We start from the raw sequence: 72,089 nt of genomic DNA on the forward strand, positions 1-72,089 counted from the left end.
TGTGAAGACGAAATTGATTTCTTAGATGTCAGTTAGATTTCAAAATTAAAACTTCCACCAAGCTTTCATGCCAGCCCACCAACTACAATCTGTCATCCATGACATTGCAAAAAAGGCATGCCATATCCTCAGTCATTTAGGTTTTGCTACATAATGTTTTATTGCCAGGAAGTGAGCATAGAGAACTAGTGAATTGACTACCGTGGCCGAAAACGACAAATCTCTCTTCTGTTTAAAAGCAAGGAAAAACAAATTATTACAATCAGTATTCCACTACTGTATTTTGACTTGATAAGAATTGTTCAAAAGGAGACTTTATGTTTGGTGTCAGTTTTGAACTTCAGTAGGGGTTTAACCCTTTCACCACGAGAACCCGGTATACTGGGACGCGCTACAGCGCCCACGAGAACCCGATATACCGGGACACAAAGGTCACGAAATTGACCTTTCTACTACGTCGTAAAAAACCACTCGATGGGCGCTGTTTTTGCAACAAAAACACTGCCATAACATGATGACGACTTGCGCAATCGTGGTATTTTTCACGGGCTTTCCATATATGGTATGTAGATGAGTCATTCACTAATTTGATCCAGAAGACAAACAAGCCTCGATGCAGTATCCCCTGACTTACGTAAATATTGAATTTAAAGATGGCGGAAGCAGTGAGCGTACCACTATACAACCAAGAAGACGTCTATTTGGGTAATCTTGATGACATTCCCATTGATGAAAATATCGGGAACGGATCGGGAATGTCATCACGGGACGATGACAGCAACCAACCCGACATGGACGGCGACATTGACATCGACGGTGAGTTTGACAATGACGTAGACGGTTTTCTTAACATGGACGATCTCCCCTCTGACATACAGGCACTTTTTCTTGAGACAGAGAATGACGAGGACGATGTTTTTTTTGGTTTTCCACAAGAAGGTTTTACTTTGCCCGATTTGCAGTGGGGCGATGTCGAAGTTGACCACGCAATCGGGAAGTTTACTGTCGAGACAACAGGACCGACACGAACTGACCCACCAGGCGACAGATCGGTTGATTATTTCACTATGTTTTGATTATTTCACTATGTTTTTTACCGAGGAACTGTTTGAATGGACCCGACAGTGGACCAACACAAACGCACGACGAAAGAGGGAACGGGACCCAGACAACAAGGGACAGTGGACTGACATTGACAACACTGTCGAGTTGAAGGCGTTTTTTGGTTTGTTGATTTTTGTTGGTTTTTTGGAATGGCCGTATAGAGGAGTTGTGGAACACGCAGAGGGGTTTTTTTTTTTTGATTTGCCAGGCGTTCGTTCAGTTTTCACCCGTGATCGATTCACTCAAATACTAAGGTATCTGCATTTCTGTGACGAAGACCAGCAGCAACAACGACAACACGCCCAGGGCCACCGCGACAAAATAAGTAAGTTACGACCACTGCTGAATTACATCCGGCGAAAGTTTCTAGAAGAGTACACTCCGTCCCAAGAGGTTTCCGTTGATGAATGTATGATCCCATTCAAAGGTAGACTCGGAATGCGGCAATATGAGAAAGACAAGCCAGTGAAATGGGGAATCAAGGTAAATGAGTTGATATATATCATGTTATTTATGTAGTGTTAATTTTTCTGTTTGTTTATCTCTTGTTCATTTGTATAGAATTTATTTATTTGTTGTTTTTATTGTTTATATATCTGTTAAGTACTAGTAGTGAACTTTATTTTAATAATATAAATAATTTATTTTGGCAATGTTATTTATCACATGTAATTGTGGAAATATTTTAATTACATCTTTGTAGTTATATAGTGTACATTATGTAATGTATAGTTATAACATAATTGTATTTCTTTATATATATCATATATTTTTTTTAAACACAGTTCATTTTTCTTTCCTTTTTATTTTTATATGTTATAGCATATTCCAGTTATAGATGATTGCAGGTGAAATTTGTAATTATAGCCATGTAAGTATTCAACATATTTTGTTTGTATTTTTGCATGCGAGTGATTGTTTTCTATATCTAGATTTGAGTTCATTGTTTTCTATACATTTGTATCTAGAATTGAGTGCATAGATCAGTCAGATGAACATATATCAGATGTTTGGTTGTTTGTAGATTTATAGATAATAATTTTCTGCTTATAGTTAATTTCAGTTGTATAGTGTAATAAGATTGTCTAATGTGATGCACATCTAGTGCTTTCACTTTATTGTAACATAGCTGTCACTCCATTCACTGTATATTGTACAGTCAATAATTATACCTATTTTTTGTCAAAACTATTGTAGGTGTGGATGTTAGCGGAAAGTTCGACGGGATATAACTACAACTTTGAAGTGTACTGTGGTCATAACGAGGTGGTCCAGAAGTATCCATCCATGGGTTTATCATCACGCGTTGTTTTGCAGATAACCGAACCCCTTGCCAACAAGGGTTATCATATTTATATTGACAGGTTCTACACAAGTCCCATCTTACTCTACGCCATCCAACTGAGACAACTGTATGCTGCTGGTACCATCATGCCAAACCCCAAAGGTTTCCCTCAAGAACTGAAGAGGGAGAAGAAGGATATGGTGAGAGGGGAGTACACCTGGAAGATGGAGGCAACAACTGGCATGGTAGCAACGGTGTGGAGCGATAATCGCCCAGTATACTATCTGAGCACTATTCATGTACCAGAAGTGAATGGCATGGTAGTCGACCGTACTGAGAGGACCGGGAATTCTGTTGAAGTGCCTGCAACCCCTGTTGTGTTTGATTACAATCAACATATGGGGGAGTAGATCACAACGACAGGATGACTGTGTTGAACAAGAGTCGGAAGACTTACCATTGGTATTTGCGACTGGTACGAAAGTGTATCATGTGGGCTGCCTTCAACGCATTCATCATCGAGGGCCATTTTATTCGCCACAACAGAGAGGGAAAGAGTAAGAGGGACTTCAGAGAGTTCATCAAAGATCTGATACATCAGTTGGTAGGTAATTTTTCTTCACGTAGGAGGGTCTCACAACATACAGTTGGTAAACGTCCACACCGCCTAGATGCTGATGACCACAATCCAGAGATGGGTGAGCGATCAAATAATGCATGTGGGGTGTGCTACAAGAAGTACAAGATGTTCACCGCAAGTCATCCAACTGTTCCGTACAAGGACTGTCCCTTCAAGAAGGTAAAGTCATCTTTCAAATGCACAGCTTGCGATGTGTACTTATGTATAAAGAGAGGGTCAACATGCTGGATAGATTACCATCGCAAGAAGGAGTATTGGCGGTAAGATCTGTACCATGTTGATGTAATTTGCAAGTGCTCTTTACCCCAATCCTTGTAAGAGATAGTTGTATCACTGTGTGTGTGTGTGTCTTGTTTGCCTTCCTACGTGATAAAAGGTACCTACCATATTGTCATATTTCGGTTTCAATTTTTTAACATTTTTTTTCAGAGGGTGAAAATTAACGATGCTTGGCAAATGTATTGCATGTTGATTTCATAATTTGTTTATGTTTGTTTTAGGGTGGGAACTGAATACAGCATATTACACTCAGTCTGACATGTTATGATTGCATGTTCATGCCATTCCAGTTTATGTTTCTATATTCTTTGAAGTGGAAAATAAAACAGATTTTAGTTTATCTAATATAAAAAAACAAAACAAAAAAAACAAAAAACAAAAAACAAAAAAATTTCCAGAATATTTGTATGACATAAATGTCAAAAAGTAGAAATTATCATTTTTGCGCTGTTGGGGGTGGGGGGGGGGAATTGTTACTAACATTTTTACCTACCTATTTTTGCAGATCTACAGTACTCTCCATCTTGGAACAACAGATTCAAGCTTTCATCAGATGATATAACAAACATTTTGAAATGTACTTTATTCTTCGATGATATTGTAATTTTGTTAAAATGGAAATTAGACCCAAATTGTCATTTTTAGATTCTTTTTCCTCCCTCAGAGTGACATTTCACAAAGGGATTCTCAATATTTTGACCTTTTCTCCAAACAGTATGTTTTTTTTTACAAAGTTATTCACAACTACATGGAAGATGTGATGATCTAAAGATAAAGGTCAGTCAAATTGTGGAAGTTGAGGGGTTACCCTGGAAATTCCACCATACCCCTCAACAACAAAGAGGCAGGCTGAAAAGGAACATGAAGGCAAAGAAGAAAGTGGGACATTCCCCTCAAATTTTGTCATATACTTTGTGGATGCAGCAACTTCTCCACAAGTAACACCACCTCTTCCATTGAGGACAACAGCATTTAGTAAGTACCAGTATTCAAGGTACTAGACAATAGACAGCAATTTTATTTGCTAATGTTTGAAACCCATTTTCAAGTCAGGGAAAGAAATTAAGTGTAGAGCGATTTTCCAAACAAGAGCGATGTTGAAACAGAAGTGATGTTTAAACAGAAGAGCGATTTTTCAAACAGTAGAGCGATAATACAAAAAGAAGAGCGATTTGTCATTTTCAGCCACATTAACTGAGACCATTTTGCACAGAGCAGATATAAGGGAAGGGTAATAAATTCTTTTTTGTAGTTTTTCGTTAAATTTTAATTTAATTGAAATTGAAGTATACCTATTGTACTAATTTGTAGAACTTAATTTTTTCACTAAACTCAGTGGACCCAATGTCAATAATTCTTTTAAATTTAGTTATTCGATAAATTTTAATTATTCAGTTGAAATTGAGGTATATCTATTGTACTAATTTGTGGAACTTCATATTTCACTGAACTCCCCACCATCAAAATCTTAATCATCCCTATGTTAATTGTTTCTTGTATTGAATGATGAATTGATAAAATATGCTGTCTAAAAAATCTTGTGAATTGATTCCAATTGTCAAAAATCTTGATTTTAATACATTCTCCTCATAAGGCTTAAAAAAATAATTGTTTTGGTTCCAGTTACCCAAGTTACCCACCTAGCTTTTCAATGCCGACCCTAAACTTTTTCTCACATATTCAAGAAAAAATAACAAAATCGCAAAAATTGTGAAGTTTCATGAAAAATTGTGGATGCAGAAACTGCCATCAACTTGTCAAAGACACTCTAAAACTATTCTTCCAATGTGTAAAGGCTGTACATCTGATAGGAAGAAATAAACACAGAGAGCATTTGGAAAGCAATGGAAAACCTGAACTAGACACTCACTGTCACACATGAAAAAAATATATAATAAAATAAAATAAAAAATCTGCCAACCCCATCTATTCTAAAATCAAGTGTAAGTTGTAACCGGAATCAGACAATTTTATTATTTTATTAGGCCTAATCAAAATTAGTTTCATTGTATGGTACCCCTTTTTCAAATGAATCAACAATAAATGTACTAACGCAGATAAGGCAGGGGGAAAATAATTGTGCTTCAGATAACATGGCCTCTGAAGTAGGGCAGGTCGGGTAGGGTCAGGATTTTATTTATTTCATTTGATCTTTTTAATTGCTTATTCCTTGACCAAAACAAACAATGTCGGTCAGAATACCCCTTCTATAATAGTTTGATGAAATATGTACAGACATCGCTGGGAAAAGAAAACAAATGTGCATGAAGGGTGAGAAGACAAAGAATTTATCTTTCTGTAAATGTATAAAAAAAAATGTGTAGGGTCAAATTCTTAAACTGTGGTCGGGCGGTCGGTTTATCGGAAGCACAATTTTTTTTTAGGAATATTATTTTTACCATACCAATTTTTATTTAGTTATAAGACTTCTAAAAGGTATTTTAGAAACCAAATAACATAAAAAATTAAATAAATTAAATATGTAGGTCCTCAGCGTTACTTTGAGAGACAAACCACTAAATCTGTTATGAGTGATTGGCGGAAAGATAGCAGCTCACTGCGATTGCATGGCTGGTCTTGGTGAATCCGATACGAATACAGCTGCACTATTTAGGCAGTTGTGAAAATGAAGGACTCCCAGTCCCAGACTGTAAGGGGCGAGATCAAGTGTATTGTAGGATATTACACAATTCTACGAAGTAGATGTGATAAATATTATCGAAATAATAAATTCAAAAAAATATGAGATCTCACTTGGAATCGGTCACTATTCTGATCTCGTGAAGAGACCCCGTAAGGAGTACGGTGCCCAGAGAATAGTTAACCGACAGAGAAATTAATTATCAATTTAATGTGTCTATTAAAAATAATTACTGTATAAAAAGTACAGCAACGCCTAGTTTACTGCCACTGGTATGTTTCACTAGTTCAAAAGCGATCTTTAGACCATTTCAAATTTAACTTGATAGATTTTACTACTGTCGAGAAGCTGTAATACTAATAGTGACGGTACTGAAAACGGTAAAAATCCATGGCAATAATTCCTCTCCATGCTAACTTCATATAATTCTTTTTTGATTTTTGGCCCAAAGGAATGAAAAATATTACAAATAAAATAAATTTCTGTCATGATAATAACACTCTAGTCTATCTTACACAGGTTAGTCACAAAAATGACAGATTCTGAAGATTAGCTTTTAGTTACACATTTTGTGACTCGTGAGAGTCAAAGACACGAGTCCGACTCATTCTAGGTACTACATTAGAAATATGAGAAACGTCAATTTTGACTAAAACCACGCAATACTTGCAATTTACGATATCTTGAGACTTTCTTCATTTGTATAGGTACAAAATCTGTATTGAGGAAATCCTCTGCAGCACTGGATATTGTAAACCATTCGCCAAATACAGATCCGGTTACGGTTCTGTTGATCATCGACCATGCATCTCACATCAAATTTCTATGTCGCATCGTCGTCAAAATCGCATGACTATTGGCTTGTTTTTCATTCTACGAAGAAATTGCTCACGTAACAGCCAGGTTTGTCTCATGAAAATCCAGGACAAAGCACAAAAGACGATTAATATTGCAGCCTGCAGCAGCACGCATGTCAGCACCGCAGAATGAAATGGGACGCTATCATAAAGGATGAAAAGTAGCAAGTTTTGATAATTTCGCGCCTCTTTTGTACTGGTCATTTCCTGGCGCATACCACAACTTGGAGGGGGTGGGTAATCATCAAGCATAAGTGATCTTAGGTAACAGTTCTCACTCTATGAGAGATTTGGTTTAGTCGTCCTTGCATTGATGCTGTAATGTTATTACAAATAAACATTAAATGCAATTAAATCACGATTTTTGAAAAGTATTTTTTTTTGGTAAGCTACGCGCACCCCTACACCACTGCCATGCCATCCCATCGAGTGCGCACCACCCATGTGATCTGCGAGGATAGCACCACCACCGACAATATTTTAGGGAACTTTTGTTTTCTATAAATTGTTTTGCGCTAAACTAGCAAGGGGTATATTCAGTGTCACAAAATGTAGGCCACGTATTTATCAGTTATTGGAGTATTTGATGAGGCTTTGATGTTCGAAAGTGATCTCAAATAGAAAATATGCATATAAAGTCGCCACTACATCAGTATGTTTCTTGTGAGGACCATGGATATATAGTCCACTCAGGACAGTAGCCTGACCAAATTGCCGGGCGGGGGGGGGGGGGGGGACAGAACTTTGTCTTGGTGCAATCATGCATTTAAAATTTAGAAAGGTGGCTAATTTGCATAAATTTGCCTACAATTTACATAATATCTATTTTAGCATACGCAATTAAATATCATATGTAAGGCCAGAAAAAATATAAATGCTGGTCAACGGGTAACCTAACCCATCACATTGGGCATTGGGTAGGTAGGTCGATTTTATTTTTTTACAATGCTTGACAAGGATAAAACAAACCATATATAATGATAGCAAAATATTTCAGGTCGAGTTTAGATAGAACTTATTCAGTCATCTTGATACTTTTTCATGCAATTTGTCTGCATAGCTACACTGAGGAAATGTACACAATTTACGGTTAAACAAATGTTGTAGCTCCTCTCACCCTCTCTTCTAAAAAATGTTGAGCCCACCCAAATGAAACTAAAGCATTATTTTAGCCACCTCTTCTGTGACCTACACTAAAGTGGCGATATAAAATTATATGGTACAATGATACAATAATACTCCGAACGAGATTACTTAATACTGGATGTGGATTTCACATGCATATGGAGATGTCTCTAATTAACTCTAACCTATACGGGGGTACTTAGCCAGACACCTTCCATCTTGTTTTGGGAGAAAGACAATTATCACCTTTATTGCTACTGATTGGAAGGAGGCAACTCCAAAGGTGAAAAAAATGTAAATAAGACAGTGTTGGGGAGGCCATTTAGAGGCATAACATATCAAACCATAGACATAATTTAAAGTCTTACAATGCTTGAATATGGTATAAAATACCAGAATTGAAACAATTATGCTATGCATTACATATTATCTGGAAGTGTATTTTGTTGTGGCAAAGCTGAAAGATATTTTGCGTATGTGCACTTGGGAAATGACTTCTCCTGAAGTTTAATTTGGTTCCAAAAAATCCCGAATAAAGAGCAAAACAGTTCAAGACTTTCAGACATTTGATGGCCCAATGATTGCTCAGGCCACTACCATGGTCGTAAACTTTTGTTCAGTTCTCTTTAGTGCACATTGGATATGCAACAGCTTATAATTAATTTAATCTCAATTCATGTTTGTATGTGCATCATCAGAGCCAAGTAAACCACTGTATAAGATATTATATAATTTGGAATAGACTCAAATGTATATTGTTACATGTACTATTCAGAAAATATAAAGAAATATCCTTTATTTTGAAACAAATGCGAAGCCTGCATGAGGATATATTGCCCATCACCAGAAAACAATATATGGGTAGGTTGAACACCTTTTTCATTTTTTCTGGCCTAATGTCGCATCTTTCAAAGTAGTTGGCGAAAAGATGTCACATTCAAAGTAAAAAAAATGAATGATGCTTTCTCAAATAAGTAACAACAAAATAATAATTTTCTTTAATTACCCAACTCCCAAAACTTTTATGGCCTCGTTTATGTCGGAACCCAAGGTGAGCTCAGTGAATTCTCCTTGTCATTATCATTATAATGGAAATTGAAGTTGGGATTTTGATGTCGATGAAGGTACAGCTCTGTTTACAAATTCAGGGCCATTCTTTCCATAGCAAATTGTCGCTTCAAAATGAATTGCGTAATAACGCTAGTGTCAATGTGCAATGAGATAATTATATCAAACAACATTCTAACCAAAGACAACGTCGAACGCAATTATTGAAAGTGGATTTTCAAAGAGTGGATCTTAAACTGCGTCCCTAGTTTAATACTTTTTAGGGCCACCAAATATTCCAAAAAGAGTTCTGAGATCGAGCGCATCTTCGGAGTCACTGCAGGCAGCATAGCAGGCGACCTCACGTTGAACGACTTTTTCCGTCTTATTTTTTTTTTGAGTTTCACTCGCTGACATTATAATTGCGACTTGCTATCTTCAAATGAATGAGACTTTCAAGACAACTGTTACTCGCGGAAAATGCACATTGCATGTGCGCACTTCTTTTGTAGTTTCCCGCACAAGGATTTTTTAATTTGCTGCAAAAAGTTACAATTTTTAACTGGACACATTTTTATTCAAAGTTAAGCCAGCGTACAATAGAGATATAAGATACATATTAGCGAGGAGTCAGTGTACAGTCACTTTTGACTTTAGTGAACCATCAATTTAAATCGCGCATGCTAGGAATCGTCACGTAAATAACGATTTTAATAACATCGCTATGTATTCTTTTTTCCAAAATCACAGGGGGGCAGCTGCCCCCCCCCCCCCCCGCAGGCTACGGCACTGCCACTAGAGTCTAGTCCATGATATCCTGACTTTAATAAATGATAGCATGTTTCTGGTAATGAGCATGGATATAGTCCACTAGGCACTAATCTAGTCCATGATCCTGACTAATAAATAAAATGATAAATACATAAAAAAAAAGATGACTACGTGTTTAGCCTCAGACCACTATTGTCAACTATAGTGGTGTGTGACATAGCAAACCTATGCACTCAGCCTCGTTCCCAACAGCAAAACAAAGATTACTACTAGGACTGCAGTGATATGTCAACTGTATTTGTCATTGGCAAATATCAGAAGAAGGATGTTGATCGATTAAGCGAATATTTGCATTTAAGTTCTAACAATACCGTCAGCAAGATTCAGTTCTTTGCTAACTACAAAGCATATATGCCTTACAAGCTAACGACAAACGATTTCTCGTTATTCCTGGCTATTCACATCATACGAGTTCGTGTAAAGGGGATATTTTCTCATCACGTGTAATCATTAGCCGTTGCAATGTACCAATTAAGAAAAAATGAAAGCAAATAAAAAATACCAACAGAATTTCCAAATTGTTTCGACTTCGATTCCATACTGTTTTTTGCACCGGAACGCAGTGATGTTTGCGCAGGTTGAGGTATGGTGATGAGAAAGAGCTTATTAATTTCAATGATTTGCAAGCTAGGCGTGACACCATTATAAACAGAGACAAATCGTTTATGTCTTCATCATAAACAAGAAACCCATTTGCTTCAATGATTGTTATTTAATTGTAATGATGTATGTAGCTAGTAGCATGAAGGTTGAGGTGTCCTGATTTGTATGGAGACGACATCGACATGTCGAAGGAAAATACACTAACAGCAAACCGTTTGCGAAATAGGAACAATCTCAGTGCGCTCATAATACACTAGTAAAGTTTCGCATCCCCTTTCCCGCGCAGACTCATTTACCAGAATCACGGGACAAGAATGTGTTCAAATGTTGTTGTTGTTATTGTTATTATTATTATTATTATTATTATTATTATTATTATTATTATTATTATTATTGTTGTCGTCGTCGTCGTCGTCGTCGTTGTTGTTGTTGTTGTTGTTGTTGTTGTTGTTGTTGTTGTAAATTTACTTGTTTCTTGGATACGTATGCATCACGTACACGGCGAAGTTTAAGTTCAGATTGTCAGAGTACATCCTCGTGTACATACATACAGAAGTATGACAGCAATCGTAAACTTTGATTGTGTTGTATCCGATCGAGATGGTGTTAACCATTCAATTACCGGCACGACCTCGTGATCAAATAATCTATTGCTGTATGTAGTATCCCTAGGCGCTAAGTATTACCAGGATTCCAAAGAGATGAGTTTTACCATGACGTTTTAACCCAGTCCTTTGTTGGTTGTAATTCAGGTGGTAGGCAATCATAAATATTCCTCCTTTATAAAAGACACCGTCGTTTGTGTGCGTATTAAGCGGTATGTGAGCTTACCGTTATAATAACAAAAGGCATATATACACCGATGAAACAAGAAAATGCTATGCTGTATTGCCATTGGTTTCCATGATGTAATGATTGAGCCACTTACCAAAAGAGGTGACGGGCGAGGGGAGTAGCGTTGATTCTGCTTGCTTCTCGTCACGCTCTCATGTTTTTTTTAATGATTTCCGTACGTGACATTTCATATAATCTAACAGAAAAGGGCTAGGTGTTTATTTGGACATCATCTACTTGGCACGGTTCAATTTAGCGGGCCTAGCTGCGATGATAGAAAGGGAATTTGAGACCTTCCGATACACTCACAAATGAGAAGGATGATGTCGGACAAAAACACCATTGTGTATGAACTTTCACACAATATAAAAGTTTGTATTAAAGTTTTTGTTGGCGATAAATAAGACATTGATCGCCCCCTTTGCATTGTGTTTATCGGATTCTTTCGCTACCTGTTGTGTTGTCCCAGGACGACTACCCTACTACCTGGACGGATATTCTGCAGTGCACAGTGTCGCATTGCTCATTTCCCTAAGCCCGCTTTGTTGTAGTAACCATGCATTGTTATGCAAATGAGGAGCTCCGCTGGACCGCTATGCTATGCATTATATTCTGACAGTTAGTTACCCCGTCCACATCGTGCAGTTGTTGGTGATTCAGCTGTAACATTGGTTTCAACCTGAGCGCAACAGGCCATAACGCTTGTTAACTAGCACAATGCCTGCCAGTTACGATCTCCTGAAGCCAACTTTTCCGAGAAAGTCGGAGTAAGTACTGTGTGATTCTTGCCACTCGATATGTATGTCTCCGTTGCTGTCTGTCATGTTAATTAAACACAGTTTATAATATGGCTTCCATGATGCGTGCTCCATACAACTAAACACATGCCCATTTAATTTTTATTTCAGAATGACTTGGTGGTCTCGGCATGAACCAGTCAAGCTTCCACAGGCAAACACGGACCACTGGAGCAAAATGAAAATTAAGGTAGTTTTATTAAGTTCAATATCCCTTTCCTAACAATATCGAAGACACCAAGTGCCGATGCCAACAATGGTTGTCAAGACGTGTGCTCTGAATAAATCATTACGTGTGAAGTACATCCAGAGCTATTCATTTATTACGACATTTTTTTGGTCCAATATACATACCACAAACATGATCACCTTTCAGTGTGCGAGCTGCGTTTCTCGTGTTGACGTTCTCAATGGAAATTAGGAAATTTGAGAAGTTCTGTGTAGTGACTTCAAAAAGTTGACGACAGTATGTCAATATGGAACCCGCGACAATTACATGTGCATGTATATAGGGACATGGAATCAACAGGTGGTTGATGTGTTGTCTGTGTTATATCCATGCTGACTGTATTCCTAGCTACTCTGTGTTGCTTTTGAAAGATAATTTAAGAAACAGAAAGTAAAGAGTGTCCCAAAAATTTAAAGCTAAACGAAGTAATGTTATATTGTATATCTATATCACCACTGCGCATGTAAACAACCCATCTAAGCTTTAAGCTCCATGTCCGCAACTGTAATCACATGTGGTTGGTGAGATGTAAGAAATTGTTGAAGCTAGATAAACAAATGTTTTTGTCCTCAACAGCAAATAGACTAGCATACTGCCACGGTGTGTGATGGCCAAATATTTAGGATGACTGGGTTGTTTAGTAATCCTTAAATTCAATATGAAGGACACACACCTTCGTCTGTAGTTGTCATTAACACCTTGTTCACGAAACACGACTCTCGATTTAGTGTACAGCCAGCCATATAATGCAGATTTCTATACTAGAAGTGTCATTACTCACTGGTCATCAATTATTTAATTTTAATAACTTCTTTATGGTAAATGGGCAATTCTAATTATCTATATGGCCACATTATGATAAAGTTGATTCAAACACAGTAACCATACAACTACATATAGGACTATCTGAAAACCTGAACCCGGAACTTAAAAGGTCAACAGTCAATTTGGCGCTAAATTGTCAATATCATAAATTATATCTCGTCCACTTTATCATGAGATTTTAGTAATTTCTTGTTTGAATCACTAAAAATGATGTATACGTTGACCTATATAACATTTTTATTGTCTCCTATCTTGGTTGATTTGTTCGCCATTCGGTTTACTGAGTTTATCATTCGCCAAAAACTGCAGCCGACAACGTACCTCACTACGTCTGATTGATTGACAATGCTTTCTTGTTTTTCACAGTGTACCACGTTTAATGTTAACTTAGACAACGGAAATTCACTGCGTAATCCATACAATGGTAAGTACGGTACTACAACTTCGAGCATTCTTCTATTTCTCATTGTTCGCCATTTTCTTTGTGTGTCCTATTTTAGAACATTCTATGTATGTGCAATTAAATCACAGTGCGTTTGTGGTAGTACATGTATATTGCACGCTGCTGATTTCATCGGTATATAGACAACTAAAATATGTCACTCTATGTACTAAGGTTTGTTTGAAATGTTTGGGTTTAATGGTTAAACACTCCAGTTTGTCCTTCAGTCGTTTGAACGTCAACATAATGAAAGGTTGGGTTTATGTTTATCAAAAAAACATTACCCCCAAAATGTATTCCGTAATGGACTCTGTCCTATAAGCCTGAGTGTCAAAATGCTGAGACAGACAGACAGACAGACAGACAGACAGGCAGGCAGGCAGGCAGGCAGGCAGGCAGGCAGACAGACAGACAGACAGACAGACAGACAGACAGACAGACAGACAGACAGGGAAGACAGAGACACAGTCAGAAATACGGACTAGTCACAGAGAGACAGTGAGTGAGTGAGTGAGTGAGTGAGTGAGTGAGTGAGTGAGTGAGTGAGTAGGTGAGTGAGTGAGTGAGTGAGTGAGTGGGTGACAAAGGGGGTTTATCATATCAAATACACAGCTTGGGCAACTGACTAGAAAGGAAATAGGAACAAATGCTGAAACAACTAAATATTCGCAGGTTTGGACTGCGTGTAACATAAGGCACAAGATGATCAAAGAAACAAAACTGCTTAAAACATAACAAAAATGAGTGTTATTCACCCCAGTTTGCAGATAAAATTTAGACTCTCACGACCTGGCTACTAATCGACCTTGTGGCGGCACATTGCAGTGCAAACAGTCTATGAGATCGATATAGTTACTTAGGTCGTAGTTACTGATAAGAGCCATCATTATTACTGTTTGTTCAACATACTCGACCCTTGGCACGTGAGTAATATCGTGGTTGGAATCGTGACAACACAATGTATCAAGAGTTAGTAGTCAGATTAGATAGGTATTGTACCAGTAATAATGACTATGTCATGACTCATGTATGTAGTATATGAAAACTAAAAACATAAACTAGCCATTGTCACACAAGTGTGGTATAAAATGAAATGATTTTCAAGGAAAAATGTCATCGTGTGATTAATCACATTGTTTGTATATATCGTTGCCATAAACATGTAAACGTTTAAAATGACAGTGCAGTTTGAAACTAAGGTCACACTTTTGGACTAAATACGAAATAAGTAACATACACTAACATTTATTAAGCAAGAAATCTGAACCAGACACACAATGTGACATGGATGGTTGATGATACTGGATACTTGGTAACTCAGACTGGGGCGATTTCAAAATTCATTTTGTCAACAAACAAATTATTTGTGTCAAAATTGACACGTTATTTAGATTTCAATGTCGTAAGAATATTTGAAAAAAAACCCACCATCGAAACTCAAAAGGTTACGTAGCCTGTATCCATGCCGTGTATGTATGTATGTATGTATGTATGTAATGTATGTATGTATGTATGTATGTATGTATGTATGTATGTATGTATGTATGTGTGTGTGCGTATGTATGTATGTATGTATGTATGTATGTATGTATGTATGTATGTATGTATGCGTGCGTGCGTGCGTGTATGTATGCGTGTGTGTACCTTGTACACGTATATATACAGTGTATGTGTATGTCTGTCTGTCTGTGTCTGTATATGTGTGTGTGTGTGTTTAGGTATGGCTTCATGCTTATGTATATGCCCTTGATCACAGTTTGTGTATATTGACATGTAAATGAGCGTCTCTCCGTCTTGATGATGTTTGGGTTTTAGTAGAGTTAATACAAGTAGGTAATCAATAAAAAGTAATAAGCTAAAGCTTTGCATAGCAGAACGAAACAGGTACATGCATTTTAATCAACTGGTCCATTTGTACCATGAAACTATGACGTCATCAGTTATTCACTGCTATTGAGTTACGACCATGACTAATACCGTACCGTCTTTTGTTTATTTATTTATTTATTCATTTTTCCTGTTAGTTGATTTATTCATATCAATAAATAATACAGTAGCCAATAAAACCCGACTATTCATTGTTGTCAAGGTACTTTGGTGTTCCCTCGTAGGTATGTTTAGGGTGTAGACCAAGCCAAGGTCTGACTTTGTGATGAGAAACAAAACCAACGATAAATTAGAGATGACCCCCCCCCCCCGTTATTTATGGGTAGTAAACGTGGGTAGTTACTATAACAGCAAATACAAACTTTGACGATTAGAATCGAGTACATTTTTTTAAAAACCTTGTGTATAATGTATTTAAAAGTCCGATGTATGGAATTAATCTGAAAATACAGTAAAAACAGAGTTTAGGTTAAACAAACTTATTGGTTTTGTTTAGAATAAATAGAGATCCCATGTTATTGTGGATATCAGCGGACAGACACATTGGTGGTCAAGGTGACCCAAGTGACATCAGATCAAACAACATATCACAGTGACTTGTAATAATCATTCTCATTTATTTCAAGTATGAAGTATGAACTGCTGATCATGTTTAAAACCTCGACGGTCCTGAAATTGTTCTTCATATTTTACTTTTTGATCGAAAAACAAAGATCTAGATAACCTTAGCTTTCGAAGTTTATGACCACTCTCTCTTTCCAGGCCATACTGGGCCCAAATACTCTGCCTGCCACAATATTAAGTTCCCAACTTCAAAATTCAGACAGGTTATATTTTACGAAGTCGTCTTTTCATGTGTATATCCTGTAAAATATAAGATATACTATTCATAATACTTATTTCGTTTACAAATAATAACATTAAATTATACGCGACTTTAAACAAGATAACGCTAAATTACGTTTCATCAAAACGCTTTGAAATTCCTTGTCAAGAATACAGTTTCAAATCTTTTATGAGATACGAGAACTTTTAACACAAATATTCGTCAGCACTCCTTCTCCTCTCCTCGTGTTTGCTGGGTATTTTGTGTTGAAAATACAAATCAGTTTCCAAATGATGTATTGTCTTCAATGTATTCTGGTATCGTGTACGAAGTGCTCGACTCTTATTCCTAAACCCGGCTCATTAAAATACTTTTCCAGCAAAGGAAATATTTCTTGAAGTTTCTGTCTCTGAAATGGAGTTTGTTTGTTTGTTTGTTTGTTTGTTTGTTTGTTTGTTTGTTTGTTGAATATGGGAACATTTCCCGATGATGAAAAAAAACACAAAAAATTCATGGGTAGAACTAAGGTCAATCCTTCCGACATTACTTGTCGGTTTTCTGCACATAGGCTGCTAATGTTTAATGCCTCCATGACAATCAACGAACACAAGAAACATTTCAAGTTCTACAAACGGGAAGAATGTACATAAAAACGACAACCAATTCTAAATTCGGGTTACGAGACCGTCAAAGATACATAGTATAATAACAACCCCCACAAATAACTTGGAGATTAGGTCATCTTCAAGAACTAGTAAATATCTGAAAAATTTACGTGGCCGCAAGTTAATACAACTAATGTGTATTTAAATTGTCTGTCTGACCTTTATGACACCAAACTACATTTTAATACGGACACTTTGTTATTTATCACCAATTTGAAACAATAGGCTTATTGTGAGTACACGATGTCCGCAAAATAACCTTCGTGTCGACAAACAATAAATGCGATAAACATTACCGATTTGAAGTGTTTTTAAATTTAAATGAGCTGTAACCATGGTCACAGCGTACTAGTTACATAACTAGAAACCTTTAATAATGGAATGGCTTCAGTCTATCAACGTCGCAATAATAGTAATAGCTTCCACACTTTATCATTCTAATTTTACCCTGTAGACACGAACACTGTTATTATGTGTTTACATTAAGCTTACCCGTTAGTCTGGTGAATAAGATATAGCAAACCGTAGCTTCTACACGAAAAAAAAAAGGATTAAAAATATGACCTTCAAAATTAGATTTATCATTTCGAAAAGCATTTGTGCCGTGAACTTGGTGTTAGCCTCCTTTACCTTCGTACATATTACCATGACATTTATATGGTGTGATATTCCTCGTCTGTTGGACCATATTTTCATACACGACTAAGTTCTCTATATTCATGACAGACAGACAGACAGATGATAAATAGACAGACAGACAGACAGACAGACAGACAGACAGACAGACAGACAGACAGACAGACAGACAGACAGACAGACAGACTGGCAGACAGACATATAATAAATAGAGAGACACAGACAGACACAGACATAAACAGATAGGTAGATAGACACACAAACATAAAGATAGACACAGAGACAGACAGACATATATCTCACACAGATAGCTCATTCCATATGGATTTGAAATTCAAGCTATCTTCGTGTTTTATAACCCTATAACGATACACAGGTAGCTGAGTTTCAACACAGTCCCTCTATCGTGATAAAAGGGACTGTGGCACATTGTATACGTATTTTAACTACTCTTCATTGATTTGGTTCGACAGCAATTGCCAACAGATACGACAGGAAGACGAACACCTACACCACCCAAACTAGGGCGAAGTCAGCCCCTCCAGCAATAGCAACGTTCAGGTACAATGGAGACGGTACAGTGAGTCAATACACGGATAGAGTCTTCGATGAACAAGTTACACACGGTTTAAATGGACAATTACCAGGTTACTATGCGTTGAGAAGACCTAAGGCAAGGCCAAGCACTGCAGTCGTCACCACAACATACAACGACAGGGCAAAACAAGGTTTTAAATACTGGCCAATGGATAGACCAAAACCAACCAAATGTAAGTTCCCGCCAAAACTACTAAAAAACGTCATTTAAAGTGGCACAAGCTGAGTTTATAACTTTTTGGCGCTAGTGAAAATATTTACAATTTAGCAATATTCCAGTAATGTTGACATGTATGTATACCTTCTGTGGTACTGAAATCTTATTTTGTGGTCTTGACAGTTTGAGAAAGTTGGACAAAAACCGTGTGTGGGATATATTAGTTTTATGCCATACTATGTACCAATACACGATTTACATTTAGTTTTTAACAGATTAGAGAGGAAATGAGAAAAAAAAATCATGTCAGCCCAATTCGAGTGTGTGATTCTGTCGTTGTTAGCACATTTGATAACAAAATCACGGTTTCTTCAACATTTTAGTATACGTATCATAAATGACGTCATCGATTCGTTTATGTATTATACTGAATACAGATTTCAGTTATTTTCAGTTATTCTGCCAATGACACAAGTGCGTTTTTTAAACAGTAACCAGAATAAAACGGGAGCTGGTATCTTTTATTTTAATCTGTGGGGGGGGGGGGGGGATACGAAAACTGGTATACATTGTACTAACTCAGCTTGTGCCTATTGAGGTTAAAGTGGTGTATGTAGTATACAGTACACTACACAGTTTTCAATTTTAGAGAATAACGTCTCTATAAAAGCGACTACCCAATTCTCGATTTTCGCTATGTTTTGTAGTAACTCAACTTTCACGAAAGGCCATGTTTTCCTTCATGGTACATTCTTTTGACTGACTGGTCGACACACAAACACACACATGCACGCACAAACGCACGTAGACAGATAGACAAACTAGGGCACATTTATTCGATCAGTCGTGTCACCATGACAACCAGACAGACAGACAGACAGACTGGGACTGTATGACTTAAATATTGATTTAATCAAACACGACTTCAAAGTTATTCAACTCGAACGCCAAACAAATGAAAGCATAGTAAAACTGTTGCCAAAGCTATATACTTACAAATGCGACTAATTGATTTATTTTGAGTATTGAAACACTGAGAGGTCATCTGTTGATTGACTTACTGACTGACTGACTGACTGACTGACTGACTGATTGGTAAATTGACGACGCATTGATTGACAGTGAAAGATATAAATTGTTTGGTTAACTGCCATTGTGCACAGAAACACAAACGAACAAACAGACAGACAGTTTGATGGATGGTTAGTTTGACCGACTGAATGAGGCTGATTGGTTATACAGCCTTTAACAAGTTATTCTTAAGTTTTAATTTTTAGGAGCATTTTGCTGTGTGTCATCTCTATTACTGTGTGTATCTCAACATGAAACCTTGTGATTTCAGGCTCACTGTTCTTGATAGTTCATTTAATAGCTTTGACTCGCTTTGGGAAAAAAAGCCCCGCAGTATTCTAAATGATAATGTCATTGACCACCATTGTTTGTGACAAAGTCAGTACTGTGATTTTATCACACAACTACTTATCTCCATCGTCAAATTGATAATAAAAAAATCTATCTAATCTCTTCACAGATGGTCGTTATGGAATTGGAGCTGCCTGTACTGTGCTAGGACTTGGAAGTGCTTGTCGGACCTAAGCTTATTCTCCCGTTTAGTAAAATAGCGTTCATTTCCTTTTGTATTGTCACCAACGTAACAAACATTTTTTTTATTTATTTGTCGAGGGGAGTTAATCTGGACTATAACCCTCTCTATAAACGAAGATATATGTTATCGCCACTTGATCCTCGGGGTGAGGATGTTTATTCAGTTCTCCTAGTATTTCATGACGTCATGATGTTATAGCCGTGTCTTTGACCAGCCAACTGTAGTTGTTGGCGATAGGGTGGGACTTTGTGGGGACATCAGGGGATTTTCTTTAGGAATGTTATGTATTTGATACAAAGCAAGTTACATGCTTCGAACAATATTTTCAGCATATTAAATCAAAAAAGCCAATACAGGGGAAAAACGTAGAGTTGTAGTGACACTGCGAAATATCCTTTTTTTAGTGTTGACCGTGTTTCGATAAGTTACGAACAGTGGTTTCACACCGTAACCGTTGGTGGCGCTATTGATCCGACTCTTAAATCTAAGACTGGTGTGTGTCGAGTCTTGTTCGTTAGGAATCATGGTTTCTCAGTTACGGCAACGGTGTACACGCCAACAGTGTACACGGCAACGGAAACCCTTGTTTTGTGTGAATAGTGTGTGTTAACTGAAAAAAACTGTCTTTCACTTTCATTGGACCTAGACCCATTCATTACTGTATGTTAGTCTTGAGACGACTCAATTCTGGAGTCACTACTCGTATTCTAAGCACATTTCCAGATGGGGGGAATTTGAGCCTTGCCGAACCCTGATTTTAATACTGTTCGAATTTTCTTATACAAAAAAAAATGTAAATACGGTATCATTTATGCAAATTAATTTTGAAGACACCATTAAATCTGGTTTGCAACGAAAATATTCAGACGTATTGCGTAAGTATGTTTTTAAAAAATGAATACCTCGAAGAATAATGGGTGTGCGTTTTGACTAAAACTTGAGGTATGGCATTTCACGAAAGTCAAGACCATATGAATGATTTGTACTGTACGAAGAGTGTTAGGGAAACCACAGACAAGGAAGAGATATGTCCCTGATGAAACTAACATACGATGACACACACACGTGAATATTTCGTATATAGATATTGTGTGTCAACTCTGTCTACCATGTTCGCGATGTTTCACATGGCAAATTAGATTTGCATGTGATGGTTTGCAACACTATTTGATGATAATACTGCAATGTGCTATTACACATTCTTAGAGGTGCGTATTAGGAACATTGCCCCTGGCACGGATATTTAAAATACTTTTTTGTAAAGATTGAATCGGTATATATCGCCATAAACCTACCATGGAGGGCGCTGCCACAACGGTTATTGTGTATGGGACACCTGGCTTTTACCTCAGTGAGTTGAGTTTGAGTCAGTACCAATCCCATCGGTTTTTGCACATAATAACGCCCTACTATGCCATACGCAGTGATTGTACGCCCCGAATGAGTTTTACTTTTTTCGTTGTTCAGAATGTTTTCATCAAGTATATTCCTAATCAGACGAAATATAGACAGCTGTGAAGGAAATCTGGGTGTGCAACAGAAAAGATAGTTTGAGATGTAAACGACAAAAAAAAAGTAATCGCGGGAAAGACTACATAGCTATCTTCCAGGCGCTGGTGTTATTCTTTCAGTCCGGGAACTTTACTTATTTCAAAATGTATATTGTGCACAAATATGGTTACAACGAAAGGGTGCTGATGCGACCCAGTACGGTATATGTTGTGCAATGTGTGTATTCTATGCATTGCGCACCGTTTCGTTTTTTGCTGTTTAGTTTAGAAAGTAAGTGTTGTATACAAAGACCAGAATTCGAATAAATTCAAGAATAGACGTATATGTGGGCTAAAGTTTAATTTTATTATTTTGTTTTATTTTATTTTATTTTATTTATTACAGTGCATCAACAAAGCTTTCCCAAAGCATAGACATGCAGTTATCTATTTGAATTGCACAAAGTCGCAAACGGCATAAAATCAAAATTATCAAAAAGAATCATTTTGCAAGACCTCTGGCAGTCGTAAATCAAAACGTGTAGACACATAAATAGCCCCAAATAAAGCAGTAGTGGCGAGATTGCATAAGACCCATACCAAAGATAGTTAAACCTATATCCCTCATATACAATATATACAAATCCAAATATACAATAATATGTACAATTCAAGTTCTGATATTAAATGATATGTTCCTCCTTCGTCTCAAATCACTGGACGGTGATTAAATAAAACACATATTTCGACATTTGTTAAATACTAATTTGACGCAATGAGTTGTATAACCACACATATTACCGCAAGGGGGCGGGCTTCAAGTTCGTTGTACATGATAGGGAGTGGCGGTACGGCCTGAACTATTCACTATGATAAAAGTCAAGATGCAATATGGAAGTAAACTTGGGTCAGAGTGACCGACCCCTGTTTATTTTAATATTTTTCATCGCAACACCAAAAAAAATGATAGTCAAAAGGGAACATGAGCCATTTTTATAAATTAAAGTTGCAAAACTTCAGCAAGAAATTATAATATTCGCCCATGTCACGATCATGCGTTGTAATCCGACGTTTTCCCGATCCCGTCATAGAGGGCGTTAGTTTAAAAAAATCATCATGAATCGAAGAACTATAGCCTCGGAGTCGGTGGGTCATCAAAAACATCAAAATAAAAAAGGACACCGCCCTCATACAAAGTGAAACTTGGCAGAGTAGCGATTTGCTCCTAGGACTATAATAAACCCATGCTACCAAATATTCAGAGAACGGAGTTGTTTTCAACAAGCTTACTACAGTTTGGTCACCAAAGTTGAATTAAAAATGGGTTCAATTTATTCTCTGCTGCCAAAACTTTACACAATAAGTTGATTTTGAAAATGTTCGACGTAAACACTAAAAATTTCAGCAATTCCAGTATTTCAATTACGAGATACGCCCGTAACGTAGTATAAAACTCTCCGTCAGTTCATATAAAATATCTTTCCATGTATTTTAAACTAAATGCTCGAGGCTCGATGAACGCATGCGCAAATATTGATGAGGCAAATAAACGTAAACTCCTGTATGTAAATTATATACGCTAAATCCTATCGAAAAAAGGTATTTCAGATCTGGAAAAGTGACAATCATTTTTTTCCAAAACAAGTTGTTGATATTCCAAGATGAATCATCAAACTTGAACTTTTAAATGAGTATTTAACGGTGATAAGTGCGTCAATGCCAATGTAAAGGTTCACAGGTTTAGAAAGTTAAGGAATTGTGTAACCCTCCCGGTCCCCACCCCCTCCTCATCGTTTATCTAGTAACGGCTTCTATTCCGTCGACGTCCAATACTCAGTCTGGTTTCAGTAGGGTTTCATAAACAATCTCCTTAGGAGTTATATACTTTGCAACGTGTTATTACAAAACTTCAATTTAATAAAACCTTATCTTTGAGTTGTTTAATGATTCTAGTTGATATCCCCTTTGTCTCACAATGACATAGCTGTTCTCTTGAGATGTCTACGATGTTTAATAGCTGATCGATAACGAGCTTTTGTAAATGAAGCCCAAAGTATTTTCTCCTCAAGGTCCTTGGTTAGCATCTCTTCGGAAGGATATGGACGCATCTACGTAAACAAAAAATATCAAAGTCATTCCTTTGACAGTTTGAGGAGTTCGACAACCTATGAGTGGATGGGGTGGGGTTATAGATAATTTCTAAACAGAGATGTGCCGCCAGATCCCAAACATATACCAGTACCTTTTCTAACGACCGCTGGATAAGGTATGGAAAATTATTGTTTGGCCATTGGGGCCGCTATTCAAGTAGAGGTGTATACGATTACGCTGACTTCTGTTTTTCATGTAATCTGAACCCGCTATTGTGATTATTTGTGTGTGTGTGTGTGTGTGTGTGTGTGTGTGTGTGTGTGTGTGTGTGTGTGTGTGTGTGATATGTGTTAAGCATTTTCGTATCACTAGTCCTTTTTTTAAACGACCATAAATACACATCTCCGTTCACCTGTCTGTGTGTAAAACCCCCCCCCCCCCCCACCTTCCGAGTTGGACAACGTGTACACTTACAAACAATGACGTCGTTTTGCATTATGGTATAATCTTGCAATGTGTGCATCAATCCCGTCTGTCAATCATTATAAAGTTCCCTAACTTTAGGCGGATTAAGGTTTTAGTACAAAATGTGGCACCTCCGGCTACTTTTCAATTATTTGACCTCTGAGTCAGTAGATGAAAAGGTGCCAGGATGTTCGCCTTGATTAGTTGTCATAGAAACAGCCATTTATAACAATTTTCCACAGAATATACGCAAAATTAGCAATCTGTATGATTTGCAGTCGAGAATCTCTTCATTCAAAAGATGGGGTGATCTTACCGTGTCGTGGATGACTTTAACGTTTTCTTCTGTAGCGTGTCTGAGATAAAATTTCTTGGATATCAAAATACATTCAGCACCATTGCTCACTAAACTCAAACTAGGTTGTTCTCCAAAAGCGATGTCTAAGACTCCCTGTGTTACAAAGAACAGGTGAATGAATAGAAAATACATGTATGTGCATGAGAAGTATAGTAGAATGGAAGTCTTATTAATATCCAACATACAACGTTAACTCTGCTTGACTAACTACATCCTAATCTCTTGATAACTTAGACACTTACGAAAACGTCTCCTCTTTCAAGCGTGTCCAACTTTACATACGACGTATCCCCTTTGCGACGATTTCCACCAAATGTTGTCTGTGAATGAATACACACAAAAAACAACATTATTACTAGTAAATGATGTCTGTCAGTATACGTGTAGCACATTCTACATATTACAGTGAGTATTGATACCGTTATCGGATCTTTTGGCGATGACTGATACAGCGCCCTCATATGGCGAGTTTTTACATTTGTGATGTTCGCCCATGTATAACAACCATGCAATATTGATTATCAGCATATTGTGTTCGTTTATCTTTCTAATAACAAAGGTCAAAATTGGCAACAAATTATTATAGCAGGTGTGGTAATCGAAATGATTATATCACGTAACGTGTGACGCAGTAAAATAAGGGAGCAGTGCAGTTGATACACACGCAAATTCCCCCTAGACGTACTGCCCGGCGGAGGTACTAGGTGAGTTACTGTGCAGCGAAGGTACACTAGCGGTACGCCTACACACAGTAACAGAACACAGAGTTACGTTCCGTAACCCCAACCCTCAGTTAAAGAACGGAGTGCACTGCCAACGTAACTGTAACTCAGCAGAGTGTACTTTAAAAAAAAAAAACCTAGGATAGCCAAGACGAGTAACAGCGAAGTAACACCGGAATACATCTAGAGTTACGCTTGTGGGGAATTTGCGTGTGTATAGTTGGTATGATCATGACATCTGAGGTATACAAAATGTACGTATATTAAGATGTTGTTCCTCAATATTTTTCTTCCGTCAGCCAAGGAAAATACGAGTGACCTATATGGGGTCTTTGTCACTACGAGTCGATAAACGAGTAGTAACAACCCTTAGGTCACGAGTATTTTCCGGCTGAATGAAGAAAATATTGGAGATATACACATAATTATACCAGCGCCAGTAATATCAAGAAGAAAATATAATGGCAAATTGGAACGTTTAAACTCAAATTTCGAACACAACAGAACCAGTGACTGAGACGCATGTTGTCACGTAGAACGACCAGAGCTTATATTCCATATTTTTTGTTCAACTTAGCTCATACATGGTACATTATATAAGAACAGGTATAGTAGTCATGTGAATTCGAATAATTAATGTCCCTAGAAGTGTGTAACTTAAACCACAATTACATGTAACTTACCCCTCTCCGTCTTTTGCTTAGCGACTTGTTAGAAATAAACGAGTTGTGAGAACTGTTGGTACTTAGCTGTGAGATCGTACTATGCACAGAATCTGGATATGTAAAAATAGAAAGAAAGAAAAAAGAACAAAATGCATAAAAAATCATCTTGGCAACATATGCACTAGAGTTTAAAATACATCGTCCTCATCATCCCTTCGAATTCCCCCGAGAGGTAAGAGCGCCTACAACGACTGATCTTTCAGTCTAAATATGTACTAGTTTTGTGTATTAATATATTGTGAAGTAGAAGGTACGAATGCGATCTTTTCCAGTTTAGTTTTTGACACCCCTCCCCACACACACTACTCACCACCCCTACACACATACCCTCAACTTACAACTCTCAGGTTGCGTATATGAACGGTGTTCTATCTCAGACAACTAACCCCACAGTGTGTATACTATGTACTAATCAAGTCGTGTGACGTACCTCTCCGTGTTTTGAGTTTACCCCTCGCTGCTGCCATTCTCCTCTTCCGGGCTTCAGACGCAGTAGTTACTGCAGGCACCCGTAGAGACAGGTTATGTGTGAGGAAAGGACCCTATAACCAACAGATCATGAATCAGCCAAGCATGTTCAAATAAACAAACAAATAACACAGAGACACATACACATACACGCGCGCACACGCACAAACCAACAGACAGACAGACAGACAGACAGACAGACAGGCAGGCACGCACGCACGCACGCACGCGCGCGCACGCACGCACACACACACACACACACACACACACACACACACACACACACACACCGTGAGTACAGGAAATTAACTTGAATAAACGAACGAGTTATCACTTATCAAAACAGTTATGATCAATTGAAAGATCGGTAGAAATGCCAAGATCTTTTAATTCACATTATGTTGTCGACATAAAGTGCCAAACAAATGTACTAGATATTTGGGTAATTCCAAATAATTGAAAAATAACAATCTTGTGTCGAACCTACCTGGGCAAACGAAACAGACGACATTTTCTGTTTACTTTGCGTGTCTGCTTCGAGTTGGGAGATAGCGCCCTCTAATTCGGGCTCTTCCTCGATGTCACTTTCAATCGTTGGATCATCTATGGGGATTTGAGGCATGTATGAAGAAGTCATCGACACTGTCGACAGCCGCCGATTGAGTTGTTTGTCTCCCTGACCAGGTAAACCAAGTAACGATGCTTGCTGTGACTTCTTTCGTAAGAGTCCAGGTGCACGACTTGGCCGCCTGTCTCTTGGCGTTGTGGCACCACTATCTAAGTCTACAAAGAAAACAAAAACATTTTTTTTTATATTTAAAAAAAGGAAAATATATTATCCTAGTTTGTTACCACCATTGAAAGTATAAGAGTGACCCTATTTTTTCTGTTTCTCTTTACCCGACCGACCCAAAATTTCAGCTCCGACATAAAAATAAAACAATATTCTTTTCGCCAACCCTTCATATTTTGAGGAACAGCGCCCTCTCTGGAAAGAATAAGCAAGTGTCTAGACTGTCGGCGTAGTGACGACGGCACTTGTTCACGAACAGATTTTATAGTATGGGGGACTGAAAACATACCAATTGTGCAGAGAAGCTGGGAAAGGGCTTGTTAGCAGGAATCCAAGAAGGTGATCTTTTATTTATTTTTTCTTCATTTTTGTTTAAAAATCTACTGTGACTCATCGTTGCCATGAAAAAGTAACGAGAAACATGAAAAGATAAGGTGACCCTAATAAAGGCCTGCAAGAGATACGTACGTATACCTAAACTGTTGATATAATAACAGACTCGACTGACATGATATGACACTAAAATAACACATATAAAGGAACCATCCGATCCCTTAAATAAGGGAGACAACTACGTCGTAACTTGGTGGACGTATACAACACAGTGACGTTGTGTATGTTTTTTTCTAAACCTGCCGTAGAGGGCAAGATTACCATTAAAGATATATACTGAAAGATTACAGATGTATGGGGTCGGTCCAGGATAGGGTATTAAAACAACAGCAAATCCAGTATAACAGATTTTGATTACTTCATTATTAAGGATGATTGAGAACATGATCCATAATACAATACGTTTCAGATATGGTCCACGTCCCTTTAAAACACGTATAATTCTTGTTATTTACCATTTGTATTTGAGACATACTAACTTAAAGGCTTATATACTGATGAAATCTCTCTCTCTCTCTCTCTCTCTCTCTCTCTCTCTCTCTCTCTCTCTCTCTCTCTCTCTCTCTCTCTCTCTTTCAGATTTTATAGTTACACAAAACAAGCAATGCTTACTACTAGAGGTTGACTCCCAACTGTCTTCGTTCTTGTCGGCTCCACCTCGTTTTAACATCTTCAAAACTGAACAGCTTCCCTGAATCATCAGAGAACAGTCAAAATAAATATGAATGAGTTTAGTAAAACTAGCTTTAATTTTTGAAAGTAAGGAAAACTTGTATAAGTGAGCTACTTTTATAGCCAACACGACATTGAGAAAGTATAATAGGGGAGAAAGGCCGCTGGAAAAAGAACATTAACAATTGTTACACAATTTTAAAATAGTATAGAAGAAAGTTTTCCTCAGCAAATCCAACATCTAACAATATTTTCTCTAGTTATTTTTTTAACCCGAACTGAGGGGCGACAACCCAAGTTAGCATTCAAAATCCCTATCCCTCTGGCTCAAAGACTCGTCGTTGCTGGCGCTATTCATCACTAGCTAACGAGCTGAGTAATTTACAAGTGGTAGCACAAACGTCGATTCTTTCAGTCTACCCACACCCTGAAGATATGCTACTATACCTCGACGAAATGCAACGATTTAGTAAGTCAAAGATATAACCCTTACCGACTTTATAATGTAAATCCATTCTGACTTCTTGCTATCTTCTACGATTACAGCACCACGTCTGAAAAAAAAATGTTGCCATGGTGATCAAGGTTATAGGTCACACTGTGACGATAGTAAAATTAACTGTTTCAGTGTATCTTTACAAACAGAATAACATTGACATTAGGGTTTGTTTTAAACTTTACATAATAGAATTCGGACTTTGGTTAATCGAAGACATTGATTTGAGAGCGAATAAAATGAATCAAACCCCATTGCGTTGTTAAGAATACTGCCTAAAAGAAAGTGTGCCTTTTTACACCAGAGTTTTACACAATGGAAAAGCAAGACACTGATGATTCTATATAGTAGTAAACGTCAGTCATCAACAACTAATTAACACTACAGAGTTGAACTAATTAAGGAATCGGTTTGTTTTGTCATAACAACTTAAACGTCAACACTTCAAAAGTAACCTAAAATAGAAAACAGCCTCGGGAGCTAAATCTCTTCAGGTTGTTTCCTTTGTCCACTGTATAAACAACACTCGACTGTCTAGAATAATACATAATTACGTCATGATTATGCAAAATTGCATAACTACGGAACGTCCATAATAACATAACATGTTGAATGAGGACATCAATGTGTTAAATTTTACAGTAAAGACACCGAAAAAAAACGAACAAGACGTAATCGGATAAAATCGATATAACACTCGGAAGTTGACACGTCAAAACTTCAAAATAATAATTGTCTAGTTAAGCGTACTTTTGTTACGATCCCAAAATATCGTGGTACAGAATTTTGGCATATTTTTCAAAATGTTTAACACAAAAAATTCGAAATCTGCTAATTTCTATGCGGGTCGTTGTTTGTATGTCGTCTATTCGTAAATCTGTATCACGTGACGTGAACAATATCAAACAAAACGGTATTAATCTGATTAGCTGATTATTTTTGTACTAATCCCGAGATTTAATTAAAAACGACTGTTATCTCTCAAGCACGTTTATTTACTTTGATTAGATACATACATGCTTCAAGCTATTTAATCACGAGTCTCAATTTAAGTAAAGATTAATGAGAAATTAATTGTCACCCATTATCCTCTTTTTAAAATTGCCATTATCTAATTTATGGAGATGGCGTAATGTACGGATCACATAAAGGTCTTGTAGAGAAAATGAAAATCTTGTTTTCATTTTAGAGTTAAATTTTAATTAAATTTTTCACTGAGATACGTTTGTACTTTGTACATTGATAGTAAATATTATACTTACTTGTAATATTTAAACATGCATTTCTTCGTGTTGGTATGAAAGACGTGTAAAGGCCATTTTTTGAAAATAAATATACTCCTGTGAGAGAAAGAAATGGACCGCATTTAAAACAAAGTCAGGTTTGTTCTCTAAAAAGTGTTGGTATTCCAATAGCTTTGAAAATATGGTGGTGGTGGGGGTTAGAGTGGATATGGAGAAAAATTTGGTTGAAATTTATACTTATTTCGACATAGAATATTTCAAGCTCGCGAACTTTTGATTTTTTTTTGAAATTTTCAATTCGTTTTGTTCACAATGTGAATGTTTCAAGTTGAGGACTTTTAAATTCTTCTTTTCCAATGACATTGCAGTCACTGTGACTCTTCCTGTATGTCTCAATAGTGCACAACTATCAACAAATAGATGAAAAATATCGAACGAAAAGAGACTCTCTAGAAAATAAATAAATTAAATTAACCAATCAAGGACACTCCATGCCATGAAACAAGATATTTATACTTGGACGGTTACATTATCCATCGCCCCGTGCATCCTTCATGATAGCATTCAGTTTTTAACACAAATAAGAGGTTTCTTGTCATGACCGTGTGTTCGTAAAACTTGATGTACACAGTATAATTACATGGACACAAAGAAAGTCGTTATATTTTATTAATTGCAGGGGGAGTAAAAAATAAAAATTCTAAATAAATTTCACTTACTTGATAAAAACATTATATGTTGCATCTAGAAAGTTCTTCATACCTCCACCCATAAATATATCAATAAAATCCTTTCAATAAATAAGAGAAGAAAAACAGTTTAAAATGTCAGTTAAATTCTCCTTTTTTTATTTGTAGTACTATTTTACAGCTACCCTAAAACTATTTTATCACTGCGGTCGATATTTTAGTTCAGTCGCCGTTTATTCCAACTAACAGGTCTATTTGTCGGTCCCTGTGCCTGTATGTCTCTATGCGTCAGTCAGTCAGTCCGTGAGTACAGATGCTTCGTCCGCGCTCTCTTTCTTTCTTTCTTTCTTTCTTTCTTTCTTTCTTTCTTTCTTTCTTTCTCTCTCTCTGTCACTGTCTGTTTATTTTTTCTCTGTCTCTAGCTGTCTGTTTGTCTGTCTCTCTTTTCTCTCGCTCTCTATTTCGTTCTGTCTCTGTGTATCTGTCTCTCCCTCCCTCCCTCCCTCCCTCCCTCCCTCCCTCCCTCCCTCTCTCTCTCTCTCTCTCTCTCTCTCTCTCTCTCTCTCTCTCTCTCTCTCTCTCTCTCTCTCTCTCTCTCTCTCTCTCTCTCTCTCTCTCTCTCTCTCTCTCTCTCTCTCTCTCTCTCCGTCCCTTCCTGTTCATCTATTTCATACTACCACTCTCTCTTGTTTTTCTCCGTCGCTCTAATCATGCTCCCCCACGTGTCTATGATTGTCTCGTTTTCTAGTAGATGTCTTTTACAAAAGACATTCCACAGAACGGTCACAGGTGACAGTAACCTACCTCTTTCTGTATGACCAATAACTCCACTATCTCTCTACTTATAACAGTACAGTTACGTCTACACTGGTTAATAATTGCATCGTCCTATATACAGGAATATCAAATACATAAATAGTCAAATTTCTGCTAAAATTAACACAGGATATTAGTCTTAGACAAGACAAGAATGTTCACCAACCAATGCCTATATATAGATATCAAAATTAAATCGGATATATACGGCCTGGGTAAAAAATCACGTACAAATTCATTTGATAAATCATGCGTACGCGTACGTATGTCTAGTGATAATAAACACAGATAGAATTACAAATCTCCTTTCTGATATGATTTTGGGTTAGGTTAAAAAAAATAATTCTGTGTTTCCAATAACATGACCTCAAAAAAGGGTAGGTAGGTCGGGAGTTTTATTTTATTTTATTTCTGTCTTTTTTATTAATTATTTTCATTTTTGAAAAAAAATATTGCTTGAACCTGAAACAAAATGAAATGTCGGCCAGAAAACGTCTTCAATCTGTGATAGTTTGAGTGTACGTGCATCACTGGGGAAAGAAAACAGACGTGCATTAAGGTCAAGCAGATAACGAATTTCTTATCTTTTTGTTTTAAATGTTTAAAAAATGTTTAGGCGACTTCAATTAGGGTCGGTAGTGTTATCGGAAACACATGTTGTTGTGGTTTGTTTTTGCCTTACTTGTTACAGACTTTACCCTGTTGTTTCTGTGATCAGACATAGAGAAAAATGGAAAAAAGTATGCATGCACACTTAACACTCAACCGAGTGTGAATTTACAGGATTTGTCATATAAGTATTAAAGACGACCACATTGTGAAAATGTCCTTCAGATGCACTGTACTAGAGTGGTCGATTCTATTAGATAATTTCAACAAACACACTGAAGGTTTTGCACAACATTGTTTAGAATGGACCTAGATCGATTTTTGAACGATTTAAATACTTTATGCTAAGAGGTCCCGCTGTACTTAAATATTTGAACGGTGGGTGTTTTAATATTTTAAACCCCAGTCCCTCTGTTTACAGCAAATGAAATGTCAACAAAATGTTCGATTTGTTCAATTAATTTGATGGATTTTGTCACAGGGGCCATTTTCGAAGGTTTATTCATCTTAGTCTGTTTACAGTTATACTTATAAACATAGTCTGTAGGATTTCTATGACAGAATTATTTCCTTTTTCTCGATTGATTTGAAAAACAAGACATTATACCGCTTCGTTTGACGTAACGTCATCGTCTGCTCTTTCTATGAATAATTAATAACAGCGACAACATGTCAATGACGTCATCAGGCTTCGTAATACAGACCGGAAAATGATCGATCGATTTGAAATAATGATATTTATTTACTTTTTAATTGAACACTCTGATAGACTACTTTTCAAGACTACACAGTGTAAACCTTGTCGATTGGTGAATCAACAGTACGATCAATTTGTGACGCACTTAATGATGTAAACTACAAGACCTTTACAATCTAGTGGAGCGTACAACCGTTCCAACAGGACCGTAAAAAAATATGAAGGAATGATTCATACGTAGCACCCATCGTTCAAATATAAACATGTCTCGAATTATGTTCAATGGAGATTTCTCACTTGACCTTTCAATGAACTAAATGTTATCATTAAAACTTGGAGTTTAATACATTAACACATTAATTGCTACAAATTTGTTGTCACGTGCACAATTGCATGGAAACACAGTTTTAATATAAAAAGTTGCGAAGTCGATGTATTGCAACATTTATGGTAACGGTCATGTGTAGAAATCGTATAGTTACAGTTTTTGTTTGAAACTCTGGTGTTTGTTCAACGAATCTGATTCGAAGTTACTAACAATCTATCCTTTATCACTGATCAGCAACGCCCCCCCCCCCAGGACTATAGGGGCGTGTAATATTTCATAGAGTGTTGTTTTCCAGGTCTACTGACTAAACACAACAAACTTTTGACTGTATATTCCTACCTGTAAGGAGAAAAGAGAGTTCTACTTGTATAGTATAGAGATTGATACATTTGTAGCAGCAGAATTCGTACGATATTTTCCTAAGAAAACGGCAATCTAAGCAATAATACGTGCCCCTGTGTTCCGGGCCCCCATCCACTGGTTAATGATTCAGTGAGTTGGGACAGGAATCATAGACCCTTTCTGATGATAGATACACTTACCCCAAAATTATCCCCTTTGTTGATAACACTAACGGCCCTACCGACTTGTTCCGGGTCACCTTCAACGAAGATAGCTGTGGAAATTTGATGAGATATGATTAGTGCAAATATATCTACGTTGTGATCATTTTTTTAAACAAAAACTTATTCACCTAATAAATTGAAGCTATTAAAGTAATATGTTTCCATAAAAATGAAATACATTTTGAAATTAAGAATAAAAAAATGAAGTTTTAGGATTACATCATTAGGAGTAATGACTCCTACAATTCCCTGACAATTGATTGACTGACTGACTGACTGACTGACTCACCCACCCACCCACCCACCCACCCACTCACTCACTCACTCACTCACTCACTCACTCACTCACTCACTCACTCACTGATTGACTCACTCACTCAAAGACTCAGCTGACAGACTGACTGACTGACTGACTGACTCCCTCCCTCCCTCCCTCCCTCACTCACTCACTCACTCACTCACCCACTCACTCACTCATTCCCTCACTCAATGGTAACATGTGTCAATGAAACTCTGCAGTGACGAGTATTCAAATATAGACCCGATGTAATTTGCCAAAAGCTACCTCTGATAATTAATAGTGTATTTCTTTCAATTTCATCGAATCGATCACAAATATAATCCTTTCAACGGGAAGTGTTGCCGATATATTCACCAAAAGAAAGTGATTGATTTTTCAGCATCATAACCGAATACTGCTTACAGAGAATCCAAAAAATCGAAATACAGTGAAACTCATAAAACCCCAACGATATATTATACAACCCGTCAATTCAATTAAATCTAGCATGTGTATTAAACTAGTCATCCCTCGAGTTTTTGTTGTTGGGCATAGGTTGAGGTGTTTGGTTTGTTTGTTTGTTTGTTTGTTTGTTTGTTTGTTGGTATGTTTGTTTGTTTGTGATTGTGTGCGGTTTGTTTGTGTGCTGTTTGTTTGGTTGTTGTTGTTGTTGTTGTTGTTGTTGGTGGTGGTGGTGGTTTGTTTGTTGTGTTGTTGTTGTTGTTGTTTTTGGGAGGGGGGTTTACTGTGCATGTTAAAAGGTACCGTTACTATTCAATTTCTGCTGCATTTGTTTTTGACAGAACCTCAGAACTCAAACCCGGTCTTCAGACATAATACACAAACAACGAAACCCCAATGTACATACACGCCAGAACACGACATCGACACTGAACATTATGCTAGAACAACTCAATCGAGTCGGAGGTTTTTGGTAAGTGTTTTCATCTGTGTGAAGAAAGGTTCTCAACTTAGTTTGTGCTACTTTAGACACGTGTACATTTACACACATATACACGAACAAGGTCTGAGAACATGGAATTATAGACACAGATGGTTATGATGCCTACCGGAGCCAGAGAGAAGAAAGTAAAATGCCGCTGGCCGTTGTCCATACCGTACAATGACCCTTTCAGCTCCGAAGCTTGCATAGCGTCCAAACTTGGCAATTCTGTGTTGCATAGATATGGGATAGTCTGCCAGTGATTTCACGCTCTGCAGTTCTGCCTGTACCTGTAACCAGAAGCAAAATAGACACTTTTAAGTCAAAAACTAAACAAAAAAGCTTGATATGGAATAAACCAAAACCGCCTTCGTCTGAATCTGTCGCAAAATAAACTACTGTATTTTCTAATTTACGATAACGACAAATTAGGTTCATCTATACAAACATTTTCAAGCCCATGACAATTGTAGCTCCATTTTAATTTTTAAAAACACTAAACAATAGTTACATTCTAGAATGATGACATATTGTATTTGTAAAAAAAAGACAACTAAATGCCATAAAAAAACATATATTGATTTGTTTGTAGTGGTTGAGAATTTTACCTTATGTAGTTCTTCTGGTTTTCTGTCTGAAGAAGGACTACTTAGTATTCGTTCCGTGTCATTTGATACTCTCACCTGAAAAAAACGTAAACAAGTAAAAATTGTAGCCTTGGGGTCGCCATGGGTCACTAAGAGCGAGAGAGAGAGAGAGAGAGAGAGAGAGAGAGAGAGAGAGAGAGAGAGAGAGAGAGAGAGAGAGAGAGAGAGAGAGAGAGAGTGAGTGAGTGAGTGAGTGAGTGAGTGAGTGAGTGAGTGACAGACAGAGAGAGACAGATTCATAGACAGACAGAAACAGAGAGGGAGAGAGACACACAGAGACAGACAGACAGACAGACAGACAGACAGACAGACAGACAGACAGACAGACAGACAGACAGAAACAGAGATAGAGACACAGAGAAAATCATATTCAATTTCATCAGTATATAAACATTTAAGTTAGTATGTCTCATGGTTGGCAAAAATACTAGATTCGGTTATGTCTAGTGTAAACATACCAAACCATAGGACCATACTGCGAGAGAGTCAAACTACAGTGTTCTTCTTTTCAATCCAGCGGTGTAAAATCCATACGGTAAGTGATTACTCGTGGAATGCCCCTATAACCCTAGACTCACTGTTGCGTGTGTGACAACAGGTCTTTGTGTGTTGCATCTGTTTCTTTTGACTTCTTGACTTTTCTAAAACCCATTGATAAAAGTTTGACAAATATTTTCATTTGCTGTTTAGAGTTGATGAGTCCTACATAAACATTTACTCAGCAACCGTCAGTTTTGTACGAACAACTTTTCCAAGGACACAAAATTATACCCCGTCCAAACTCTACAAAACGTAATTTACAGGAAAATCGATGCCTGTACGTGTTTAGATATATAACTTAGCTCATTATAGGGGTTTCATAGTGTACCTCAAGGCAGATATACCCTATATGGATCAACGGTTGACTATATACACCCATAAATCTATGCACTTAGGCGTTGTGAACATTTTTTGACCCGTACTACCTGATTCAATGGGAGACGCCTCGGTATTCCACCGTCGTTTAAGAAATAATGAGACGGAAAATCCAGAAGAATATGCTGTTTCTCGCAACATGTTGTAAAAAGGTTTACCACTGTTGTTGAGTATTTGAGTCAATGGGGTGAATAGTCTTGTAGACAATACACACACCAACTATTTATACGTTGAATGACTGTCAATGGCTAAGGTTTCCTTGCGTGTAACATGTCAGGTTATATAAGGTACATGTATTCTCAGACCACTATCTCTGTAGTAGTTGATACTTTAAAGTGTCACCTGGTGGGAGATTACAGGTAGCCTTTAAATTTGGGTTTGTTTTCACGCGAAAAACCATATCGTTGCAACTACAAGCTTTTGCTACAGAAATAACCATAGAGTAAAACTTCACCAACAACCGTCAAAGTCCGAACAATAACGGATTTATCGGGGGAGGGTGCACTCAATGAAAACAACATTATATGGACCTCTAACTACAGTGGTCTGAGCTAGTATTTCTAGGCTTTTTCGGATGTTGGTCCAGTAAAGATTGGCTGTAGGTTTTCAGTAGGATGCTGGTCTAAAGTGGGTTAATGGAGATGTCACCGTCTTGGACCATTCTATCTTTAAGTTGGTCTATAATGGGTTTTTAAAGACTAAATTGATTGAAATATGGAGTTTAGGTCTCGACACCAGGGCTGTACAGCCCTAACAAACCAGCGGGCATCCCGGAGGGCTTTACCTGTCAACAAATCACATATAACAACCTCCCTTTCATGCATCTGAATAAGAGCTACAATTTGTAAAACGTTCCTACGAAAGCATTTCATGTCTATAAGGCCTATACCCTTCATATGTTCGACTCTTTGGCACGGAACGATAATACTTTCCCAAAAACACGAAGTGGACTAATAAATGGGTAATCACAATATACAGCAAACATAGCAAGTTTACCATCATGATTAAAGAGCTATTATACGGCATCGCACAAAACATAAATATTGAAAAAAGCACCAACAGTTACACCAGTTAACGTTTTAGTTATGTTGCACGAAACATGGACGTGTTCTTAATCATGCAAAATGTTTATGTTTCAGTTTTCGGAACATACTCCGGTTGAGTGATTAGATAGAGTAAGTTCACTGTACCAACGGTGCTAATTACCCAAGTCGTACCGTGGCACTAGTTTGTGGCATACACATCAAAGGTGCTGCAGGCATTGGAAATAAAAAAAAACATGGCGCCGTCTAACAACACATTTCGAAATTATCAGAACTTTGAGATTGATAGGTCTGTCTAAACATAGAACTAATTCAGATGCTACAAATGTGCGGTTACTATTTGTCATGCACGAATTCGTGTCCGTAACTAGAATTCGTTTTGTTCAGCTAGACGCCCCTATAATTGGTTAATGCTATCAAAGACTCATCGTTTACTTTAGAGCATGTCAAAAAAAAATCTACCGACTATCTATATTTGAATGTCTGCCCAAGAATGATAAATTGTAGTTTGTCTCGCTTGTTTTTTCAGATCAAACAATGCTTTATGATTGTCGTTGCTATATCAACGTCAAACCATAGTTCCGCATGACTGATACCAATAATGATGATACCAATGAAAGGCCGGTGGGTACGAGACAACAAGTGGCCATTAAAACGAGGGGGCTATTAAGATCGGACATTGTAGAATGTATAAGGACATCGTTCTACTATTCGTATCAGAGAGTCAAAAACATACGATACGACCCATTAGAGATATCATATGTCACGGAAAGGTGAACTTAATTAGAGGTATATAAATAATTAGTTTGATATTGAACACATAAATCATCAACCTTTGTTTTGTCGCTAAAGCTGATTGGAAACTACGTTTAGTGAAATGAACACATGGTATGTAATACAATAATTTATAAGTGATTTTTTGGTGTGTGTGTGTTTTTTTTTAAATGATAGACTCGGTGGTTGCTGTCCCCAACTTGAAGATGACGTTCCGTCCTTCCGGAATATACCTGTACATAGTACTTATAGAAAGAACTGGACGTAGTATTGAACAGACAGCTAGTTCGCTGTCACTTTCAAGACTTCTACCAGTAACATGTACAGTGTCACGGCATGTAATGTACACGGTGTTAATCAATAAGGCGTGTTTAAATTCTTAGAAGAAAGGAAATTGACCCATTTTGAGGAAGTGAAATATTTCGATGTATGTTGAACTGAGTGGTTACCTTTAGCCATATTAATTAGGGTATGGCTGTTTACAAAGTATGATTAACTGTTAATATATAGCCAATCCACGTCATTTATCATAGTTCAGGTTATCGAAATGCAAACGCTATTAGCATAAATTATTAATGCACCCTTCTTATTACATATTAATCACTGTCGAATTCAACAGAAGCCTAGTTCGACTTGTAACACCGTTTGGTGTTTTATTTTGCATTTTTGTTATTTTAGAGGTACTAGTATTTCCCAAATTAAAAAATCACGATGATCCATTTCATCGACTAATTACTAATAATTCTTGGTGTTTTTGTGTTGTATTTTGCGGGTGTTTTTTTTTTTTTTTTTGGGGGGGGGGGGTTGGTCTGAAAGTGGCCGAAAATTTATGTACGGTGGCATATTATGGTATCAGGTAAAGGGGGGGGGGTGCTTGTATACAAACTACCGTGACAGTCGGGAAACTAATTAATTGAACTTTGACATGTGACCAGCAACACAAAGCCCCCCCCCACCCCCTCCCCAATAAAAATGTAAATTACATGATAGGACTTAACCTTGAAAAAATAGACGTGGCACAAAACAGGAAAATATATCGTAGATCAATAGTAAAGATTCCTAAAAAAAATGCACAGAAAGTGTAACATTGAACATGAACTTGAAATAAATAATTGGCCCTTACCCTGTAGTCGAATCCCATTAGATTGCCAGAATCTAGACCAGCAAAGAAATCCAACATGTCACGATCACTTTGTCTGTGAAAGGATGACACAAAAAAAGAATTACGCCTTTATTTGAGTACTCTAACAAGGCAGAAAATACAAGATGTATATATACAGTTGTCTGAGCGTGTCATGACTGTCAAAAGTAAAGGAAAAATCTCTATTTGTGCAGGTCTATTTTTTTTTGTCTGTTGAAATGTATAACCCTTCTTCAGATCTCGCCTTGTTTGAATTCTTTTCAACGTGATAAATGACACCACTGTCCGTGCATTGATCATCACGCCCCAGTTTTGAACCGTTGGTCAAGGCAGTACTATGTACATATAAACGCCACGATGTGTTTACTATTATGATACGCCTATATTTCAATGCAATTGGATTATTAAACTTTCTATTTACTCAAACTTGAAACCATCATGTTATACGTTCCAACCTCCCTAGGACCCGGAGCCAGGACAATAGATGTCGTCATAAAATTACATTGTTTATTCGCAAAGTTCATTCACTATGTACCAAAGTACAATCGTACTAGCTACCAGAGAGTCATAACACTGCCCATTGTAGCCATCTCCATGACAACACTTTATATACTGAAGGTAAAATAGAAAAACTTAAAAAAGGCGGTGAAGGGTTGAATCTATAGTAGTTAATTGTAATTGCTACTTTTATGAGTATTATAAAAAAACGGAGAGCCATGAAAATGTAGATAAATACCTACCTGAGTTTGTAAGACCTGCGCAGTCGATAAGCTATCAGAACACACAGGACAGCGATACAAAATTTACTGCGTTTCTGTGGATAAGATCAAGAATACAAAGACGATCAAAGCAAATAGTAATAAATGCGTTTTATTATTATTTTTTATTAAAGTGTCGGTTTCATCCTGGCAACGTAGCGTGTTCAAATATATTTACCTTGAGCTCAACAAGTTTTGTCCATTAGCATCGGGTTGATTATTTCAACTGATATTTTTGTCTGACGATCTCGTATTCAAACATTAGACTGATGAGCGATATATAGTAAATCACGAATGCTTTATTTGCTATTTAAATGTTAACGTTCCATACTGTTATGAACAGCACTGGTCAATACAAACACGGTGTATTGACCCGTGTACACACCTGTTAAACTCTATGGACGGGGTATGCCGTTTACAGGACGATTTTATGTACTGGGGTCAAATATGTCAAAACTACTTTGCTCTAATCGAAATAAAACGTGTGGTACATTTTGACACGTAGTACGGCCTGAAGGTTTTTTCGTATTTTTTTATTAATTGTCAAGATTATAATCAACAAAATTCAGCACGACCCGTTCTTTTTATTAGGACAATTAACTTTCTAAACTATTATTGGTTCGTATCCTGTCTTGGAAAGCACCATTTTCTTCTTTAAAAGAAACTAGCTAATATGTTAGATATGATTATGTATTATACGCTCAGCATCTAATACAACGTTACATTTCGCACGGATGGTTCTGTTCTCTTGTGGCTCAAAGGGTGTTATTTGGTAAATGTTTGGACGTAAGAAACCCTTGGTAGTTCTTGAAAGGTTTTATCAAAGCCGTAATAATTTCACCACTTTATTCATAAATTCACAGACGAGTGACCTCCATGCTAATATACGTTAATGACAAAATGATTGGTTGTTCAACCAATATTCGTCGTTGGACTTCTTACACCTTAATCTGATTTCAGAATCCATTCCAACTCAATACTTACCAACATTAAGGTTAATTTTCCTCTCATTGATAATGTCAAATCAAACGTTTATTAGAGTTCCACAGTATAATAGCATGATTGTTATGTTTAAGAATCAACTTGAACTCGTACCGCATTGCTAACGATAGTGCATAGCCTACTTGTAGACTTGAGACCGACTATTCCGCTATATATCCTATGAAACTGACATTAGGAATTTTTATAAATTTTCGCTGGAACTGTAGCGAAAATTTAAAAAAAAAGTTAAAACTGTCAGTTAGGATAACGGAATAGACGGTGTGGTGATGGTCGTACAGGTAGGCTAGTGATAGCATGAGCTAGGTGAAGGGGCGGGGATAGGAATATATAACTCACTAGACATTCATATAATCTATCTAGTAGATTGATGGCGGTACCATGTACCGGCAACTTTAACACAGATGTGTCAATTTGAGCCACTGTTGAGAAATATTACACCCTGTGCAGAAATCATCTAAATGTCATCTCTATTGTAGTCAATACGTAGTTCTATACGTTCTGTATGTGTTCTATTTCAGTGTGTCTCTATATCTCATTTCTACCTGTGTCTTAGTCTAGAATTCTAAACTGGTACAGTAAATTACGTTTTAAAAACTTCATTTACTTTAACACATAGTAATGAAGTTTTTAAAACGTGTAATTTACTGTACCAGTTTAGAATTCTAGACTATCTGTGTCTCTATATAGTTCTCTATGTCACTGTGTGTATGTGAATATCTCTATGTGCCATTTCTATTTGTGTCTAAATAATTTATGTACTTCTTTATATCTTTCTATGTATCGTTCTGTTTGCGTTCTAACTGTATATTGAAGTAAGATTACGTGGAGAGTGGCACAGTTATACATTTTTCACAACTTACTCATCCACTTTAATGAAAATAGTCAATATATATTGGAACTACTTAATACATAGCTTTACACGTGTAAACACAGTTACCGCAATATACATTGTCATACTCGCTAGTAAGTCTAGACGATTTAGTCAGGTTGGCGTATTGTTGTATTTCAGTTCAGTTACACTCAGACAGATATTCATTCTCCGAACGTCACATTCCTAGAGCTATAGGTAGGAGTGTGTGGGTGGGGTGAGGGGACAAAGTAAGGTAACGCCATACTTGTTGTATTGGATGCATGATATGTATACCATACTACATGAATACGAAGAATTTTGCTCATACGAACAAACTATACCCATGTTTTTATCACTCGTGTATAAAATAAGAAGCGTAATCTTTAGGTTACGAACAATAGTGGGTCCATATTTACACGACTGTCGTATAATTGTATGCCCTCTGGTTAGGATTGTAGCATGGATTCTAGGTTCAGTGCAGTAACACTGTTATAATATTCACGTATAGTCAATATTGTATATACTTGATACAAGATCATCTACCAAACTGCCTTAATACCACGAACCACTATGTAAACTGTCGTCAGTATAAATATTGGCGTCTTTGACTACCATTACTGGTTTGACCGCCTCAGAGTCAATGTGAACTTAGTATACTGAGTAATTTAATAATGTTCTGGTTTTTATCATCTAAGTAGGTGCTGATTGAACTTACGTGTTTTTCCCCTATACACTAAAAAGCAAACTCGACCCGTGCCAAGCTTACAAATGAAATTAAAGCACTAGACTGATGCGTATCATATTTGTTATTGAAATGAACACCGTCAATTTATCCGCTGAAAGGTACTCTATGGTTGCTAACGTGAACTTCATTATGACGTCAACGTTCATTTACAACGTGATTCCTAATACCATTTACTAGTTGACTTTGTCAACTGTAGATTACAAGTCTGTAAGGGCGTTTACAAACACAATTGAAACAAGGTTAAGTAACTACAATTCTCCCTTGCTTTACTTTTCTGATTACAAGCAGATCAGGGGTTCGACAACTCGCTGTGACTTAGTGGCGACACAATGCAACAGGTGCCATAGCAAGACTTACATAGCTAGAGCAACTATTCGAAATCATAAATAACCAGATCTTAGTAACCAGTCTGGAGGTGTTAATTTCTATGGGCAGGTCATTACCTTTATTTGCGGCTGATCAGTGTCTGTCTCGGCTTCTTTATCCGTTTGCTCGTTGATCATTCTCGATGGATCGTCTGAACTATTTTCGCGACTTGTCAACACGATGTGTCTCTTGAAAGCGGGTAGTAGTACAGAAGGGAACTTCATTTCATTTCGGTCGCTTCCCTTTGTGTATCTAGAATGAAGCATAGCATCTTTATGTCTGCTGTCATTGTTGTTCATGAGAGCGAGAGTCTCCTGTATTCGCTGTCTGCGTTTGTCCTCCAGTATCTGTGGGTCCATGGTCTTCTTCTCGATGACTAGCTCCAACAGTCGTTTCCGTAGACGGGCACGTCTGAACGGCCGTAGCCGTATCTCCTTATCACCGACCTCTGTCATCTCGCAGTTAATAACAAAACCTCAAGTGTCCATAAATATTTTTGTCACCCTCTCTCCAAAGTGTTTGAAACATTGACAGTTCCAGGTTAGGTGTCCACCAGGTCAGTTAATCGTTAATATCGGGAGCTGATAGCTACATGCCATACACAGGGTGGCTTCACCATGCTTCCCCCGAACGGAGTTAGTATCATGTATGCCTAATTGCGTGCAAACAGCTCAACTCGGTATGACGAGTTATGTCTCGCTTCCGACGGTATCCGCTTTAAACGGAATAGTAGAACTGTCATGCAATACTGTGTTTTCGGACAATAGCGCTTAGAAACAAGATAGAGCGCCGCATCGCTCACAATCGAAAAAGTGTCACATGAATGAAATTGATAGTTATGGTAATATGCATAACAATTGAAATGAACAAACAATGGTAGCCCAACTACTATACCAGTAGTTAATTTCCTTTAGAAATCGATCCATTTCCCCGCATGGCTTCTTTTCAGGTACGGTACTTGTTGGGCATTGAAGAGTAGCTACGTAATGTTTTATATATTAACTCCTGCTCATGTTTAACAATGTTTTGGGCTCAATCGAAATAGACATCCTCAGTGACTTTGATGACGTCATAATCAACAGAACCCATACAACGTGAAATTCAATCGTAGGCATTAGAAGAAGTGGTCCCATTAAAAACAGGAACAACAGCTTTTTTCGAATTCCAATTATATACTAGTAAACAAGATGACTTTTTTTTCTCTCGAGTCACTCATTCAGTGCCGGCCAACCAACCCTTTGTTTACTTATTGAAAGGAAATTGGGAAAAGAAACATTTTAATGAGTGGTAAATTGGCTCTTTGTTTTTTTCCCCCATTCATGTTAACCTCCTGAATAAGCCCACACTCGCTGTGAAGTGGTCTGAATGTATAGTAAAAGAATGTTTCCAACAGCGATGGTTTCATTAACAATTTAGTAGTGATAAATAAGATGTTGTTCATTTCATTGTCGGTTATTATATATGTTTTGGAATTTGCACGTGGTTTTTACCTTCAAACATTCGAAATCCTCACATTCAAGCTGAAAAGTCCTGGCCATCCAGATCATTTGAATGATTTGATGGATTAGGTGGAATTGTTTATCATGAATCTGTCACGCGTTTTCGAGGTGGTTATAGATAAAATTACTCTGAATGTTGATATTTTATTTAAACATAATTAACGTTACATCGATTTGCGATCCTTCAAATCTATGAAAAGTTTATCTTCATGACTGCATTTCTCTTCATGAATTAATCGAATAACAAAAATATTAAATACAGAATGCACGCACAAAACTATCATAAATGATTCATCACACACGATAAGTTTATAATTAACACTTATTGCCTGGCTGTGAGGGCGCTAGTAGACGTCTCTAGCATGGTTGCAGCTATTCCCCAGGCTGAAAGCAGAGGAAAAGAGTTGCTAGGTTGGCGTCTACAATTGTCCGAATAAGGCCAGGCAATAAGTGTGTTTTATAAAACATCCCATTTCAGGTACACAGTCTTTTCATAGTCAAGAAAATCACCAGCAGGAAGCCCATGTTTAATAGTGCCCTAGGTAAAATAGTGCCCACTGTATGCTAATTTAGGCCACTATTGGTCGCTAGTCCATACCACGTGACACGACCTAAGCCAACCATTGAAGTCTGTATAAAAACGATGTGTTATGCTAGTACATGTAATAATAGTTGGTGTTTTAATTGTGAGTGAAAGTGGAAACATTCTTAAATCGTTATTTAACAAGATATTGAGTGTTATAAATATCAAATTGTTAAAAATATTGAATATATAAAATCTATGTAGAATAGATACCAGCCAATACATGTATGTTCAACAAATCAATCATGACCATACAGGAACAAAATGACTCATCAAATTAATATAAACAGTGTACACTAACTGACACAAATGTGAAAAGTTTAACGTTGAAGCTAGATCTTAACGATGCAGAATGAATCCAAATTCATTACATCATTTTCATTTGTGGATTTCGCACGAAAATGTTCAGAAACTAAAATATTTTACCTATGTACGTGGAAGGCCATTGCCACTATTTCAATGTTTTTCAAAAAAAAACCCCGAAGTATCCGAAATTTTACTTTGAAAAGAAATACTTTCCGTGCTATGTGATAACATTTTTATCGGTTTCCTTCAGTAATTTACTCCGTGGCTAAACCTCAGAATTTTGGTACCATCACTTTTTTTGCTTTGCTGTCGCCATCTTTTCTGCACTGAATTTGGTTACGGACTTAAAAACCATTTGATTCGATTTATTTATCACATTACGTGTACAGCTATAATATTATACATTTACCCACGGGTGATTTAGTACTGTTCAGGGATTACAACATGACAAGTTCATCATTATATGATATCATCTAACAAAACAGTTTCAAAAAACGTCCCAGTTGCAGCAACTGCACCATATAGATCCGCCATTCGTTCCCTTGCTGTGAATCAACCAAAACTACTGACCAGTTCATAAACTGAACACATGTAAAAATCCTTGAATTTTATGCTACATTCGATTCTTCAAATATCATTTGTCCTCCACTCTTCATGATACATTCGTGGTCAATGAAATGTATACTGAATTCATCTTGAATGTTGGTATTGTTGTTAATGTAAAGTCATATTGACATCATTAGATTCTCACTGCCTTGGGAACGTCGCTCATATTGATAGAGGAAAGCGACTGTTTTGTACGTACCGATATCTACCGCATACTTCTTATATATATCCTTGTACTCGCGTTCCTGACGTCGCAATAAAATACCACCGAATGGTTAGTTCAGTGTAGCCGATGAGGGCGCAGAGTATAAGGATATTAGAAGTTTATGCGGTAGATATTGGTTCATACAAAACAGCCGATTTCTGTTAGCGACATGATGAGCGACGTTCCCGACCGAGTCGAGGTTGTGAGAGTCTAATCCATCATAGAATAACGCATTATACTGTTTACCGTTAAAGAGTGCCGAAGAATGTATAGTTATCATGATGGCACAGTTCACGTTAGTACAAACTGCATGGATATAAAATATGAGCTCGTAAAGGAATGGTTTGAACATAAAGTAAGTTAAATTGCAGTCAAACTTGAAAAAAGAGAGAGCAAGTATGGATACCATAAATTATAATACATTATATATATATATATATATATATATATATATATATATATATATATATATATATATATATATATATATATATAGTGTATATATATATACATATATATATATATATATATATATACATACATACATACACACACACACACACACACATACATACATACATACATACATACATACATACATACATACATACATACATACATACATACATACATACATACATACATACATACGGGTATATTTATTAGTGAGCTAAGTAATGAATACTAGAAACTTTCGGACATAATTGGTTTTGGAAATCATGAAAATCCAGTATATTAAATATACATACCTACTAATAGGTAGACAGCAAGGCAAAGAGGCATACACACCGACAGATGTATACTGGACGGACGGACGGACGGACGGACGGACGGACGGACAGACAGACATATAGACAGACAGACAGATTTAGACATGCCGGGAGACAGACACGGGCACAGACAGACACACACCGACAGATAGGCCTAAAACAGAGAGCAGGAAACTTACAACGTTAGGCAAACGCTGTATGGTGATCAAAATTACCAGAGTTTGGAAATTTATTTGCCTTGTCCTTCTAATGTGTTACTTGAAATATTTCTTATATATGAGCTGATCTTGATCAATGTAAAGGGTAAATTGAATTGAACGACGTGATTCGATTGGTGTGCTGAGCAGTAAACTTAGATTCACCATACCACATATTTACAACAGGAAGTTATGTGACTAATTATAATACAATAGCGTGTATTTAAATAGAACTGATCAAAGTTTAATGCAAGTCTACAATCCAGTTTAATTCAACTCGTTACATACTTCCAGTGGCCAGTGTTGGTGTGTATTCGTAACAAGGTACGACTGATAATAACTAATACATCATGGATAAAAATAAACATTATGTGCTAGGGTACTGCTGTCTAGTTCGCAGGTTGTTATCCAGTGGAGATCTGAGATCTTGACGGAAGCACAGATTTACTGGGCAAAACTTTTAAGTTGCGTCATAGCGATTCTTTAATCAGGTAAGTCAATTTATGGATGACCATCGCTGACCGAACTTGGTGGCGACATGACATCTTTACGATACAATTGTTATTAACCTTGATGACGGTCGTTGGCCCATTACAAGTGAGCAGTTAAACATTAGGTAAGTTGAACCATGCGGATAGGCAAATGCTGAAGACAAGCTCGCCTACGAAATGTACAATATTTATCTGTATTCTATAACATATAAACGTTATCAACTAAAGTGATTTGTATAAAAAGAAATCTACAAAAACTTATCCAAGTTATGCTTCAACCGTTATTAAACAAAGAATTTATGCGTTCTAATTTTTCAAATTTCCTCGCTAATGGTGCACTTGATCTTGCTTTTTGACTAAATTTAATAACGTCGGTTTCTTACACTGGGAACCTTGCACATCCTAGCACCCTGTCCTAGGTATATGGCCACATCCTAGTGCTAGGAAGAAGGGCACAGCTATGTACCAGCTGTGTGCCTCACAGCCACTTTACAGGGTATATTTTCCACAGCCCTGGTACATGGTTGCCGAAATATGTCTGTTGCATGAATGTGGAATACCGCCTCTGTGCCATGACTGATTTGCACATCCCAGTACCATAGCTGTGTACTGCATACCTAGCACACAGTTGTGCACATACATGTAACATCTGTTGTGAAATAATACCCTGTAGCAACCCTTTTGTTCATATTTGACTAGCATTGCTCACATAGCTGGTGCATGGCTGTGGGAAATACCTATGTTACAGATATGCTAACATAGCTGGTACATGGCTGTAAGAAATATCTACGTTATAGTTATGCTAACATAGCTGGTACATGGCTATGGGGAAAAGCTCTTGTACGGTACATTGATGTTTTAAAAACATATACTACATAGCTATTTTTCACATTCATGTTATATGAGATGTTATATTGATGTCGGCATACCAGTTACACATCTGTCAAATCTAGGTACTAGTATGTTACACCTAGTGTGTTGGCCAGAGCTGTTACAGGGAAAATGCACTGTTCGTACCTGGTACAGTCCCCGTACCGTGGCTCCACTGAGCTGGTACAGCTATGTGCACAACCTTGTACTTACAGGAGTGTGCAAGGTTCCCTGTGTATGACACAGACATTTAAAAAAAATGTACTGATTCAACATACCTCATTGTGATATCTTCAATCAACACAAGTTTATGTTTGACAATGAAGTGCAGCAAATAATTATTCGTTTATTTCTGAAGTGTCACTGATATGCCATTAATCGACATAAGTTGAAAATTAATATTTGTGGCAATCGGACTGAATCATTTAAGCTACAGACATCTCGTCGAGAGCAGCGGAAGTCTTTACATTAGGAATAATTTGATAAACAACCAGTTTCCTCATACCTTCGTTGTCGAGATTATGGAATAACCACTGCTACAGCGTTGATATTCGATTTGTGTTCGGTATCAAACCATAATATCTTTATGGTTGGCTGCATTCCAATTTAGGGTTGTCTGATTTCGGCATTCAAATGTAAATAAAACGTGCTTATATAAGTAATATGAATCGGCATCGTCACGTCATGCACAGGTGTGTTGGAAATTAACATATTGTACTGTTCAGGTACCATGATTCTCTCTATTTTTGATAGACTAATTTGACACGATATTATCAATGATGCATTTAATCTGATGTATTGTAGAGAGGGTTTTAATGCAAGTAATTTTTTAAATTCATATTTAATAGAATTTTGCCAAAGCTACGCAATCAGAACCTTTTGACGTTGTGTCATAGACAAAACGTCAGTTTCCTCATACCTGTGTTGTCCAGACACTATACACACAATAGCACTGTTGTTATATTAGACTATGGTGTTCGGCCTCAGACAACAATATATATTTAGTGCACGTAGGGTTTAGGGTTGTATGTTGTATTGATACTGAGATGATCTCTATATGCTTAAATTTTGAACTGCTTGTGTGTTTAAAACCCAAACCATATGTATATGTAGTTGTTTTGTACTTCCTAGACATCACTATCAGTGAAGTAATACTAAAGAATGTAGATATCGCAAATGAGAGTACTCATTAACATGCCGTAGATGTGAACAAAGGGTTCCAAAACATAAGATTAGTAGTAGGACATTATCTCCTTCTTCTGTACTGTACATCTCCCGTAGAACTGTCTTCATTGGAAGTTGCACGTACAATTTCAAAGTCGAAAAGTGGAAACGTGCTCAAATTCACTTTTATAATGCAGCAACACATTGAATCAAATGTTTATAAGTCAAGATTCACATTATTTCTCCTTTCCTTCTGGCAGATAGCGGAATGACTGTATTGGCGATATCAACGATTATATTATGGTTCATACTACATATTGGTACTAGCGAAACCTGTCCAACAGAATGTTCGTGTTCAGGAACCACTGTCAGTTGTCAAAACCGTGGATTAACGGAAATTCCAGAGGGAATTCCGACAGACACGACGAGTTTATACCTTTATGGTAATAATTTGGCCCGTGTTCCTAACAATTCATTTGATACTCTATCAAGTTTGACACGGCTTGACCTGTACAGTAGCAGAATAGAAGAACTTGAAGTACTCGCATTTACTGGATTGTCTAATTTGGAACGCCTTTATCTGTACTCAAACCAACTCACTGTATTACCTGTAGAAGTCTTCAGCGGACTGCACAACCTACTTTACTTATACTTACACAGCAATAAAATAGTTTCAACAGAAGACTTTGTCTTTAAAGACCTTGGTAAATTGATTCAACTTTACTTATATAGCAATACAATTTATTGCCTCCAAGAGTATTCATTTGATGGGTTACACAGTCTAGATGCCTTATTGCTCTACAGCAACAACATACACTTTTTACCAGAAAGAATATTCCATGGACTTAGTAACTTGAGATACCTGTACTTGTACAGAAACAATATAGAGACATTACATGAAGACATTTTCAATGGTCTGAATAATGTTCGATGGTTATATCTATATGATAATATAATAACGACCCTGCCAGGAAACATCTTCGATGGATTGGACAGTCTGTACTATCTACGTATGTATAACAATCCATGGTCTTGTGATTGTCGTTTGAAGGATATCAGACAATGGTTAGATGATAATAAAGACAGTTTGAGTCTTGGCAGCACAATGAGATGTGAAGCACCTGAACAACATGCAGGTGAAGATATGCTGAGTATTCCTATCGATGATCTGACGTGTCATCCCCTTCCAGTGTTTTACGTTCCATATAAGATGATTACGTCATCGGAGCGTGATAACGTAACTTTGGACTGTGACGTCATAGGAGAACCAACACCTACAAAGTACTGGATCACTCCAAGTGGTAACATCGTTCCAACTGATAACGAAGAAAAATGTTCAAAATTTAAACCCAGCCAACTCGACAACGGTGATCTACATATTCCATTAACTTCATTTCAAGATGAAGGAACATATGTGTGTATTGCGAAAAATGCTGAGGGTACATCTTCCTGTTCAAGAACTTTAACCTTAGATGTCACAGCGCCATCAACATTTAACTCTGTTATAACTACGTATACATCTACTCATCATACAACAATGCAAACAACCACAGCGAAAACGTCAACGACCGAATTGACTTCAACTCTTTCACATACAACGAGAGGCGGTTTGACCTCTGATGGTGTTACCACTACCACAGAGGAATTTACGACAAACTTTGCAAACACTGAGTTGCAGGGGTTATCGTCTGGTGCGTATATTACACTGGGATTCTTTGGAGGTTTGTTGACGGGAGCGTTATGTTTAGTTATTATTCTAATAACTCGACACTTCTGTTGGCGAAGAGGTGAATCAGACAAATACACTGACGATAACTCAGACGACACAACCGAACAAACATTCGACAATGCCATATATGAAAATGACGAACAACAGCCGCGCATGAGGAAGGGTCCAAGACCAAACCAACTCGGTATCATTTTGGAAGATACCCCGTATGAAAGATATACTGAACCACCGAACAATAGAGTTGAACCACCGAACAATAGAGTTGACCAGTCTCATTCTATCTATGAAAACGCACCAGCGATAGATGCTGCTGAAACTGGTTACGCATCTTTGTCACCAGGAACTGGTCAAGTAGCACCCAATGTCTACGAAACATTGAATATGAAGTATTGAGCTGGATAGAATTTAAAAAAAATGAATCTTACAAACGATTAAAGTTTGAAATTCAAAACAATTACTTGTGATATAATACCCGAAAAAAATATTCTACTACCAATTGAAAACTTTCAACCTTGGTTTTATATTGTGTACACAGAATACCGTGATATCCAAGCAATCGAATAAAATTTCTTATTCTTTTTTTTTGGAGTTGTGGAAATGATGTCCGAAGACGATTTCCATTGCCTTCGAAGGCATACGCCGTTATAACATTGTATAGTGAAACAGGCGTAGTGTTTCTTGCTTTGTAGCGGATTTCTTACCATGGACATGGTATGGTTATTTACCTCATTGAAAGCATCATTAAAATATTATGGTATGTTTAATTTGATAAAAAAAAGTTTTACGTTTAAGGATGACGTTCATTTTAAAGTTGCCAAGTAAGGTGACCAGTTCATCATCTTAAACTTCATTTTTATTCTGTGAAAGTTTCACTGAAAAGTATGTTTGCACTGAAGTGCTTTGTCTAAAAAAAAATACTTTTGTTTATTTTCATGAGTGAACATTACGACAATGGATAAATAGAATGGATTTGTTTTACGATAACATATTTTACATTAGAACGTTTTGATTGGAATATGTTAATAGTTCTCAGCGAGTGTGTTTTTCTAGAAAAAGTATTGTTTTTTTATCAAGCGGCCAATTTACTCTTGTATTGTGACAGGCTCATGGTACAGTGTTTCTTACCGCCAGTATACAATCATTTTCACAATCCAGTCTGCCTCTCTGTCTGTCTGTCTGTCTGTCTGTCTGTCTGTCTGTCTGTCTGTCTGTCTGTCAGTCCGTCCGCCCATCCGTCCGTCCATCTGTCTCTCTGTCTCTCTATCTATCTGTCATATTGTACCTGACCATGTGTCAAACACAACCTTGTTTGCTATATTGTAGGTTGTAGTCAGTTTATACACTGTTATTAACATCCAGGTTATAGTTTCATGTGTGTAAGTCATTATACTCGTTAACACAATGTAAGGTAGTTTTATTTGATGTACTTAAGAATTGATTTTATGTAATATCCATGACATCACTGACGACTTGCGTTACGTTAAGATAATTGTTTTACTGGTTATAGAAAGTGGCCTTTCTCTATTTGTTTTCTTTTTCCAATATGTGTAAATTGTTTTTGTATTAAAAGTCATTTTAACATTATCCATTCAAGTTATAATAACTAAACTTCAGAGTTAACAAATAATTTGATACATTTTGGGGAATTCGTTTTTCGAAATTTACATAAATATGTTAATGGCATTAATGCATTCAATGTATTCAGAATTTTGAAATAAACCACATTTACATTGTATAAACACACGAATTACTGATTATAAAATGCGATATGCATATCATGTGATTTGTTGTGGTATGTTACCCGAAGATTATTACTATCCAGTAAAATATATAGACATTATCATAATTTCTGAAATATTTTGCACTTAATTACAGTACCTGTCTCTATATAAATTATACTAGCATCTTTATATTACCCTTTACATTCCGGATCAAGTTTTTAAAAAAAAATCAATTTCGTCCTATAGTCACATAGCTGTACAGTATTCAGAGGAAGTGACGTGTCTTCTGCCGGTCTTCTGTGATCACTGTTCATTTGTCATTTAGAATGTATGGCTGGCTAAAGTGAAAGTTGGTCAGAAAATAATGGTGAGGAAACGCTTTAATTGTTATCTTTTTTAAACTACTATAAGAAATAAACGTTTGTCATTAATGTGTCTAAAATATCAGTGCAGGTATAGCAAATTGTTACATCTCTGTTTTTCTCTCATTCAGGCTTACCCTGACCATTGAATTATCACATGATGTATTATATCATATTTTTCATCTTGAACATAACTGCCGCTGCCAGTGCCCGCTTACCAAAGTCTTCGATTTTTTTCGTGTTTGTCCAACCAATGCAGTCTGCAGCGCAGATCCAAGGGAAAACACAAAAATAACTCTCCCTATTTTAATTGCTACTTCAGTAAAGACAACTGCAAAATAAACCATGAACAATTGTTTTTTTGACCAGAAACAATGCTTTCTTTTTTTTTTGGCCTACATAAATTATCGAATTACCGAACATATGCCAATAACTTATTAAAAGTAAAAGCTACAGCAATGATATTTTCAGGACACATGTGCATTGGTATCGCATATGTATGTACGAAGTTATATTGAATTTGAAGCATGCATTCTTGAGATATAGCCTAATTACCTATAACAATTAATTACGTAAATTACTCATTAATATTCATGATCAGTTCTTGCAATTACCCTGTGGAACAAGTGTACCGAATGTCGTTTGAATTGAAAATGGTGATACAGTCAGACAGACAGACAGACACACAGACATAGACACACAGACTTTTCACCCCAAATATGTCTTTGTCAACAGATTGACCAGCTGTTCCTTCATTGTGTGTGTGTGTGTGTGTGTGTGTGTGTCTGTGTCTGTCTGTCTGTCTGTCTGTCTGTCTGTCTGGCTGTGGACATGATATCTTAAAAACTACTGCATCGATTCTGATGAAACTGGCTAAACCTCTTTCATATGCTATTTAAAGAACTGATTTGAATTTGGTAAACACCCATTTATATTAATTAGTCATTTGCATAATTAACGTGTTTTAGTAATTAGGCTACAGCTTTTGAACACATACTTCAAATTCAATATAATTTACAACACATTAACCATAACAAAGTGCATATGTCATATAACGTTAGTTGATTTAGCTTACAGCTTTTGTGAATAATTTGCACGAATTTCAGTAATTAGGCTATATATTAAGAATGTATCCTTCAATTTCAATATAATTTAATACATAAGTTAACCATAACAATGCGCATATGTCCCATAAAGTTTGTTGATGTAGCTTACAGTTTTAATGAATAATTTGCATAATTAATGATTTTCGATAATTAGGCTTTATCTTAAGAATGCGAACTTCAAATTCCATATGATTTGCTACATATATCAATGCTAATAAGGCGCATCCATCCTTTGATTTTATTTATATATCTTTTACTTTGAATGAGGAATTTGAATAATTAATGATTTTCAGCAATAAGCTATATCTTGAATGCCCACTTCAAATTCTATATAATTTGGCATATACATCATCAACTACAACAAAGCACACTTTTATTTGCACTATATGAGTTTGTTACACGATCAAAGTCCTCTAGCACAATAAGTGTCATCTTAATCCGACCCCTATTTATACGTAGAGTAGGCCTGTACCACCTGGTTTCTTTATCACAATTTGTATCTGATTTCTTGATTTAGAGACAAGTTCATTTTTGCCATGTGACCATGACAAAAGTGAGGACAACAATAGTCCAAGAAAGTTGTAGTGCTTGGCACACTCAATTTTCTTGCCCTCAATTTCCTTTTTCTTCCCACTAAGACTTTTACGAAAATTTTCTTTGTTATTCTCTTTTTTGTAGCGAATAATGCGTTAGCAAGATTAGATCATAACATGACAATCGCTTTGTCATGTTAGTGGAATTTAGTTTCAGTTCATGTACACTAATGTATATATGGCGCCCTCTTTTGTACGAAATGTAGAACACCATCTGTACTTTCAACATCAGTCTAGTGAGGGCGTTATTAGGTTTCGCTAGCCTTGTCGACGAGCAACATATCTATTGAATTGACTTTATTTGTTCTGTCTACGAAAGCGAATGTCATCACTGTACTAGACCTAAACCCCCTAAACACAATTCAGTTTCATTCACGGTATGAGCGCTATCTCTCAAACAAATCAAATACAACAATGTATGAGGCATGCTCGTGGAAAGAGCCCTTGGCAGTGAACGATACATTCATATTTTACATTAAACGTAGGTTTGAAGTTTTAACTAAACGAGGCTAATATATACAAAGAAACACTTTGGATGGTAAGTCAAACCAGACAGACGATAAAGAAGTGAAAGACCGTGACGTGTAGGCAGGCCGCGAAATAGTTCAACGTTGTGCTTCTTGTGATAACAAGGTACTCGTTTTATATCCGAGTCGTCATCGGCGAAAAATATATCCAATCCTACACAAATTTAAATTGATGATTTCCCACAGTCCTCCGGTAATATAATTTTATATCTACAGTAAAGCTTAAATCAAACGTATCAAAACAATCAATTCTAACCACTAAATTAATATCGTAAAGGTCAATTATTTGTTATTAACCTACCGTAGATGCCAAGTCAAACTTTCTAACGACACTACTCTTACGTTATTCAGTGAGTCCACACGAAGAGTAAATATATATGTCGTGTTAAAAGCCGATGAATTCGCTAGACTTTTTGCATCAATTTGTTTATAGCAAACGGAAAGAATTAAATTTTCACATTTTACATAACGGAATTATCACAATACGTGATCTTTGATCTGTCGACTCTTGAATTTCTATACAAACAGTCAATATCATAATCAATTCGTTGTTAGCGATCGATACCAATGTTATTTCCTATGTTCTCTGTTTCCCCTTACTTCTATATCATAATACTTATATGTCTTACAACCTTTCTAATCGTCCGCATTCCTCCTTCCCACTCTAATATCGTCACAGATTCGCTTACACAATTCGTGCCTCTATAATGATCAAATTCCCTGTGCTAGTTTTGCCTTGAAAACCCATTTTTCACATTTTTTGATCTTCAACGGTTAGACTGACAGAGAGATGTCATTTATTCGCAAAGCATCACCCTTCTATCTTGACGATTTCTTTTTAAACCTTATAAAGTACGTGTGATTTCTTATGTATTCAATCTGATTTCCAGCCACTCTGCCTCTTTCTCTAAAACACTTATATAAAGAAACAACATGAACATGTTTACATTCATGTTCACATGTACAAAATGTATGTACTTGTCCATCCATCCATCCATCCATCCATCCATCCATCCATCCATGCGTCCGTCCGTCCGTGGATGCGTACGTACGTACGTACGTACATACATACATACATACATACATACATACATACATACATACATACATACAGACAGACATACAGACACACACATACATACATACATACATACATACATACATACATACATACATACATACATACATACATACATACATACTGTACATATGGGGGCTGGCAGACAGACAGACAGACAGACAGACAGACAGACAAGACAATATCAGAACACTATTTTGATGGTTTTGATTCATATGCAAAAAGATAAACGTGTCTGAATTCGCGTTTATAGCTACACGCACCACCGTCTCGTTGGAAACCATTTCCCACCACACACTACACTAGCACCTGTGTTTAGTTTCAAGATGATACAACGATTTATAGAAAAGATTTGACTTTCAATTCAAGTGTTAAATGAACCTTGGCAAATCTATCGGAGTATTTTAAAGTACTTTACAGACATCAAAACTGCCAAAACAAATGAACATCCGTTAATATTTGTACAGTGACATACTTCTCCTCATTTTATCATTTGCTTGTCATGTCTAAGTGGTGGATCTCATCGCCCCCCCCCCCCAATTAAATCGTGAGAGTCACAGACAAGGTTGGTAACGACATGTGTCTGTTTCAACTATGTCCATTTCAACTTGGAGTTCAGGGTCAATTAAACATCAGAACCTATTTCAGGTCACGTGCTGAAGCTCATCCAATCCGATTATCCTCTGGGTTAGACAATTCCCCGGTCGACGTTCGTTTTGAGCAGATTGGTATAGAATTATATAAATACATTAACAGTGAATAGCAAGATTAAAACTCTCGCTGAAATGAGATTACGAATTTAATCTGTCCAAAATGTTTTCTTGATCGCAAATTAAATAGAACTGGCGGTCTGCTATTATTCGCAGCATGGTTCTGCTTTCTATGAGTTGTAGTCAGTGATTTGGGAGGCTGGTTTGCGGAATCCGTACGTGTGGCAGTTGGTCAATATGCCGTGTTCCAAAAGCCCCCTGTTATTATTATTATCATTATCATGTCAGCGTTCATTGTTATCAAACGGGTTAAGCCTGTCTTTAAGATTTGTAAAAAAAAAGTGTTTCTGCACGATTTGGCTCTAAAATTTTATCAGCAGAAAGTAGACTTAACTATTAGAATTGTCCATAATTCGTTTTAATTCCATCATAAGGCGGAAATTTGCATTTGCCCAATATATCTTAATATTGCCTTTATGATAAAATGTAGTGTGTGTATGTATGTATGTATGTATGTATGTATGTATGTATGTAGGTAGGTAGGTAGGTAGGTAGGTAGGTATGTGTGTGTATGTGTGTCAGTGTCGAAATTGTACACAGAGAGGAACATACAAATCTTTACCAGTGTTTCTCATAATGAGCTGAAATGTGATTTAAAATGCAAACGAAAACTGTTCTTATCAACTTTCATATATCACTAAGCACTTTAAAGCCATGCAATTCATTTGATATTACGAATTTTCAACTAGAAAAGTGAGATGGGAAGGAATTTCACAACATTTTCAATTTTCCAATGATTTGCCCTAAAGATGATGATGAAGAAGAAGAAAGATTAATTTAACATTGGTTCATTACATATACATGTAGTAACTTAATCCATTCGTTTGACGCGTTTGATATATATTTTTAATGCACCGCGAATATGAATTTTCAAAAATTATTACAAGAAGAAAAATTGCCTTAAAATGCAGCGTCTTTTAGCAGCCCCCCTACACTGTTTAAGTCATTTGTTTGTGTTACCCGAAACCTGAGACCTCTCCGATTTGGACGTTGGTGTTACACGCACAATCCGACCAATTGTTACCCGCCGCACTTCAAGTAGTAAACGTCGCTGCGCGCTCTATTCCAGACGTCCCAATATCCAAAAGAATAGACACGACGTGTTCGTTCGCCGGGAGAAGAAGAGAGGCAACGCTCCTATAGCTCGGCTGTCGACTTCTATAGTAAATTCAAAAATAATTGCCTAAAGTGTATCATGAGAGCTTATTATAGTGTTCAAATTCTAAGAACATCAAACAATAATTATCTTCGTATATCTATCAGGGAGATTGCACAACCCCTACTAACAGATGCATCGTTAATTTCTTTGCAAGGCGCGCGGGGTATAGCAAAAGTCAATCAATGGCAAACCCAACTGGACATGCTCTTAGTAAATGAATGAAGAACAGTAATTTGGTAAAAAGTACACGCCGGGTCTCGTTGGGTGAATTATTTATTTGCCTTTTTTAAAACTAGCTTGTTTGCTTTTGTATCATAAAACGAATTGCAAAAAACCCACACATGTGTACGTCACGAGAACAATTTTTTTTGTACTATTTTAATTAGGCAAAATAAAAAAAAATGTGCGATAACAGACTTCAGAAAATAGGTTAGGTAGGTCGGATTTTTTTTTACTTTGATTTAAATTTTAAAAATTACTTTGACCCCAACATAAGATATTCGTTGCCCACAATACTTCCGTGAGAGTTTGATGAGGTGTAAAGAAGTCAATGGAGACAATAATGAGTTGTGCATACAAACATGTTATGCAGATTGTACTCTGACTTGTATATAGTCTAACAAGACAAGGTTTCTCACTGGAATACGATTTTCTTAACGTGACCACAGAATGGCAAAGACATGAAGGTGTACATGGAAATAGAAGTAAATTGTAACGATTTTACCTTTTTTGCCATAAGAAAATGTTTAGGGCCGGGGCTTAAACTAGGGTCGGTCGGGTTATTGGAAACACTATATTTTTTTAGATTGTCGTTATTGTGTGACACAAGCTGAGTTTGAAAGTATTCTACTTGAGTGACAACATGTGCGATAAAACCTGAATTTTAACTACTTTAGTTTATAATATTACAGACGTAATGTCGATGAATGCCTTCTATGGTATTGTAGCTGTCTTGTGATATTGCTAGGTATGCCCTCAATGTATCTACACGTATGTATGCTAATTTACATCATCACACCATTCTTCAGTGCTATCTTAATACCAGTTTTGAGTTCAGTGAAACTTCATCGCATCCAAAAATGACAAATACGTGACTTTCTGGGGTTTCATCTACAAGCGAGTTAAAAAAAACAATTGTTTGCATTTTGTCAAACATACCTTATTTCAGGAGTTGTCGTTATTGAATATTCTACAAAATTGGGTTAGTTTTGTTACGTTTGGTCTTTGAAGGGATTCAGGTAGCCCTGGACCGAGATGAAAATGAAATGTTGTGATACAGCTTGGTGGAAATGTATAATGATACATTGAACAAGACAAATACATAGAGAAGTTGGAATAGTGAACATCGCTTTCGTGTTTAATGTTTTTTTGTTGTTGTCTCTGCTATGGTATTTTTGTGTGTGTGCCAAATAACCCCCTAATATTAAGTCTGCATTACTTGATATTGACATTTCGAACACACGTAGTGGATAATGTGAACGGGATTTTTTCTAAGGAGGACTTAAACGATCTTGTATACTTTAGAGTAAGCCGTTCAATGTGTCTCCGATAATACGGACAGTACCACATCATTTGAAATCATGTAACGGTGTCTTGCTTCGTGAATGTCTTTTTTCGGACACTTGATAGTATGGTGGCGTACGCTGTAATGTTACATATATTCATTGTGGTATGACGGGGTAAAATCCAGAATCACTTATGGTGGTGTCACCTAGCCTTTCCAATAGTTTAACGTCGAATCAACTCAGTATTTGTTTCCTTTTCCTTTCTTCCAATTAGGCAAAAAATAAGTCTTAACAATATCGTTATGAAAGTGACCCCTGGAGTTAACACACTCCGACTTCAACATGTTTTTTTTTAACTGTCAAGCTAGCTTCCATACCACATTTTTTTCTGGGTCACACTCCAAAATTGTCCAACATTTCTTGACATTTTGACATCCAAAGTTTGATGTTTTATTAGGAATTGTTATCATTGTTAAATTGCAGTTATGACGGGTTGCGTCAATATCATGATTGGTTTTCTCATAACCTCAAATTACTGCCACTTAGGCATTCGATCGACGCTATTTCCGAAGCGATGAGCGGGAAAAGTAGAAATGATTGAACTAAATTACTGTACTGAAGAGTGACAATGACTTTTGGTAATACACAATGCAATGTGGCGTGTTATGTCAGATTGGTTTTCATCCATTTCCTAGATCAGAAATAATTAAATATTTTTTATATATAGATCACACAACTACTTCTATTTTGGAAACAACGACTGTTGTATCATTATAACATGATACACAACGAAGGGGGAGGGGAGGAGAGGGGGAGGTGGAGGGGAGGGAAGGGAAGGGGTGGAAAGAGGGGAGAGTGTTTAGTGCTTTATTTAGATGCTATCAGGAATTTCATACTTGTAACTAGTGGGTAAATTCTATACCTAATCCACTGGATTTTTCTTTGTGTGATTTTTGGTCTAAAAGTAAACTGGAGATTACTCCCAGATTCAAAACCTAAAATTGGTGTTGAATTATATAGTAGATGTTAATGGAGCGGGCAAGATCTACCATATATAAATATATATTTAAATCAATAATGATAAGAACGGGGGAAAACATATCATAGAGAAACAGAAGTATGAGATCACTTTGCGAATCTGCGCATTGAAAGTCGGCACAAAACAAAGTAGTTCTTTTCATATCCTTATTCTGTTTGTAAAAATCCCCTGACGTATCACCGCGTACGTCGAAAGGCTTATATATGCATTAACTTGTGAATTCTGATTTCCAGAGTGAAATAAAATAAGATTGGTGTGGTGTTTTGGGTGAGTTAGGGAGTCTGGAATTAGCGCAAACTAAATGCTGGGTGAGTGAAATGAAAACGATAGGTATTATTGGTATCGGCTTAATCAGCTCTACTGACAATTACCTTTACAGATCATGCTAAATTGCTAGCAAATATGTAATCTCCAGGCTGATTATTAAGAGAAATGGCTTTTTAATTATTGCTGAGGCCTTCCTGGCAAACAAATCAAATTAGTTCCCGTCTCGTTTGTCCATGTGGCGGTTTAATTCAATTGGTTCATTCCGCTGGGATATGAAAAAAGGATTGACAATTTATCTCGGTTCTTTTTTTGTGTACTTTCTACAACTAATATTAGCTCGGAATATTCTTCATTGGCGGCAAATATGAGCAGCGGATTTTCATGAAAGAAAGGCCAGGACACGTCCAATCGATGGTGATTTGATGTTCTTTGCTTCCTCTTGTCAAAGCTTTAATAACAGTTTCGGTTGTCTGCTTAGTCACCTTATCCTATCTCTCTCTCTCTCTCTCTCTCTCTCTCTCTCTCTCTCTCTCTCTCTCTCTCTCTCTCTCTCTCTCTCTCTCTCTCTCTCTCTCTCTCTCTCTCTCTCTCTCTCTCTCTAATTGTTTCAACCTCTCTGCTATATGACACATATGGAAAATTGGAGACGCCATGAAAATGTCTGTTTTTCGTACCCTACTTTGAGAGAAAGGGATACACTCTTTTTATACGATAAAGATTAAACTTTGGATGTGCCAAATATTTCACCAAACAATAATTTTTACCAACTTTTTGGTTGGAAAGTACCAACTACACGTCGTGTATAGTATTTGGCGGGAAGGTACTACACAAGGTGATATCCGAGATGTGGATAACTGTTAAACACCATTGTAATTATGTTAAAGGTGGTTAACACCAGATCGCTGTTTATCTGCTTCCTGGGTATCAGAAATTGCTGACAATTTGCTCCCATCACGACAGTGTACGTTGTGTGCCGAAATAACTTTCAAAACAAACGAAATGTTACGTCATATTGGCGTAATATTTTTGGGAAGAAATTATTACGTTACCGAACCCATCCCTACATTATTTTTTTTCTACAATAGTGTATTGTACAAGTAATAAATGTTTATTGGTTTAGACATGCTTCAGATAGTTAGAATAATTCAAGTATCTAAACAACGTTACCTTGAAAAATTAAAATTAAGTTTCATCCTGTGTTCCTTTTAGTGCCAATTGCCAAATTTAATCAAATGAACACTTGGTCGCCGGACTTAATTTTTCATTAGACGTGCGTCAACAATTCCTCCCACAGGGAAACCATTGTGGAAAAAAGTTCCGTCTCAGTAATTTTTCCCTGACAAGTTTGTTGGAATAACGCCGCCCTGTAATCAATTCCAGATATGCATACCATTCAAAATGCTTTGCTTTTTTTTTCAAAATCAGTTTATCATATTTCGATCCATATCAATTATTTGTTAATACAGTATCAACACGGGAAATAGCTTTCACTTCCTAAGGATATTAGATTCAAAGAAACTTAATTTGCTGTATGACACAACTTGGTTAATTTACCATACGGTGATGTCTTGCTGGACGGTGGGGGTTTACTCAACGGCGAGGAACCCGAAACATCCCGAAAACATCCGAAGATTTACAATCGCGTAGTTCTTAACTTCAAGTGAAACTGTTAATCAAAATTGGGGAGATTTTATGACGTAGAAAGTGGACATGCTTCTTACGTAAAGGTTTTCATTTCTTAAATTTAACTTTCTAAGACTAGCCAGAAAGATATAGTAAATGCCAGTCGTTAACCTCCGACACAGATCGTGATTGTAAAATCATATCAACTCTTTGCGGTAACTATTTTTTTTTTACTCGCGAGAGGGTATTTTTACTGACACCGTCGTATTGAGTTACAACACATTATTTGGTTTTCGACACAAATGTAGCGGTAAATGGAAGTCAATGGTTAAAGTCATGACATAATATTTCCCTCCTTTGCGACAAAAATATGATTAATACATACATACATACATACATACATACATACATACATACATACATACATACATACATACATACACATACGTGTGTGCGTACATGCATGCATGCATGCATCCATCCATCCATTCATCCATCCATCCATACATGTATACATACATACATACATACATACATACATGCATACATACATACATACATACATACATACATACATACATACACACATACATACATACATACATACATACATCATTACATGCATGCATGCAGACAGACAGACAGACATACATACATACATACATACATACATACATACATACATACATACATACATACATACATACATGTTTTACATACATACATACATACATACATACATACATACATACATACATACATACATACATACATACATACATACATACATACATACATACATACATACATGATATGACGGACCGACAGACAGCTGGAATATACAGCGACAGTGCTTCTATTACTGAATTGTAGAAAAAGAAATCAATTGTATTATTAGACGTAGTACTACTAGTAAGGAGCAGAGACGCCAAGGGTGTACAACCGATGAAGCCATCGGTGTGACCATGACAGGACAGGTTGGAGGTGTGATGCCAGACAAATGTACCTGGTAAAAAAGAAAAGTTATCACGATTTCTATATTTGTTCCTGTTGTTCAGTTTCTTGTTTGGAAGAAATCACTGCCCATGGTTGGTAAATGTCGTATGAGAACAACAATTCACTACCCGAAATCTATGGTAAGTATTTGTGTGTGTGTGTGTGTGTGTATGTGTGTGAACATTGCCAGTACTCATCGGAGCGTGACCGTCTATACTTAACAGTCGGCGCACGTACCGCTATATAGCGGGACTACCTCGGCACAAGCGTTTCCCTTGAAAACACAATTACGCCTTTTCATTACTATAATTTGTCATGCATTTTTATAAAGTTTTTCGTGTCTGTCAGCCCAGCCGTTATTTTCATCAGAAAGTGATTAAAATGGCGACCTCTGCACCTCTGCCATTGTTGCGATTGAGTGAGTGAAACTGGGAAAACAAGTCAGGGTAAAATCCGCAATTGGTGCGACTGTGATCTTCTTTGCGCTTATACAAACTCACTATTTTACATTCGTATTACATGCGTATCAAAGCGCAATTAACAATGGACACATTGAAGTTTGATGCAGGTTCGGTATATTCAAACCCTCCGGTGTCACGCGCCGCGACAACATATGGAAGGCGTGCTTTGGCCTTACTAGCACGTTCGACGTCTTCTCTCGCGGATTAAGTATATGCTATGTTTCGCTGTCGGTCAGCGTGGGTAATTATACCAAGGTGCTAGTTTTACTTTCAATCTTTATTTTTCTCTCTTTTTATGTTTGTAAAATGGACACTATTCATAACACCGTTGTTGATGTAGGAGTATTTTTTTTTTTAAATGACGAGTCGGCAGACCAGATTAAAACATTGATAGGTTTACAGCGGAACGGAGAGGGGTTTTTAATTCAATTAGCCATTTTCGTTTTGAAGTTAAAAGGAAATAAGGTGCGTCCCTAAGCTGAGATTCGACGGTAAAGGCAACTAAACGGCGACACGCGACAGTCCGGTCAGCTGCGTCGATATCAAAATAACAGAAGTAAGTGTTGTTTGTTTTAGAAGTTACGGATAGATTACAGAGCATACTAACTGTTCGGTGTCTGCCTTGCCGAACTTGTTAAATCGGTGTGGTTACGTATGAAGTGGTTTTTGCCCTGCGGCACTAGTTTCCTGTCACTGCCTCACTTGTTTCCCTTTCAAAGTTCCCCCGTATTAATAGCGCCTCTCATTATCGCTTGCATAGTAGGCACGACCATGTCAACCGAACACCAAAGATCACACTCTCAAGAGGGGTTTCTTCAATTGCAGTCACGCACTCATTGAAAAAGAGTGTCCGTTGCGCTATAATCTTTTCTTAAACAGTATTATTGATTTTGTAGCCATCTGACTGACAACTCCTTATGGGTGTCAATTTCTCATGACAGGTCGTGTAATCGCATTGTTCATTTCCTCCGATTTGTCTTAAATAGTGTCTTTCAACGGTCACTTCGAAACAACTCAACGAGTCAGTTCCTTCCATTATGAAAGTCATTTTTTCACACCTAAAGGTTCCCTCTGCGGATGTCGATTTCAGTCAACGCTTAGGTGAAAATTGGGTAAATTTTCACGTTTGCTTTCCATTGTTCCTGCTATTAATTGACACCAATGATCAGACAAAGATACTTAGAATGCAGTAATTTGTTTGTCATTAGCGCATTGAAGTAAGAGTGTCCAAATCTAGTTAACTTTGCATCTGTTTTCATATATGATGAGGTGTGGTAATTATTTTCAGAGGCGCTCGTTTCACACAACGAAACCATTCTTTTTCCTTCTTCTTAGATCTTCTGCAGCATACATGTTCAAACCAATATTGATTCATACGAACGTTTTTCACTCGACAACTTTTCTTACTTTCATTTTGGAATGGACCCATAGAAACACTGATAAGATGCTAACACTTCGGGCTGAAAAGGTTATCTCATTTAGATATAAAAAGCTTATTTAGAGATGAGAGTGAGGTTTTACATATCTTACAGGTTTTTCATTCTAAAGGAAGCTGGTAGTGAAATAGACGAAAGGAGAATAAGTATGTGTAAGCCCAATACATAAGTTCCATAGTTTAAAAAAAAGGTCAAAAACACTTGGTAAAAAAAGAGAAGGATAAACAATTCAAATGATAACCATGTTCAGTGAAATTACACACACTTTGGCAGTATATTTCTCATCTGCTAAAGATACCAAAGTGATTTGTGAAAGGTAAAGAAAAATATTCTTCTTAGATTTCATAATAAAACGTTACTTTTAAACACTACCAACACTTTCGCCACCACCACCACCACCACCACCACCACCACCACCACCACCACCACTTTCGCCGTCGCCACCACCACCACCACCACCACCACAACCACCACCACCACCACCACCACCACCATCATCATCATCATCATCATCATCATCATCATCATCATCACCATGTGCCCAAGTGCCCCTAGTGATAAAGCACGAGGAAATCGGCTTACCTTGCAACATTATTTGGTAGGGTACGTCAAACTGAATATCCACCACCACCACCACCATCATCATCATCATCATCATCATCATCATCATCATCATCATCATCGTCATATCGACCACCACCTCAACCACCACCACCACCACCACCACCACCACCACCTACCCTACCACCACCACCACCACCACCACCATCACCACTGTATATTCGCCAAAACATTGATTTTCTAAATCACCTATACCGTGTATGTAGGTTGTACGATTTTGATTCTGTTCCAATTTTTCACTCATTTGTATATACCGTGATAATTTGATATCTATACTGTCAAACACATACACACACACACACACACACACACACACACACACATATATATATATATATATATATATATATATATATATATATATATATATATATATATATATATATATATATATACACACACACACCACGATGAAAGAGTTAGTCGTGAACTGTGACCAGTTAGTCAATCATGTTTGACGTGCATGAAGTTCAGAAGTCAGTTCGTGTACATACAGCTGGTGCGAGTTGATAAAATGTACATATATATGCATATTTGCATTTAATAGTAAAATGAATATGAATATTATTCACTCGAAGTTTAGACGAAATGGAAAGACGCCAATTTCGATCTTTTTTAAGGAAAGGTCTTTTGGAATATCTTATTCAACTCTAAACAGGATTCATTGTATTTGTCGGATAGTCTACTTAGCACGACACTCGTTTATTTGCAATTGCTTTTATCCATGTTGTAAAAACTTTCCCTAACGAGTACCATTTAACTGTTTATGAACTAAATATTGATTGCAAGTCTTTTCTGGATTCGCAGTCGGCTCGCGTCATATTAGAGTAGTGCCAGGGCTCCCCCAGGTTATAATTGGCTACAAATACATCGGCGCATCGTCTAATTAAAGCGCTTGTGAAGGTACACTACTCCTTGAAGACGAACTACCGCGACAAGGTCTTTATTCCGTTGTTTTGTTGCTGCGCCGCGTGGTTGCTGGTAACTAGGGCGGACGACGAGAAGGTAGACTGCGTTGCTAGTAGTGGAAACCATCAGCGCTGTTTGCGGCCTGGTCGTTTCGAAGACGGGCTTCCTCTAGCAGGATGAACGAATACTCATTTGTCGTGCAGTTAGTCGGTAATAAGCGATCGTCCACAGTTTGCAGTACATTTCAAAAAGTAGAGGGATTGTTGAAGGTTTTCAAGCAAAGGCCCTATTACGATGATTTTCAAGAGAATTCCCGCTGGTCTTTTTCGGCTTCTACTTATCCGTTTTGTCCCGGCATTGTTCGTCCCTTGCATGCTTGTTCACAAACGACCGACAATCGATGAACAAATAAAACTGGCGGGAAACCAATCGAATTCAGTACAGATTGAAGTGATGACAAAGGCACTGAATACCGGTTAAAAGACGTGATTTCGGCTATAGTGTTTTCTACAGTGGACACTTTAATTTGCACTTTGGATTAAGGAACAGTATGTGAATGGCCTCTATGTCCGAGACCTGTACGGATTGTTCAAGTTACATTTAAGGGTTATAATCGCCTTCAAATGCGCATGGGGGTATTGATATTTCTTTTTTGCTCTCTCCCTTTTTTTCACTCCATAAATAGCCAAGGCAATTCTCATGCTCCATCTGTTCCGAACGTGTGTGGGTTTTTTTTCCCACTTGTATATATAGCATTGGGTATTGGTTTGAGTAGACACCCTAAAGTTGAATCGTGACTTGGTTGTACTGAAAGGTTTGATACTGTCTACATTGTCCACACTTCACTTTGTATTCCCAGTCGCCACCGTTTACGATCACGTGACAGAAACAGCAGTCAAGCGAAAACAATAATAGCTCGCAGATTCGTAGGGCTGTCGTCACTAAATATCAGTGAGATCACAATCGGAGGAGACCCGATTGTCCTCTGGTCTGCCTTCTTGTTTTTGCATGATGCTGTAGTAATTCGCCAAATGCTGTAAGGAAATCAAATCGACTATGAAATAAACACGGCTTAAACCAAACAGAAGCGTGTGTAGACTTAGAAAGTAATTGAAACCCCATATATCATATGTAAATATTGTGATTCGACGTACATGCAAGTGATGACGTCATGTGATGTCTGATACACCGGAGACTTTGCGCCGCGCAAAAGTACTTTGATTGCAAACACATTTTAAAAGTAGATATTCATCTGGGTTTCGGGTTTTTTTTCCTGAAATTGTATTGATATTTTTTCTATGAGATATTATTTAAAAAGAAAAATATCAATATTTCTGTTTCAAAACCTGAGGTTACGTGATATCGGGAATAAGATTGAGTACTGATCGACGTTACGGAAGTTGTTTGATATTTTATAAACGTTATCATTAAGTTACAAATCATTTCCATTCATAGAATGCTGTACGTAATAAGGCCTAAAAAATTGTGTGGTTCCGATTACGCTCAATTTTAGAATAGGTGGGGTACGTAGATTTTTTATTAGTAGTAGTATTTTCAAGTATGAGTGTCTAGTACAGGTAGTTATGTTTTCCGTTGTTTTCCATATGGTCTCTGTGTTATTGGTTTCTTCTCATCAGATGTACAGCCATTACAGATTGGAAGAACTTACAGTTTTGTATTGTCTTTGAAGTTAATGCCTAAACCTAGTTTTTCACTGCCGACCCTAAACTTTTTTTTTTACATTTTCGAGAAAAAAATGATAAAATTGTGAAGTCTAGCCAGAAATAGAGGATGTGGAAACTGACATTAACTTAAAAAGACAATATAAAACTGTTCTTCCAATTGGTAATGGGAGTACATCTGATGAGAAGAAACCAATAACACAGGTCGAGACAATATGGAAAAACAACGGAAAACCTAACTACCTGAACTAGACATGAAAAAATAGCAATTAAAACTAAAATAAAAAATCTACCTACTCCATCCATTCTAACATTGAGTGTAACAGGAACCACATAATTCTTGTTAATTACACGTAATGTCAGTTTCCACATCCACTATTTCTCGCGAGACACAATTTTCGCGATTTGATTGTATATTTCTCGACTACGTAAAATAAAGATTAGGGTCAGCAGTGAAAAACTAGGTTGGGTCGGGTAACCGGAACCAGTTAGGCAATTTTTTTGTTTAGGCCTAATAAAATTATTTACACGAGTTGTAATCCTGTTATAATGAATGCGAAAGTTAAACTTTGTATATCATCTATAATTATTATAGCATAACCTTGTATTATATCAAAGTATCGTCATGTTTATGTTACATTTTTCAAACCAAAAAAAAAGGAAAAAAAAGAAAAATGGAGACTCGGGCAAGCGTAACGAAATCAAACAGTTGCGCTTTCAAATAGACTAAATCTAACTTAAGTTAATTCATAGAACCTATCGCTTTTTTTGCCTATGAATTCTTAAGTGAAAATTCGCAATATGCCAAGTGCAATACGATACATCTGCGATATAAGACCTATAGTAGTGACATGAACGACACCTGCGTGTCTGCAAGGCGTATCCCTGTTAGTTCAGTTTTCTTTTACTTTTTTTTTGTTGTTGACCGACTGGACAGTTAACCTGCGGCGGCCAAAAAGCCATACTGCGTATCAGTTCGATTGTTTTGTTTGTTTGTTTGTTTGTTTGTTTGTTAAATGGTTGGGCATTTAGTGAAAGTTCATTTTACTGTTGACATATATATATATATATATATATATATATATATATATATATATATATATATATATATATATATATATATATATATATATATATATATATATATATATATACATTGGGTTGAAGTGGAGGACGGGATTGTACTCTATTCCCACAATGCAAAGCTGATGTGTATTGTTCAAACGGATTGGTCAAAATAAGATGCTAACTTAAGTTTTCATTGAATTTATCTTTAGATGACTTAAACTCACCAATAAATGTACGAATACGGTGAAAATACCGTGGATTTCATATTTTAACGTACCCATTCTTCGTCTGTTCGATTGCTTGCCAGTATGTCTCCCGTCATTCACTTCAATTCAATTCAACATTGATTCTTTATTCGCTACACAGCAGAATCGGCCAACAATTAACTTAAGATGTGAAAACAAACGACAACAAAGCAGATGTTCTCATCATTGTAGTGGATAGAACAGCGAGTTTAGTACATTTCTTGCATGTCTATTATCTGTTTCCCTGTCTATCTTTCTTGAGTCGTAGCGTGGTCGTTGTGGTCGCACTAGTTCCTGACCCTTTCAATGGTAATTTGTGTTATAGACATGGACTTTGGTACACGTGACTTGGAGTTGAATACGACATGAATGTATAAGAACAATACATATATATATATATATATATATATATATATATATATATATATATATATATATATATATATATATATATATATATATACAATGTAGGCGTCCATTTTGAGAGAAGTGTTCAATGCAAATTAACACACACACACACACACACACACATATATATATATATATATATATATATATATATATATATATATATATATATATATATATATATATATATAACGTCGCTATCAAGATTTCAACTTGGGATTGGAAGTAAGGACGACTTCGAACTTTTACTATCTATCCATCGAGTCACTTATATTGTCTATATATATACATATACACACACACACACGCACAGACAGACAGACAGACAGACAGACAGACAGACAGACAGACAGACAGACAGACAGACAGACAGACAGAGAAAACATTTTATAATATTGCCTTTTAATCGATAACTAAATGAATTGTACAACAGTCTTTCATTATGTTATACTAATCCCTGTCACATATCTGTTCAAAAGATAATTGGCAACAAATATCCACTGCCAATAAGACTAGTACAAAGGCCAACAGGAAATGTACAAAAAACTCAGAATAAACATGATAAAACTTATAATCTAGATTTATCAATTACCAAATGACACTGTCAAAAGCATCTGAATTTAAAAGTAAAGCGAAAGACAGTAACGCTAAAGTGGAATGCACAATAAAAATCGATGAAACGACGGAAATTGAGACAGAATGGAGAACGGTTGATCCAGGCAGACTGATTATGTCAGCTTTCCTACAATGTTGAGTGGCCCTCACAATCACCCGGAGATTTGCCTTTTTTCCCGTTAATTGAGGATTACAACATTTTCATGTAATCTCCGCATGCCAGATTACCTACCCATTTCTCGTCTTAAACTTGTTTTAAAAAGATGGCCCGTCAGAAATCTTTACTTTCAAAACTTCTTGTAATATTTACGTAACATTATTAGTACCGGTTTACTCTAGTTTTTTTGTGGCAGGTCTTTTTTTTAGCACTTTTTTTCTATTGAGTTTGAAGAAGAAAAAAGTTACGCTCGGTGAACAGACCCATTTTCCAAGCCCGTTTGATGCTATTTAACGGTCTGCCAATTATTGACTCACGGTTA

At 36.8% G+C, this 72,089-nt stretch overlaps 2 protein-coding genes across 3 annotated transcripts; one reads left to right on the forward strand and one right to left on the reverse strand.

Moving 5' to 3' along the window:
- The first annotated feature begins 11,828 nt into the window (after positions 1-11,828).
- On the forward strand, positions 11,829-20,738 carry LOC144440499 (uncharacterized). The gene is made up of 5 exons (XM_078129884.1): positions 11,829-12,013; positions 12,155-12,233; positions 13,464-13,521; positions 18,027-18,323; positions 19,839-20,738. The coding sequence occupies exons 1-5, from the start codon at positions 11,964-11,966 to the stop codon at positions 19,901-19,903; spliced, it is 549 nt and encodes a 182-aa protein (XP_077986010.1). The 5' UTR covers positions 11,829-11,963; the 3' UTR covers positions 19,904-20,738.
- Positions 20,739-23,192: 2,454 nt separating this feature from the next.
- LOC144438745 (uncharacterized) lies at positions 23,193-43,951 on the reverse strand. Of its 2 annotated transcripts, XM_078127903.1 has the most exons (17): positions 43,077-43,951; positions 40,019-40,092; positions 39,261-39,333; positions 35,367-35,441; positions 34,886-35,048; positions 33,512-33,585; positions 31,324-31,407; positions 30,550-30,620; positions 29,849-29,926; positions 28,584-28,644; positions 28,031-28,109; positions 26,720-27,015; positions 26,195-26,306; positions 25,723-25,814; positions 24,560-24,637; positions 24,276-24,410; positions 23,193-23,511 (listed from the first exon to the last, which is right to left on the reverse strand). In XM_078127903.1, exons 1-17 carry the CDS (start codon positions 43,452-43,454, stop codon positions 23,374-23,376), a joined length of 2,061 nt encoding a protein of 686 aa, XP_077984029.1. In that variant the 5' UTR covers positions 43,455-43,951; the 3' UTR covers positions 23,193-23,373. The 2 variants fall into 2 exon arrangements, with proteins under 2 accessions (XP_077984029.1, XP_077984037.1); XM_078127911.1 differs by lacking the exons at positions 23,193-23,511; positions 24,276-24,410 and having other exon boundaries at positions 24,621-24,672.
- Between the last annotated feature and the right edge of the window lie 28,138 nt (positions 43,952-72,089).

This window comes from Glandiceps talaboti, chromosome 1 (assembly GCF_964340395.1).
Source record: "Glandiceps talaboti chromosome 1, keGlaTala1.1, whole genome shotgun sequence".
Taxonomy (NCBI): domain Eukaryota; kingdom Metazoa; phylum Hemichordata; class Enteropneusta; family Spengelidae; genus Glandiceps; species Glandiceps talaboti.

Coding starts and splice junctions, on each gene's coding strand:
- LOC144440499 (XM_078129884.1), top strand. CDS start 11,964: ATGCCTGCCAGTTACGATCTCCTGAAGCCAACTTTTCCGAGAAAGTCG. Junction 12,234..13,463: donor GGAGCAAAATGAAAATTAAG/GTAGTTTTATTA, acceptor TGTTTTTCACAG/TGTACCACGTTTAATGTTAA. Junction 18,324..19,838: donor TAGACCAAAACCAACCAAAT/GTAAGTTCCCGC, acceptor ATCTCTTCACAG/ATGGTCGTTATGGAATTGGA.
- LOC144438745 (XM_078127903.1), bottom strand. CDS start 43,454: ATGACAGAGGTCGGTGATAAGGAGATACGGCTACGGCCGTTCAGACGT. Junction 29,927..30,549: donor ACATATAATGTTTTTATCAA/GTAAGTGAAATT, acceptor TTTCTCTCACAG/GAGTATATTTATTTTCAAAA. Junction 28,110..28,583: donor GGATTTACATTATAAAGTCG/GTAAGGGTTATA, acceptor CTGATGATTCAG/GGAAGCTGTTCAGTTTTGAA.